The 69,858-nt window shown below is 45.2% G+C and overlaps 4 protein-coding genes across 20 annotated transcripts in view; 2 read left to right on the top strand and 2 right to left on the bottom strand.

Annotated features, from left to right (window-relative positions):
- Positions 1-5,076, bottom strand: part of MRPS5 (mitochondrial ribosomal protein S5) — a 23,368-nt gene extending 18,292 nt beyond the window's left edge. For both annotated transcript variants that reach the window (XR_015137432.1, XM_086328270.1), the window contains exons 1-2: positions 4,996-5,076; positions 1,329-1,409 (exon numbers count right to left, since the gene is read on the bottom strand). Coding sequence is in view for 1 of the 2 variants with exons in the window: in XM_086328270.1 (XP_086184396.1) it covers positions 1,329-1,409; positions 4,996-5,053 (139 nt within the window). In the remaining variant the exon portion in view is untranslated. The remainder of the gene's footprint in view (positions 1-1,328; positions 1,410-4,995) is intronic.
- A 12,723-nt stretch (positions 5,077-17,799) lies between these two features.
- Positions 17,800-29,911, bottom strand: ZNF514 (zinc finger protein 514). 5 transcript variants are annotated; one of them, XM_086328267.1, is made up of 5 exons: positions 29,258-29,911; positions 28,395-28,469; positions 25,565-25,691; positions 25,167-25,262; positions 17,800-22,856 (listed from the first exon to the last, which is right to left on the bottom strand). In XM_086328267.1, exons 3-5 carry the CDS (start codon positions 25,683-25,685, stop codon positions 21,823-21,825), a joined length of 1,251 nt encoding a protein of 416 aa, XP_086184393.1. In that variant the 5' UTR covers positions 25,686-25,691; positions 28,395-28,469; positions 29,258-29,911; the 3' UTR covers positions 17,800-21,822. The 5 variants fall into 5 exon arrangements, with proteins under 5 accessions (XP_086184393.1, XP_086184395.1, XP_086184394.1 ...); XM_086328269.1 differs by having other exon boundaries at positions 28,395-28,450; positions 29,258-29,660; XM_086328268.1 differs by lacking the exon at positions 25,167-25,262 and having other exon boundaries at positions 29,258-29,885.
- A 4,886-nt stretch (positions 29,912-34,797) lies between these two features.
- On the top strand, positions 34,798-45,029 carry ZNF2 (zinc finger protein 2). Of its 10 annotated transcripts, XM_086328255.1 has the most exons (7): positions 34,798-34,846; positions 37,658-37,838; positions 38,777-38,834; positions 39,626-39,694; positions 41,118-41,244; positions 42,552-42,665; positions 43,161-45,029. In XM_086328255.1, exons 3-7 carry the CDS (start codon positions 38,796-38,798, stop codon positions 44,165-44,167), a joined length of 1,356 nt encoding a protein of 451 aa, XP_086184381.1. In that variant the 5' UTR covers positions 34,798-34,846; positions 37,658-37,838; positions 38,777-38,795; the 3' UTR covers positions 44,168-45,029. The 10 variants fall into 10 exon arrangements, with proteins under 10 accessions (XP_086184381.1, XP_086184382.1, XP_086184384.1 ...); XM_086328256.1 differs by lacking the exon at positions 37,658-37,838; XM_086328258.1 differs by lacking the exon at positions 38,777-38,834.
- Positions 45,030-48,087: 3,058 nt separating this feature from the next.
- Positions 48,088-58,525, top strand: ZNF892 (zinc finger protein 892). Of its 3 annotated transcripts, XM_086328250.1 has the most exons (5): positions 48,088-48,416; positions 49,222-49,310; positions 53,635-53,737; positions 54,496-54,582; positions 56,765-58,525. In XM_086328250.1, the coding sequence occupies exons 1-5, from the start codon at positions 48,398-48,400 to the stop codon at positions 58,033-58,035; spliced, it is 1,569 nt and encodes a 522-aa protein (XP_086184376.1). In that variant the 5' UTR covers positions 48,088-48,397; the 3' UTR covers positions 58,036-58,525. The 3 variants fall into 3 exon arrangements, with proteins under 3 accessions (XP_086184376.1, XP_086184377.1, XP_086184378.1); XM_086328251.1 differs by lacking the exon at positions 53,635-53,737; XM_086328252.1 differs by lacking the exons at positions 53,635-53,737; positions 54,496-54,582.
- Positions 58,526-69,858: the final 11,333 nt, after the last annotated feature.

Here is a 69,858-nt window from a genome sequence, read left to right as displayed (position 1 = left end):
AGGCTGGGACACTGCCTGACTCAGAGTCAAGGGCCGAGTACGTCGTTTATGACTGAACGCATCACCTGAACAACAAAGACACAAACGCAGGAAGAGCCAGGCGCTCCAGACTGCTTGCCGGACCACCTGAACAAGCACAGAGGCATCTCAACTGCAGGGCTGACAAGACGAAAGGAAGAAGACTAACGGCAAGTCCAGCGCGGAGAGGACACAGTGAGCTTTCAACTCTGCCCTAACCAGAGACCATGCGGAGGAGGCAGGATTTAACTGGCCATAAGCATAACATGATATTCCCAGGCGGCTTGCTCAGCTGTAAAGAACCCGCCTGCCAATGCAAGAGATGGGAGGTCAATCCCTGAGTCGGGACGATCCCCTGGAGAAGGAATGGCAACCCACTCCAGTATTCTTGCCTGGGAAATCCCATGGACAGAGGAGCCTGCCAGGCTACGCTTCATAGGGTCACAAAGAGTTAAGGTTCGTATACGTCACTCAAACTAGTACAAAGTCAACACCAGTAAGTGATGTAGGTATAATGTAATACCTAGTGTGTGCACGCTAAGTCGCCTCAGTCCTGTCCAACTCTTTACCACCCCGTGGACTGTAGCCTGCCAGGCTCCTCTGTCCATGGGATTTCCCAGGCAAGAATACTGGAGTGGGTTGCCATTCCTTCTCCAGGGGATCTGCCGACTCAGGGATTGACCTCCCATCCCCTGCACTGGCAGGCGGGTCCCTTACAACTGAGCAAGCCACCCGGGAATATCATGGTATGCTTATGGTCAGTGCTCAGAGTCAGACACAACTTGGTGACTGAACAACAACAACAAAGCATAACGTGGGCTCGGCAAGCACCGGCCTCTTCCTTTTTGGAAAGTGAGTGAAGAGAGGGCCTGGCACCGTCAGGAAAGAACAAAAACCTTCTGCAAACACTGTGTTTCAAGGAGGCGTCACAATATTCAAAACACCTCAGAACCCAGTCCTGCCATTACTGGCTGTGTGACCTTAATCAAGTCACTTAGCCTCTAAGAGACTCATTTTAGCATCTGTAAAATGGGAATAACAACTCCGTCACTAAAAACTGGTGTGAGGATTAACCAAGATAACATACTATTAACCTGACACACAAATCATTGTTCAATAAATTGTGGCTATTACATCTTAGACCTTGAATTATAACTGCCATTATCATTAAAAATTTGAAAAATACTCTTTAGACCTTACCCATTTCTATTATAAAGAATGTACTTCATTCATTTACATTTTAGAAACTACACAAAGTACTCTTAAGTATCAGATCTTAGAAGAAAAGGTTGTTAGATAAATAATCTCACCATTGCTGGGAACAGCTTTCAACGCCCAAATGGAAGCTGTTGGAAAGGTGTTTAGGTAAAGCTGCCTGGACCATAAACGACCTGTAAATTAAAACAAAAACAAAGGTTAAGATGTATTTCTACATGAAAAGGAACATTTTTAACACCTAAGGAATAGCAACATCTATAGTATGAAAGAACCAAAACAAGTAAATGAAGAGTTTCTGGGCACCATGACCACTTGCCCAAGTAGACGACATCACATCACACTGGCTGCTTCACACTCACACCTGACCTGTTACCAAGCCTCACACATTCTCCTCAAAAAAAGGCATTCGTTAACCATCAGGCAAGTGCAAATCAAAACTACAAATTTATACCACGTCACATCCACTAGGATCACTATGGTTAAAAATACAGAAAATAAGTGTTGACAAGGATGTAGAGAAATAAAGATCCTCATGCTGGTGGGAACGTAAAAGGCGCGGCTACTTTACAACACAGTCTAGCAGTTCCTCAAAAAGGGAAACATGGAGTCTCCATTCAATCAAGCAATTCCACTCCCAGGTACATACACATGAGAAATGAAAATAGACACAAGGACACTGCACACAAATACTTACAGCAACACTACACGTAATAGCCAAAAGGTAGAAACAACCCACATGCTCAAGTGATGATGGATAAACAAAAACGTGGTACATACACAAAATAGAGTATTATTCTGCCATAAGAAGGAAGTACTGATTTATGCTACAATATGGACAAATCTGAAAAACACTATGTTAAATGAAACAAGACAGTCAAAAAAGATCATGTATTACATGATTTCATTTATACGAAACATCCAGAACATGCAAACAATAGAGAAAAAGGGTAGATTAGTGGCTTCTGGGGGCTGGGGGAACAGGGAACTGGGGGACATGATAGGTAAGGTTCTTTTTGAGGTGATTAAAATGTTTTAAAATTGATTATGGGGATGGTTATACAGCTTTGTCAGTCAGTCAGTTCAGTCGCTCAGTCATGTCAGACTCTTTGTGATCCCACAGACGTCAGCACACAGGCCTCCCTGTTCATCACCAACTCCTGGAGTCTACCCAAACTCATGTCCACTGAGTCCGTGATGTCATCCAACCATCTTATCCTCTGTCATCCCCTTCTCCTCTTGCCCTCAATCTTTCCCAGCATCAGGGTCTTTTCAAATGAGTCAACTCTTCGCATCAGGTGGCCAAAGTATTGGAGTTTCAGCTTCAACATCAGTCCTTCCAATGAACACCCAGGACTGATTTCCCTCAGGATGGACTGGTTGGATCTCCTTGCAGTCCAAGGGACTCTCAAGAGTCTTCTCCAACACCACAGTTCAAAAGCATCAATTCTTCGGCACTCAGCTTTCTTTATAGTCCAACTCTCATATCCATACATGACCACTGGAAAAACCAGAGCCTTGACTAGACGGACTTTTGTTGACGAAGTAATGTCTCTGCTTTTTAACATGCTGTCTAGGTTGGTCATAACCTTCCTTCCAAGGAGTAAGCGTCCTTTAATTTCATGGCTGCAATCACCATCTGCAGTGATTTCGGAGCCCAAAAAAATTAAGTCTGACACTGTTTCCACCCTTTCCCCATCTATTTCCCATGAAGTGATGGGACTGAACGCCATGATCTTAGTTTTCTGACTACTGAGCTTTAGGCCAACTTTTTCACTTTCCTCTTTCACTTTCATCAAGAGGCTTTTTAGTTCCTCTTCACTTTCTGCCATTAGGGTGGTGTCATCTGCATATCTGAGGTTATTGATATTTCTCCCCTCAATCTTAATTCCAGCTTGTGCTTCATCCAGCCCAGCATTTCTCATGATGTACTCTACATATAAGTTAAATAAACAGGGTGACAATATACAGCCTTGACATACTCCTTTTCCTATTTGGAACCAGTCTGCTGTTCCATGTCCAGTTCTAACTGTTGCTTCCTGACCTGCATACAGATTTCTCAAAAGGCAGGTCAGGTGGTCTGGTATTCCCATCTCTTTCAGAATTTTCCAGTTTATTGTAATCCACACAGTCAAAGGCTTTGGCATAGTCAATAAAGCAGAAATAGATGTTTTTCCGGAACTCTCTTGCTTTTTCCATGATCCAGTGTGATGTTGGCAATTTGCTCTCTGGTTCCTCTGCCTTTTCTAAAACCAGCTTGAACATCTGGAAGTTCACGGTTCACATATTGCCGAAGCCTGGCTTGGAGAATTTTGAGCATTACTTTACTAGCGTGTGAGATGAGTCCAATTGTGCAGTAGTTTGAACATTCTTTGGCATTGCCTTTCTTTGGGATTGGAATGAAAACCGACCTTTTCCAATCCTGTGGCCACTGCTGAGTTTTCCAAATTTGCTGGCATATTGACTGCAGCACTTTCATAGCATCACCTTTTAGGATTTGAAATAGCTCAAATGGAATTCCATCACTTCCACTAGTTTTGTTTGTAATGATGCTTCCTAAGGCCCACTTAACTTCACATTCCAGGATGTCTGGCTCTAGGTGAGTGATCACACCATCATGATTATCTGGGTCGTGAAGATCTTTTTTGCACAGCTCTGTAAATATACTAAAAACCACTGAACTGTATAGTTTAAGAAGGTGAATCATATAGTGTGTAAGTTACATCCCAATAAAACCACTATCAAAAAAAAATTTATACACTAGAAAAAGAAAGAAAAAGGCTCTGGAACCAGCTGGTATGGCTACAAAAACCTGACGTCCTTCCAGTCTAACCCTGAACAAGTTTCTCAACCTGTGTGCCCTAATTCCCTAATCTGTAAAATGGGAATGTAAAGGTATCTATCTCATAAAGACATTGTGAAGATGAAGGAAAAAAGCATAAAGAACTTAAGACAGACCCTGCTACACATAAGAACTCACGGAAGAAAGCTGCAGATGCTAGGTGCTATTTGAACAGGGCTTTGAAAAAAGAGGAGGTGGTCACAAACATAAACAAAAGTAAAAATATTTCTCAGGTCAGATTTTCCAACAAAGGATTTCAGGTCAAGTTTCCTAACAAAACAAGTTACAAAAAAGAACTTTTAGATTTTCACAGATCTTTAGATTTCAGAATTACGAATGCTGGATTGCAGGTTTTAGAGCGATCAGCGGTCAGGTCAATGGTATACTGGTTCCTAGAGATAAACGTTGCGCTGGAGGATAGTAGGCTGCTTCTCCTCGGGCTGCAAACAACGAACATGGGGTGGGGGACAATACCAACATCCTTCTTTTTAATAAAGAGTATTGATCAGCCCGAAATCTAAAATAACTGACACTAATCCTATCCGACTCAAGCTGGAGGACAGCCTATTTCCCTTTCGAGCTTCTCTGGCCTCGATTTACCCACAAGTCGCGCCCGCGGGGAAGGCGATGATGGCTTGCAACTATCCTCCTCACTTAGCCGAGCATGCACGAGCCGCCTGGTGAACTGGAAGGGACCCTGGACCGCGTCCAGTCCATCCTCACTTTACACACCCATGCCCTGTGCGAACGCACGCAAGGTCACACAGCAGACCCCAATGAGCCGGTAAACCGGCGCGAGGGGCCCGGAGCTGCGGCTTCTTGCTTTTTCCCGCCCGGGCGAATGCAGGCCCCGGGAGAGCCGCCCCCACCCCCGCTCCCGCTCGGCTCAAAGCTCCGGGTCCCAGCGTCCCAGCTCTCACCCGCCGAAGCGCCACACAGAGCAGGGAGGAAGCCCGCAGCGCGTACTGCCGCCGCCATGGTGGAGGCCCACGAGCGCCTCCGGCCGAGCAGCCTTCCTACCGCCTGTCGTGACTGCTCTCCATCCACCGGCCGCGGACCTCAGCCCGAGACTGAATCCCCAGGGTCCGGGGGCCGCGCCGCAGCGCAGGCCCGAGTGAGGGGGTGTCCGGACAGGCAGCGGGGTGGGATGAATCCGGCCTCGCCGCGGACAGCCCCCGCGGGGTCCTCGCGTTAGGACCCAGGGGCGGGGCTTGGGCCGGCCGCCGGGGTGGGCGAGGCTTGAGGCTGGGGTGGGCGGGGCTGGCGCGCTGTCTTCTGCCGGCGGGACCCTCGGGATCTAAAGAGCCGCGAGCGCGTGTACCGCTGACAGAATCCTCTCACTGAATGAAGCTGATGCTGTGGACTCTCCCCAAACCGAAATGAGAGGTACGGACGAGCACGGAGCGGGGTCTAAGTGAAGATCGAAGCGGGGAATGGTGCACACGGAAGAATAAAAAAGCCGTTCATAGCCAACTCCAGTAACGCTCTGGATTTGGGAGAAGCTCTGCGGGCGATGAAGACGAATCCATATCCAGAGTGTCAGAACAAGGGGCTGCTTCTTCCTTAGTAGAACTGGCCCGATGTGGTCAATCTGCAACAGGTTAGCTGACTGATCCTTCGGCGTGTTCTGTCATATTGAGGGCCAGTGTCGGTCTCTGCTGTTAGAATATTGAACGCTCGGCAGTGGCTATAGCCATATTGGCCATAGTAAGTGAAAGTCTTTGTTGTTGAGCTCAAACATAACTTCCATCCCTAGTGCATTGCCCTTGAGTCCATTTGACTGGGGGAGGAAGCAGACTGACATTCTCAGGTTGGTTATTCTGTCCACCTCATTAAAACCCTCCTATTTGGTAAGCATTCATATGGAGCATAATTAAGTTCACATTCTGTGCCAAATTAGAGAAGTCTGTCCACACCCTCTTGCCCACACCTCCTTGAATTTTCTAATCCCATTCCTTTCAAGTACCTGATCAGCGAGCCAAGCCATTAGCCATGGTCTCTGAAAAAGTATAGATCTGTACACCTGATCGAGCAAAATGAACAACCAAGTGCACTGCTCAAAGTTCTGTCCACTGAGAGGATTTTCCTCCACCTCTGTTCCTCAGAGCTTTCCCAAAGTGGGATGTTGTGCAGCTGTGTCCTTTTAGGCCATGCCTACATACCTTGCAGAACCTAAGAGTTTTGTTCTTCAGGCACCTGGTCGCATGGAAGTTACCGTGAAGCTGTAGGTGGAGGTTGAAGGGAGAAGATAATACAGCAAGAGTAGAGGCCATGGTCATGGCACTCAAGAGTAGAGGGCACCCAGTTCATGATGGACAGCTCAGATTACAAGGGAATTTGGCCAATAGCCAAGCATTCAGGTTCTGCTCTGTTTGTTTTTTCTTTTATTTTAAAATAGTGATAGATTTATGGGGAGCTGCAGAAATAGTACAGAAAGGGCTCCTGCATCTTTCACCCAGTTATTTCCAATGGTAGCATCTTCTACAGTCACCCTTCAGTAGCCACAGAGGATGGGTTTTAGGACCTTCCATGGATACCAAGATCCATAGGTGCTCAGGTCCCATAGTCGGTATTCTGAATTCATGGTTCCATATCCATGGATTTAGCTAATTGCCTATCATGTTGTTGTTGTTTAGTCGCTAAGTCATGCCCCATTCTTTTGTGATCCCATGGACTGTAGCGTGCCAGGCTCCTCTGTCCATGTGATTTCCCAGGCAAGAATACTGAAGCAGGTTGTCATTTCCTTCTTCATGGGATCTTCCCGACCCAGGGATAAAACCCACATCTCCTGTATTGGCAGGCAGATTCTTTACCACTGAGCCACCAAGGAAGCATATCGTGTAGTACAACAATATTTATTGAAAAATTGTGCGTATAAGTGGACCGATGGCAGTCCAAACCCATGTTGTTCAAGGGTTACCTATAATACAGTATCAAAACCCTTGTACATATTGATAAAATTCACAGAATTCATTTGGATTCTATCAGTTTACATGCAATCGTGGGGTTTACATGCATGTGGGGGTGTGTGTAGCTCTATACAGTTTTTATCATGTGTGGATTTCTGTAACCACCACAATCATGGTAGAACTGTCATCACAAAGATCCCTCGTGCTTTCTCTTAAGAGTCACTTTCTCCCTTTTCTGTCTTCCTCCACCATCCCTAACCCTTGGCAACCACTAATATGTTCTCCATGTTTAAAATTTTATCATTTTGGGAATGTTATGTAAATGGAGTTAGTTACATGTCCTTTGGAGATCACAGCATAATACTCTTGATGTCTTTCCAAGTTGTTGAATGCCTCAATAGTTTCTTCCTTTTTGTTTAACCATTCATCATTGTAGAATATGTATATAGTTTATCTTCAGTTTTTGGCTATTTCAAACAAAGCTGCTATGAACATTCATGTACATTTTTGACATTTAAAAAAATTTGTTATAAAATATGCATAACATAAAATTTACTATCATAACCATTTTTAAGTGAACACTTCAGAGGCATTGAGTCCATTCATATTGTTGTGTGGCCATCCCTATGATTCATCTCCAGAACTCTTTTCATCTTGAAAAACAGAAACTCTGTACCTATTAAGCAGTAATTCACCATTCCTTTCTCTCTCCAGTCTCTGGCAAGCACCATTCTATTCTTTGTCTCTATGAATTGGATCAATTGTCTCATGTAAGTGGAATCATACAGTGTTTGTCCTCTTGTGACTGGTTTATTTCACTTAGCATTATGTCCTCAAGGTTCATCCATGTGTAGCATGTGTTAGAATCTTCCTTTTTTAAGGCCAGATAATGTTCCACTGTGGGGCTTCTCAGGTGGCTCAGTGGGTAAAAAACCTGTGTACAATGCAGGAGATGCTGGAGATACGGGTTTGATTCCTGGGTTGGGAAGATCCCCTGGAAGAGGGCACAGCAACCCACTCCAGTATTCTTGCCTGGTGAACTCCATGGACAGAGGAGCCTGGTGGGCTACAGTCCATGAGGTCACAAAGAATCAGACATGACTGAAGTGACTGAGCACAGCACAGCATAATATTCCACTGTATACTGTATTGTTTATTCATCTGCCGATGGACAGTTGGGTTGCTTCTACCTTTTTGCTCTTGTGAATAATATTACTGTGAACATGGAGTATGTGTTGAGTCATGTAAATACTCGAAAATAGCTTTTCTAGTCCCTGCTTTCAATACTTAGAGGTATATACCCATCATGGGCTTCCCTTGTGGCTCAGACGGTAAAGCGTCTGCCTACAATGAGGGAGACCCGGGTTCGATCCCTGGGTCGGGAAGTTCCCCCGGAGAAGGAAATGGCAACCCACTCCGGTATTCTTGCCTGGAAAATCCCACGGATGGAGGAGCCTAGTAAGCTACAGTCCATGAGGTTGCAAAGAGTTGGACACGACTGAGCGAATTCATCCACCCATCATGTGGGCTTCCCTGGTGCCTCAGTGGTAAAGAATGCCTGCCAGTGCAGGAGACATGGGTTTGACCCCGGGCGAGGGATCCCACACGCCACAACTAAGACCCAGCACAGCCAAATAAATAAATAATTTTAAAATGAACTACAAGCTAAAGAACTTGAGTCGCTCCTGTCGCCTAGAGAAGTAGCTCTTAGAAGGGCCTCGGTTCATGTGAAAAAGATAATATGGAGGTCAAAGGAGGTGCTCTAGCAGATCATGATGCCAAACAAACTGCCTTAACTTAGGTGAGATTCCTAACTGAACCCTCAAAGGGTAAATCTCTGGAGGAATTCAGAGAGACCATTATGAAATATCGGCATTTATCCTCTGATTCTAAAAAAGAAGAATGTTTTTAAAAAATGTAACCTTCACTCATGGGCTTCCCAGAAGGCACAATGGGAAAGAATCCACCTGCCAATGCAGGGACACAGGAGATGCGGATTCGATCCCTGGATCGGGAAGATGCCCTGGAAGAGGAAATGGAAACCCACTCCAGTATTCTTGCCTGGAGAATTTCATGGACAGAGGAGCCTGGTGGGCTACACTCCATGGAACGGAGAAAGAGTCAAACATTACTGAGCATGCAGGCAACTTTCACTCAGGTCATTACTGGTGCTCCCAAGATGGCCACTTGGAGGCGCCAGACGATTTCAGATGGATACAAGCTAAAAAAATTTTTCCCCCATAAAACTATACATCATGATAAAGACAAATTGGTTACTATCTTAAATTAACGTTGATAAATAAACTTTAAAAAACAAACTTTTAACAAGTTATTTTTAGGTCATGTGTCACCTGTAAATATAATCTTTGAAGAACTAAAGGTGGAACATGGCCAGCAACCAAGGCCTCAAAAATCCCTGAACACTTTCAGACGGATTTTGTCCAGCTTCTACCTTTCATGAAATTAGAATGAGTTTTACTTTTTTTTTTTTGGTTACAGCTCAGTTTTATTTGGCAAGCAAAGGAAAATACATCCTCAAGGCATGAGGGCAGGCCAACCCAAAAGAAGTACGGCTCAATTTTGGCTCCTCTTTTTCTGTTTTTCTCCTTCCCTTGAGCCTGCCCTATGTAAATTGGGCTAGCCTGGAGGGCTCTTTGCTTCACCTGAAGTCCTCACTCCCCTCCTTGGACCTTCCTTGTTCTACTTTCGTGGGCTTTTTCCTCTTTGTCTTCTAGCCACTGCTATTTTGGACTCCTTTTTCCTATTTTACCTACCTAACATTCCCCGCTTAACAGAGGGGGGAGGACCAATTCTTTGGGAGTAGGGTTGTTGAGGTCTCTCTGGCTACTTCCTGCTGAACTGGGACAGAGAGGGCCTTTGGGCCTCCACCTCTTGCTAATCTCAAGCCTCAGAGTCCTTATAGCGGTGTTCATCTAAAGGTGACTAACATTTTCCATGGTCAACTGTTTTATATATTCTTGTTGAACTGGTACTGCATGTTGTAGCTTGTTGACCTGGGCAGAGAAAAAACAGGTTAGACAGTTGATAATACATGGAGCAATCATAAGCTGCATCAGTATGGTGATAACAGGGAATAGTAGGGGCATTCAGTTCAGTTCAGTCACTCAGTCGTGTCTGACTCTTTGCGACCCCATGAATCGCAGCACGCCAGGCCTCCCTGTCCATCACCAACTCCCGGAGTTCACTCAAACTCATGTTCATCGAGTCGGTGATGCCATCCAGCCATCTCATCCTCTGTCGTCCCCTTCTCCTCCTGCCCCCAATCCCGCCCAGCATCAGAGTCTTTTCCAATGAGTCAACTCTTCGCATGAGGTGGCCAGAGTACTGGAGTTTCAGCTTTAGCATCAGTCCTTCCAGTGAACACCCAGGACTGATCTCCTTTAGGATGGACTGGTTGGACCTCCTTGCAGTCCAAGGGACTCTCAAGAGTCTTCTCCAACACCACAGTTCAAAAGCATCAATTCTTCAGTGCTCAGCTTTCTTCACAGCCCAACTCTTACATCCATACATGACCACTGGAAACACCATAGCCTTGATTAGACGGACCTTTGTTGGCAAAGTAATGTCTCTGCTTTTTAATGTGCTATCTAGGTTGGTCATAACTTTCCTTCCAAGGAGTAAGTGTCTTTTAATTTCATGGCTGCAGTCACCATCTGCAGTGATTTTGGAGCCCAAAAAAATAAAGTCTGACACTGTTTCCACTGTTTCCCCATCTATTTCCCATGAAGTGATGGGACCGGATGCCATGGTCTTAGTTTTCTGAATGTTGACCTTTAAGCCAACTTTTTTACTTTCCTCTTTCACTTTCATCAAGAGGCTTTTTAGTTCCTCTTCACTTTCTGCCATAAGGGTGGTATCATCTGCATATCTGAGATTATTGATATTTCTCCCGGCAATCTTAATTCCAGCTTGTGCTTCTTCCAGCCCAGGGTTTCTCATGATGTACTCTGCATATAAGTTAAACAAGCAGGGTGACGATATACAGCCTTGACGTACTCCTTTTCCTATTTGGAACCAGTTTGTTGTTCCATGTCCAGTTCTAACTGTTGCTTCCTGACCTGCATACAGATTTCTCAAGAGGCAGGTCAGGTGGTCTGGTATTCCCATCTCTTTCAGAATTTTCCACAGTTTATTGTGATCCACACAGTCAAAGGCTTTGGCATAGTCAGTAAAGCAGAAATAGATGTTTTTCCGGAACTCTCTTTCTTTTTCCATGATCCACGGATGTTGGCAATTTGATCTCTGGTTCCTCTGCCTTTTCTAAAACCAGCTTAAACATCTGGAAGTTCACGTTTCACGTATTGCTGAAGTCTGGCTTGGAGAATTTTGAGCATTACTTTACTAGCGTGTGAGTTGAGTATAATTGTGCAGTAGTTTGAGCATTCTTTGGCATTGCCTTTCTTTGAGATTGGAATGAAAACTGACCTTTTCCAGTCCTGTGGCCACTGCTGAGTTTTCCAAATTTCCTGGCATATTGAGTACACCACTTTCATGGCATCATCTTTCAAGATTTGAAATAGCTCAACTGAAATTCCATCACCTTCACTAGCTTTGTTTGAAGTAATGCTTTCTAAGGCCCACTTGACTTCACATTCCAGGATGTCTGGCTCTAGGTGAGTGATCACACCATCATGATTATCTTGGTCGTGAAGCTCTTTTTTGTACAGTTCTCCTGTGTATTCTTGCCACCTCTCCTTAATATCTTCTGCTTCTGTTAGGTCCATACCATTTCTGTCCTTTATCGAGCCCATCTTTGCATGAAATGTTCCCTTGGTATCTATAATTTTCTTGAAGAGATCTCTAGTCTTACCCATTCTGTTGTTTTCCTCTATTTCTTTACATTGATCACTGAGGAAGGCTTTATTATCTCTCCTTGCTATTCTTTGGAACTCTGCATTCAGATGCTTATATCTTTCCTTTTCTCCTTTGCTTTTCGCTTCTCTTCCTTTCACAGCCATTTGTAAGGCCTCCCCAGACAACCATTTTGCTTTTTTGCATTTCTTTTCCATGGGGATGGTCTTGATCCCTGTCTCCTGTACAGTGTCATGAACCTCTGTCCATAGTTCATCAGGCACTCTGTCTATCAGATCTAGTCCCTTAAATCTATTTCTCACTTCTGCTGTATAATCATAAGGGATTTGATTTAGGTCATAACTGAATGGTCTAGTGGTTTTCCCTACTTTCTTCAATTTAAGTCTGAATTTGGCAATAAGGAGTTCAGCTCCCGGTCTTGTTTTTGCTGACTGTATAGAGCTTCTCCATCTTCGGCTGCAAAGAATATAATCAATCTGATTTCTGTATTGACCATCTGGTAATGTCCATGTGTAGAGTCGAGTCTTCTCTTGTGTTGTTGGAAGAGGGTGTTTGCTGACCAGTGCATTCTTTTGGCAAAACTCTATATTAGCCTTTGCCCTGCTTCATTCTGTACTCCAAGGCCAAATTTGCCTTTTACTCCAGGTATTTCTGACTCCCTGCTTTTGCATTCTAGTCCCCTATGATGAAAAGCACATCTTTTTTGGGTGTTAGCTCTAGAAGGTCTTGTAGGTCTTCATAGAGCCATTTAAACTTCAGCTTCTTCAGCATTATTGGTCAGGGCATAGACTTAGATTACTGTGATATTGAATGGTTTGCCTTGGAAACGAACAGAGATCATTCTGTCATTTTTGAGACTGCATCCAAGTACTGCGTTTCGGACTCTTTTGTTGACTCTGATGGCTACTCCATTTCTTCTAAGGGATTCCTGCCCACAGTAGTAGATAAATATAATGATCATCTGAGTTAAATTCACCCATTCCAGTCCATTTTAGTTCGCTGATTCCTAGAATGTCGACATTCATTCTTGCCATCTCCTTTTTGAACACTTCCAATTTGCCTTGATTCATGAACCTGACATTCCAGGTTCCAATGCAATATTGCTCTTTATAGCATCAGACCTTGCTTCTATCACCAGTCACATCCACAGCTGGGTATTGTTTTTGCTTTGGCTCCATCCCTTCATTCTTACTGGAGTTATTTCTCCACTGATCTCCAGGAGCATATTGGGCACCTACTGACCTGGGGAGTTCCTCTTTCAGTATCCTATCATTTTGCCTTTTCATACTGTTCATGGGGTTCTCAAGGCAAGAATACTGAAGTGGTTTGCCATTCCCTTCTCCAGTGGACCACATTCTGTCAGACCTCTCCACCATGACCCGCCCATCCTGGGTGGCCCCACACAGCATGGCTTAGTTTCACTGAGTTAGACAAGGCTGTGGTCCATGTGATCAGATTGGCTAGTTTTCTGTGACTATGGTTTCGGTATGTCTGCCTTCTGATGCCCTCTCGCAACACCTACCATCTTACTGGGGTGTCTCTCGCCTTGGACGTAGGGTATCTCTTCACAGCTGCTTCAGCAAAGCGCAGCCACTGCTCCTTACCTTGGACGAGGGCTATCTCCTCACGGCCGCCCCTCCTGACCTTGAACGTGGAGTAGCTCCTCTCGGCCCTCCTGCACCCGAGCAGCCACCACTCCTTGGATGTGGGGTTGCTCCTCTTGGCCACCTCCAATGTGAAATTCCCCATCGCCAGGAGAAGGATCCCCCAAAGAGAGACTGTAGCCACCCTAAGGACTCTCCAGCTTGTTCTTTGAGATCCTGTAGAGCTGCATGTTTTTCTTGAGATTGTGAGACTTAATTTAACTTAGCTGGAGGTATTTACCCAGAAACAACACATCTTATTCAAGATGGATCAAGTCCCTCCTTGTTCAGGCGTCTCCTGTCTATTTGGGGGTACAACACCTGCCATCTCCTGTCTATTTTGGGGTACAACCCCTGCCAAGCTATGTTGGCTCTTTAGAGCTATCCTGAAAAATCCTATCCCCAGAAACTTGATTTTGGGGATGGCACTCATTTGTAGTCCTGAATAGGTATCTGAGAGCTCCCAGAGGCTCACAGGTGTATTGAGTGTCCTCTTCAGTTTTCTTCCATGGCTTGACTCATGAGTAGTGAATCCAGGAGCATGTCCTGGTACCTTGACTGCTGTGGGGGTAGAAAGTATTACAGGGTAGAGGCCCTTCCATGAGGGCTGGAGTTGGGCCTTTGGGGACCCATCTTTCCAGACTTTAATTAGGACTTGAGTCCCTGGAGCATATAGTGGTGGCTCTTTAGAATCTTTTGGGTCCTGGTTGACATCCTACAAGCATATATCCTGTTGGAATTGCCCAATGGCCATGGCATAAGACCGGAGTGTCTGAGCCTCTGATCTAGGAAGAGGTCATTAACATAAACAAAAGGTCTGCCATTTAGCATCTCATAAGGACTAAGACCAACCTGTTCCTTACGGGCAATATGGGTACAGAGGAGAGCTATTGGTAAAGCCTCCTTCCATCTCAGGGAGGTCTCCTGGGTTATCTTTTTTATTGCTGATTTTAAGAATTGGTTGACTCTTTCTACTTTTCCTGAAGACTGAGGCCTCCAGGCATAATGGAGATAAGAAGAACTGTACAAAAAAGATCTTCACAACGAAGATAATCATGATGGTGTGATCACTCACCTAGAGCCAGACATCCTGGAATGTGAAGTCAAGTGGGCCTTAGACAGCATCACTACGAACAAAGCTAGTGGAGGTGATGGAATTCCAGTTGAGCTATTTCAAATCCTGAAAGATGATGCTGTGAAAGTGCTGCACTCAATATGCCATTAAATTTGGAAAACTCAGCAGTGGCCACAGGACTGGAAAAGGTCAGTTTTCATTCCAATCCCAGAGAAAGGCAATGCCAAAGAATGCTCAAACTACCGCACAATTGCACTCATCTCACACGCTAGTGAAGTAATGCTCAAAATTCTCCAAGCCAGGCTTCAGCAATACGTGAAACGTGAACTTCCAGATGTTTAAGCTGGTTTTAGAAAAGGCAGAGGAACCAGAGATCAAATTGCCAACATCCGCCGGATCATAGAAAAAGAGAGTTCCGGAAAAACATCTATTTCTGCTTTATTGACTATGCCAAAGCCTTTGACTGTGTGGATCACAATAAACTGTGGAAAATTCTGAAAGAGATGGGAATACCAGACCACCTGACCTGCTTCTTGAGAAACCTATATGCAAGTCAGGAAGCAACAGTTAGAACTGGACATGGAACAGCAGACTGGTTCCAAATAGGAAAAGGAGTATGTCAAGGCTGTATATTGTCACCCTGCTTATTTAACTTCTATGCAGAGTACATCATGAGAAACCCTGGGCTGGAAGAAGCACAAGCTGGAATCAAGATTGCAGGGAGAAATATCAATAACCTCAGATATGCAGATAATACCACCCTTATGGCACAAAGTGAAGAGGAACTAAAGAGCCTCTTGATGAAAGTGAAAGAGGAGAGTGAAAAAGTTGGCTTAAAGGTCAACATTCAGAAAACTAAGATCATGGCATCCGGTCCCATCACTTCATGGGAAATAGATGGGGAAACAGTGTCAGACTTTATTTTTTTGGGCTCCAAAATCACTGCAGATGGTGACTGCAGCCATGAAATTAAAAGACACTTACTCCTTGGAAGGAAAGTTATGACCAACCTAGATAGCATATTAAAAAGCAGAGACATTACTTTGCCAACAAAGGTCCGTCTAATCAAGGCTAAGGTTTTTCCAGTGGTCATGTATGGATGTAAGAGTTGGGCTGTGAAGAAAGCTGAGTGCCAAAGAATTGATGCTTTTGAACTGTGGTGTTGGAGAAGACTCTTGAGAGTCCCTTGGACTGCAAGGAGGTCCAACCAGTCCATCCTAAAGGAGATCAGTCCTGGGTGTTCATTGGAAGGAATGATGCTAAAGCTGAAACTCCAATACTTTGGCCACCTTATGCAAAGAGTTGACTCATTGGAAAAAACTCTGATGCTGGGAGGGATTGGGGGCAGGAGGAGAAGGGGACGACAGAGGATGAAATGGCTGGATAGCATCACCGACTTGATGGACATGAGTTTGAGTGAACTCCGGGAGTTGGTGATGGACAGGGAGGCCTGGCGTGCTGCGATTCATGGGGTCACGAAGAGTCGAACATGACTAGCAACTGAACTGAACTGGGTGACCTTAGAAGTAAGTGATGTCCCATTGTCCCTTTGTAATGACCTGGGAAGACCAAATCTCGGACTCATTTCATGGAGCAGTTTTTTTTACCACCTCCTCAGCCTTCTCCGAGTGGGAAAGCCTTCAATCCATCATGTGAATGTATCTATCATGACTAATAGGTATTTATACCCTTGAGAAACTGGCATCTGGGTGAAGTCCCCTCTGCCAGTCTTCTCCTGGGTAGGTCCCACGAGTGTTTTACTTTTTAATATGTCTGTTTTAATGATGGACTGAAGCATCTAATTGCCATGAAAAGCTTTAGTCCCTCGTAAAAACTGCTTGGTTTTGTGTTTCCAACCTAGGACATCCCATTTTTTTATATCAAGTGGTCAAGGCACACACTTTACAGAAATCAGTGACATTATTAACATTACCAGAAATCTCAGAACTCCTTTGCTGCCTGGCCAAGGGTACTCTCACAAGCACCTTATGGCCATATGGCTCACTCCCTTGGGAATACATCAGTTGTCTAAGAAATAAACAGTTATTTGGAAATTCCACATCCAGTACTAAGCTACCCTGCTGCATGCAGACATGGCAAAATATTACAGGGGATTCATATATACCGGTCCTGTCATCAATAGGTTAAGGACAGCTTCCCACAGCTTCTTCCTAAATAGACTCTTTGTGATCCTCAACCATGAGGTTTTTTTGTAAGACATCAGAGAAAAACTGCTCTTGAGCATTACTGTATGGAACCTTATCAGATACTGTTAACTAATGCAGCAGTGAAACTCCAGGATGTCAATTCTTCCATACATATTTCACAGTTAAAGAAGAGTCTCAGAATTGACACAACTGGAAGCCTATTCCAGCAGAGGACTTCAGACTGAGGATTTTCCAAGATGCTCTAAAGCAGCTGGTCTCCAGACCAGCTGACTGAAGACCTTTGGAATAAATCAATGACTTCAGATAAGGGATAGCTTCTGCCCAAGATGTCAGACCAACAACTGTGTCAAAGCCCTGTTTTGTCTACCATGAATAAATCAATTTTACTTCCAAAAAAAAAAAAAAAGAACCCCAAAAAGCCCTATTTTATTTTTCATCTGCTTGCCCATAGTTATTCTTCTCATCTCTATTGATCCCTAGTTGTTATCCATCCATAATGACCTGTTTTCTCTTTTCTTTCCTCTTTGTTAGGTCAGAGCATACTCATTCAAATACCATTTTTCATGCTTATATCGTGCTCACACGCTCAGTCATGTCTGACTCTTTGCAACTCCATTGATGGCTCCTCTGTCCATAGGGTTCTCCAGGCAAGAATACTAGAGTGGGGTGCCATTTCCTCCTCCAGGGTATCTTCCCCATTCTTAGATTATCCTAAATAATTGCCACTGCTCTAAATCTTACCAACTTCTGGGTATGCCATCCATTGGCAGATCACCATGATAAATATATATGAACAGTTCTAGTCTCACCAAATGACACTATGGAGAATTAAAGCCAGTGGCTTTTCCATTATCATCTACAGGGACAAATATCTTAAACAAATCAACGTGTGACTTTGCTAGTGTCCCTCTCTCCCAGTCTTGAGAGGGACTATATCCTTAACCTGTGGAGTTTAACCCAACACTGGGTAGTTGGAATGAGAATTTATAAATAAAATTGCAATAAATTTTCATGGACAAATCCAACAAGCTACCCACAGAATGCAGAACAATACTAACCTATACTTGAATTTGAAAAATAATTACAGGAAGCAATATTGTATTTTTTAAGAAAATATTTAATTGATAGTTTTCTAGAAGGAAAGATTTTTATCTAGTATGAAAATTTGTAGTCAGAGTACCAAGAAAACGTGGGCAATAGAAGTTGTTTTTCAAGTTAACAGGTGATTCAGTTCAGTTCAGTCGCTCAGTCGTGTCAGACTCTTTGCTACCCCATGAATCGCAGCACGCCAGGCCTCCCTGTCCATCACCAACTCCCGGAGTTCACTCAGACTCATGTCCATCGAGTCAGTGATGCCATCCAGCCATCTCATCCTCTGTCGTCCCCTTCTCCTCCTGCCCCCAATCCCTCCCAGCATCAGAGTCTTTTCTAATGAGCCAACTCTTCGCATGAGGTGGCCAAAGTATTGGAGTTTCAGCTTTAGCATCATTCCTTCCAAAGAAATCCCAGGGCGGATCTTTAGAATGGACTGGTTGGATCTCCTTGCAGTCCAATGGACTCTCAAGAGTCTTCTCCAACACCACAGTTCAAAAGCATCACTTCTTCGGCACTCAGCTTTCTTCACAGTCCAACACTCTGGAAAAACCATAGCCTTGACTAGATGGACCTTTGTTGGCAAAGTAATGTATCTATTGGGTGCTCATTTCTGAGAGGAAGTATGAGAAATGAGCTGAAGCATCTGATAATCTGATTCAGGAGACAAGAAAATGGCAAGATAATAAACAACCAATGATTTAAGTAGATTAAGACACTGATAAGAACTACTCCAAGTCGAGATATCTTTCACTTTCAAATATTATGGAGGACTTCCCTGGTAACACAGTGGATAGGAATCTGCCTGCCAGTACAGGGCACACAGGTTTGATCCCTGGTCCAAGAAGATTCCAGTTCAGTTGCTCAGCCGTGTCCAACTCTATGACCCCATGGACTGCAGCACGCCAGACCTCCCTGTCCATCACCAACTCCCAGAGTTTACTCAAACTCATGTCCATTGAGTCAGTGATGCCATCCAACCATCTCATCCTTTGTCATCCCCTTCTCCTTCTGCCTTCAATCTTTCCCAGCATCAAGATCTTTTCAAATGACTCAGTTCTTCGCTCAGGTAGCCAAAGTATTGTAGTTTCAGCTTCAACATCAGTCCTTCCGATGAATATTCAGGACTGATTTCCTTTAGGATGGACTGATGGATCTCCTTGCTATCCAAGGGACTCTCAAGAGTCTTCTGCAACACCACAGTTCAAAAGCATCAATTCTTCGGTGCTCAGCTTTCTTTATAGTCCAACTCAGCTTTGACTAGACAGACCTTTGTTGGCAAAGTAATGTCTCTGCTTTTTAATATGCTGCTAGGTTGGTCATAAATTTTCTTCCAAGGAATAAGCGTCTTTTAACTTCATGGCTGCAGTCACCATCTGCAGTGATTTTGGAGCCCCCAAAAATAAAGTCTGACACTGTTTCCCCATCTATTTGCCGTGAAGTGATGGGACCAGATGCCATGATCTTAGTTTTCTGAATGTTGAGCTTTAAGCCAACTTTTTCACTCTCCTCTTTCACTTTCATCAAGAGGCTCTTTAGTTCTTCACTTTCTGCCATAAGGGTGGTGTCATCTGCATATCTGAGGTTATTGATATTTCTCCCTGCAATCTTGATTCCAGCTTGTGCTTCTTCCAGCCCAGCGTTTCTCATGATGTATTCTGCATATAAGTTAAATAAGCAGGGTGACAATATACAGCCTTGACATACTCCTTTTCCTATTTGGAACCAGTCTGCTGTTCCATGTCCAGTTCTAACTGTTGCTTCCTGATCTGCATACAGATTTCTCAAGAGGCAGGTCAGGTGGCCTGGTATTCCCATCTCTTTCAGAACTTTCCACAGTTTATTGTGATCCACACAGTCAAAGGCTTTGGCATAGACAATAAAGCAGAAATAGATGTTTTTCTGGAACTCTTGATTTTTCAATTATTGAAACAGGAGATGGCAAGAGTGAATGTTGACATTTTAGGAATCAGTGAACTAAAATGGACTGGAATGGGTGAATTTAACTCAGATGACCATTATTTTCACTACTGTGGGCAACCATCCCTTAGAAGAAATGGAGTAGCCGTCATAGTCAACAAAAGAGTCCAAAATGCAGTACTTGGATGCATTCTCAAAAATGATAGAATGATATCTGTTCGTTTCCAAGGCAAACTATTCAATATCATGGTAATCCAAGTCTATGCCCCAACCAGTAATGCTGAAGAGGCTGAAGTTGAATGGTTCTATGAAGACCTACAAGACCTTCTAGAACTAACACCCAAAAAAGATGTCCTTTTCATTATAGGGGACTGGAATGAGAAGATTCCACATGCCAACTAAGCCCGTGCGCCACAACTACTAAGCCCATGCTCTAGATTCAACAACTATTGAGCCCAAGCGCTGTAACTACTGAAGCATGCATGCTCTAAGGTTTGAGAGCCACAACTAATGAGCCCCTGTGCTCCAACTACTAAAGCCTACACGCCCTAGAGCCCTCATAGCACAACTGCTGAGCCTTCATGCTACTGCTCCTGAAGCCCATACCCCTAGACCCTGTGCTCCACAGTAAGAAGCCACCACAGTGTGAAGCCCGTGCACCACAACTAGAGCGTAGCCCCCTCTCTAGAACTAGAGAAAGCCTGTGTGCAGCAACGAAGATCCAGCACAATCAGAAATCAGTAATTAAAAATAATGCTTATGGAGAAACAGATGCTTTTACAATTGCAATTGAGTAAGATCTAACTTCCCATCAGTATTCAAGAGATTTCTTCCCAGATGAGGGGACATTTGAATAGGGTTCTGACTGATCACCAGGCTTTAGATAGTGAAGAGGGTATGCCTGGCTGGTGGAACAGCTTAGGCGGAACAGCCCAGGCTGGAAAGTGTGGACGCATGTTTGAGGTATGGCAAGCAAGCTAGTTTGTCTGAAATGGAGGTTCTTATCAGGAACAGCAAGAGGTTAGGGCAGACTGAAGAGGGCATTGAATGTCAAACTGAGAGGTGAGCCTTTATCCTATAGGCAAAACAGAGGCTTTGGGGGCAGGACAGGGTGGCAGGATAGGTGCCCACTGATGAGAATGATTAACATGGCCAGAGATACATAACAGAAAAGGACTATGTTAGGCAAAAACCAGCCGCAAAGTTGCAGGCATCCAGGCATATAAAGTGACCTGAGTGAGGGTTAGAGAAGGACACTTGCGGGGGGAAAGGATATATATATGGGGCTTCCTTTGTGGCTCCGTTGGTGAAGAATCTGCCTGCAGTGCAGGAGACCTGGGTTCAATCCCTGGTTTGGGAACATCCCCTGAAGAAGGGAAAGGCTTACCCACTCCAGTATTCTGGCCTGGAGAATTCCATGGACTGTAGAGTCCATGGGGTCACAAAGAGTCAGACACGACTGAGCGACTTTCACTTCACTTTGCCCTTTGAAAGAAAACTTAACCTGTTACTAATGTAAAATATGTATGAGTTATCTGGAGTTGTTTCAGGGATTTTTGTGTGCTTTTGAAACACTATGTGACTGAAGCCTGTGCTATACTGATCACACTGATGAGGCTTTCCCCCAGTATAAATTCTCCCATGTATGGAGACTTCCCTGGTGGTCCAGTGGTTAAGACTTCACCTTCCAAAGCAGGGGGTGTGGGTTCAATTCCTGGTCAGGGATTTAAGATCCCACATGCCTCATGGCCAGAAAACCAAAACATAAAACAGAAACAATATTGTAACAAATTCAATAAAGACTTTAAAAATGGTTCATATCAAAAAAATTTTTTTAAATAATAAACTCTCTGATGTTGAATGTGTGACCCACTAACTAAAGCCTTTCCAAATCCATTATATTCACATAGTTTCTTACTGGTTTGAATTCTCTTGTGTTTGATAAGGGAGGAGGTATGATGAAAGCCCACCCCCTCTTAATAGAGCTTCGGTTTGGTGTGTCCTGTCTGATGTTGAGCAAAATGTGTCCTCTGACCAAAAATCTTCCCACATTCGTTGCACTCCTAGGATTGCTTTCTAATATATAATTCAGTATATCCTCTGAGGTTTAGTGGTGTGTGTTTTCCAGCTGAAAGCCTTCCTGCATTGGCTGAATTCGTAGGGTTTTTTTCCCAGCATGACTTTTCTGATGTTTAATAAGGGAGGCAGTGTGAGCAAAGGCTCTTCCACACTCATTACATTTGTAGGGTTTCTCTCCAGTATGGTGTCTATAATGCTGAGTGAGAGATGAACTCTGGCTGAAGGCTCTCCCACACCTATTACATTTGTAGGGTTTCTCTCCTGTATGAAATCTGTAGTGTACAATGAGAGAGGAACTCTGGCTGAAGGTTCTCCCACATTCTCTGCATTCATAGGGCTTTTCTCCAGTGTGAGTTCTCTGATGTTTAATAAGGGACGAAGTATGACCAAAGGCCCTTCCACATTCATTACATTTGTAGGGTTTCTCTCCTGTATGAAATCTATAATGTAGAACAAGAGAGGAACTCTGGCTGAAGGCTCTTCTGCATTCACTGCATTCATAGGGCTTCTCTCCAGTATGAGTTCTCTGATGTTTAATAAGGGATGAAATATGACCAAAGGCTCTTCCACATTCACCGCACTCATAGGGCTTTTCTCCAGTGTGACGTCTCTGATGGCGCTGAAGTTCTGACTGGAAATGGAACAACTTCCCACATTCATTGCATTTGCAAGATTTCTTCCCTGGTTGGGTTCTCCGAGAGTCACTTCTCCCTGAAATCTGTCTGAATTCTGTATCACAATTATAGTATCCTTCTCCTGTGGGAACATGGTGTTGGTTAATAGGGACTGATCTTAAACCTGAACTGGTCCCAGATTCACTCCATTCATGACCTCTCTTAGGGGTGGGAGGAGATTTCTGAGTGAGTGACGTTTCTTTCAGATGTCTCTCCTGTTTTTTTGGATATATCTCTACCTGGTCATCCCAACCACAGGTTGCTTTCAGTTTGGAGGACCTGAATTCATCTCTAATGTGTTTCTCTACTGATGCTCTCTGAAATAATTCTTCTTTGGAAAGTCCCTGACTTAGCATAGGTTTCTTGGCTTGAGGCCTTCTCTCCCAGTCTGGAAAAAAAAAACAAAAAAGACAGGCTGGTATTACCTGTTCTATATGCCAAGAGGAAGTAAAGTCCTATGATAGACATAAGATAATTAACCTTTAAAATAATACCTAAAAGAGGTGTACAGTCTCTTCCAAGAATGGTGTGTGTCTGAAGAACATTTTGTAAGTGCCAAGAATAAGATAAGCAGGTAACTGGAGATTAGAAAAGCCTGAGAGAACAGTGTTGGGACTCCAGTACACAAGGTAAGGGCTTCCCTGGTGGCTCAGTGGTAAAGAATCAGCCTGCAGTGAAGGAGATGCAGGTTCAATCCCTGGATAAGGAAGGTCCTCTGGGAAGGAAATGGCAACCCACTCCAGTATTCTTGCCTGGGAAAGTCCATGGACAGAGAGGGGCCTTGAGGGCTATAGTCCATGGAGTTGCAGTTGGACACAACTTAGCTACTGAACAACAGTAACACAAGGTAAATCCAAAGACTGTAAAGATGAGAGGAGGGTAGGAAGATGCCCTCCACAAAATCTTCCCTCAACACCTCAGTCCACACCACACATTATCATGTACTATATACATAGTATAATATACATACTGTATACCTTTAACATCTATTACTGCATGTAACTGTGATGGCAGAATAATTATCCCCCAAAGATGTCCAAGTCCATCTGAACATGTTTATGTATTCAAATCCCAGGAACATATAAACATGTTACTTTACATGGCAGAAGAGACTTTGAAGATGTGATTAAGGGCACAGACCCTGAGGCTGGGAGATTATCATGAGTCATTCAGGTGGGCCCAGTCTAATCACATGAGTTCTCAAAATCAGAGAACTGAGTCAGATGTGGTGTGAGAAAGATTCGACCCATCACTTCTGGCTCTGAAGGTGGAGGAAGGGACCCACGGGCCAAGAAATGTAGCAGTCTTTAGAAGCTGGGAATGCTCCTCAGCTTATAGCCAGCAAGAAAACGAGAAACTCAGTCTGACCATTGTAAGGAATTGGTTCTGCCAACAACACAGATGAACAGGAAACAGACTGTCCCCTAGACACTCCAGAAAGGAACTCAGCCACGCTGATACCTTGATTTTAACACTGTGAGACCCATACTTGATTCTGAGTTTTGAACTATGAGATAATAAACTTCTGTTGATTAAAGCCACTAAGTTTATGACAGTTTGTTTCAGCAACAGTAGACAGCTAATACAATAATAGTGACCCTTCTGAAGAGAGAAATGACTGGCAATGCCTAAGCAGGGCTCCCACAGGCCAGATTTTGAGCCAGTAGGTCTTGTGGGGATCCTGAGGATCTGAATGTTTAACAAGCTCCCCTAGAGATTCTGAAACACACCATATTTGTAGAACACTGTAAACAGACAGATACTGATGGTGAGACTAGATCCAGAGGCCAGACCCTTGCCCTCATTCTGGAAGGAAATATGATCAAGAGAGTACCAATACAGAGATCAGCATCTTCCCTGTCTGTCCTCTTCTGGAGTGTTGAGGCCCAGCCTGCACTCTCAGGATTTGAGCCCTGCTTTGGGGAGCTTCAGCTCTGGCCTGAGGCTGATTCTGTTTCAAAGATGGACACAGACACAGACTGTCATCTCCTGCAGTATGCCTGAGCGGCACATGGCAGGCAGGAGAGCTTTGTGTCTGGAATTTTGTCCCAAGGGGTGGAGCCTACCACCCCGACGTCTCAAGTCACCTAGGAATTCAAAGAGATGCCATCAAGAGCTGGTAAGAAGTGGTCTTTGTTCTTAGAACCACCTCTGTTGTAGTTCAACTTAATCAAGCCTGAAGTGTCCTCACCTTGATCTTCCTGATGTCATCTGTCAGGATGTCCTTGCTGGTAGCCCTTTAATTTCTGGGCTACTTAACTGTTCTGTTTGATCTGCTGATAACTCTTTATTATCCCTGCTGGTATAGGACTTAACAACTGTTGGTCCTTAGACTCCATCTAACACTGACCATGTGACATCTAGTGATGACACATAATCCCAAGGACCCTGAAGGGTAGGCAGAGATGGGCAGATGTTTATTTCTTATCTACATTACTCACAAGAAACAAAGGAAAGATAAACACTAGAGAAGAAAATGAACATCTTTTCATACCAGAAAACATTATGGAAGCCTACAAGTATTCAAAATACTGGAGTGGAGGGCTCTTGGCAAGCAACTTCACCTTTTCAAAGAAAAGGGCTCCTAGCAAGTGACCACACCTTCTCAAAGAAGAGGCCCCTGACCAAGGGTTTAAAGGAACTTTCCAGTCACAGTTGGCCCTTATGATGTATACTGTTGTTTTAGCCTGACTCTCACCTGAGTGGACACCTGTTGAGATTTCTCTCTCTAAAATACAGGGCTCTTCCCCTTCCTCCAACTGGCAGATCATATATGGTTTGGACACTGGAAACCCTGGTGGTAGAGAAGGAAAAGGATCATGGTATGGGTATGTAAGAGGCCAAGGCTTGTGGACAGCCTGCAACTAAGCATGGTGAAGTCATAAAGTGTCTTACTCTGATCTCGCATACACCCGGACTTTCCTACAAGGAGAAAAAATACTGAATCTCCTGGCCCCCAAGAGAAAATAAATGTCTAATTCTGGAATTTCAGGGCAAAAGTCAGCCAACAGGCCCAGACACCCCTAGCTTTTAAACACCAAGGAACTAAAGATGGCCTGATGGGCAGGCTCTGGGCTTTGGAGGAGCTGAGCTCACCCAGGGAGGCCAGGTTCTTGAAATTCTCCAGCATCACCTCCCGGTACAGGTCCTTCTGAGTAGGGTCCAACTGCCCCCACTCCCACCAGGTGAATTCCACAGCCACATCCTCAAATGTCATCAGGTCCTGAAACACAGAAGACAATCTTGCACCCTCGGAGAGCACACTCATGGCCCTGGGAGAAGGGGAGACGGGTGTCTGAATAGAACCTTAGGGTGTACAAGAAGGGATTCCAAAAGTTCCTGGCTATCGCAATGCCAGGTTTTACCATCTGAAAAACATTTTAAGCTGCTCCAGGGACTGTGTCATCCTTACTACTCAGTATCCCACGCAATGCCCACAGATCTCAACATCAAACTGCTTAGGAATATAATCAGGGCCTCAGGAGAATCAAACCTTTAGAGACACTCCACTTATGTGGGAGAAATAAATACAATCCATTTCCTCAATTTTCAGAATGTCTCACAATTTAGTGACATTTAAATAGAATCAATTAAAAATAACAAACTGATTAAAATAAAAATAACAAACTAAAAAACAAAATAAAATAATAAAAAACAAAATAAAATAAAAATAACAAACTCTGCATTCTGAGTGTATCATAGTGTCAATAGTCTTCTAATTAAGTATTTTTGAAAGTTGTGGCCTAGGATTTCGATTATAATTCTTACTAAGGCCAAATAAAATCATTTGGGGCTTAGAATAACTTATCCCATAACAGCTGCCAGCACACAGTTCAGTGAAAGTATGTCAAATGGACTGACAGTGAATTAGTAAGTCTTTTGTGAGTCTGATTAATATAAATCATCTCCCCAAAAAGCCTAATCATTTTTCAGTTCCTAAATGTGCAAAGTTGAGAGTGAGAACCCCAGATCTCAGTTCTTCACAAGGTACAACCATTCTGTGGGTCCCAGCCAGAACTATCCTGTCAGCCTCTATAACGACAATACTTTCAATTGACTTACATTGTACAATAAGCCATAAACTATGAACTAAAAAGCAAGTAAGTGAAGGTAGTATAAACTCCTTTTACTTTCCCCTCAAAATGTTTAAAAGTCAAATCCCATTTAGATACTGATTCCACAGAATAAGCCAAACTAACAATTTTATATTAAAGGCAGTCCAAAATAATCAAATGTGGAAAACTCACTACCTTAGTGAGCCGAATGATAGATTGTACTATTTGTGCAAAATATTCATTGGCCCTCCCTATAGAATTGATTTTCCTACCCCACTGACTCAGGTGTAGTCAAGTCATTCACTTTCACATTTGGAATGTGAAGCAAGTGACATGAGCTACTTATGAGCAAAAGCTTTCACAGTCAGCTTCTACAATTGCTGCTCTAAGAATGGCAAATGATCCCAGAGTGAAGATGTGGGGCAAAACCATAGCCTGCATGTAACGTGGACAAGAAATAAACTGTTGTTGGTGTAAGCGCCTCAGGATTTGCTGTTATCACAGTATAACTAGCCTCAACTGACTCATTAAAAAAGCTGGTCTCCAGGTGGAGTTCTGCCATAATACAAAAGCCTAAAATACGTGATAGTGGCTTCAGGGCCAGGCAGTAAGAAAACACTGGCAAGATGGCAACCCATGTAATTTAGTGGTGAACTGTGTGGTAAAACTTGATGCAATAACTTGAAAGAGGAACAATGCAAGCATGAGCTGGTGATGTGATGAGACAAGGAGGGAAATATAACATCAGTGGTAGGAGCTGGTTGTCACTGGCTACATTTGACAAAAGTATGACACACACACACACAAATTAGTCTAAGAGTTTGCTGATTTGCAAAATAAAAATGTAAGGCAAAGAGAAAATGTCCAGAGGGACTTCCCTGGCTGTCCAGTGGTTAAGACTCTGGGCTTCCAATTCAGGGGAAGTGGGTTCAATCCCTGGTTGGGGAACCAAGATCCCACATGCCACATGGCATAGCAAAAAAAAAAAAAATTTTTTTTAATATTTTAAAAGAAGAAGAAAGTGTCCCAGAAATTCCAGGACTTGCAAGGTTGGAGATTTAATGAATTCTCATTTCCAACTGGTCAAAGACAAAATAGATATAGCTTTTGCATGACAAAAGATGATTAAAACCCAGCCTAATGGCAAGGACTAAGTCATGAGTGTGATTGTCAGACCTTTTGTTTCAGTTCAGTTATGGCTCCCAGTAAATCCTCTCAGTGGGACCAAATTGCTCAGAGTGACTAAAAGTAAGGTTTTGCCAAGCAAACCCCCAAAGCTCCACAATTCAGTCTAAAGAGAGGGGCATATTTCAATAACAACTGTGGGAAAAGCTATTGATATACGGAGCTAATGGAAGCAAATGCACAAAAAGCTGGTCAGGGTTTTGAGAGTCACACTGAAGGTGCAAGACTTGAAACAATCCTTGGGCCATCAAACTACTCAGGATAAAAAAGCTGCTTAGCCCTCAAAAAAAGTTTAATATCATGTTCATATGCAACCAAGGGAGATACTGCAAAAGGAAGGAACTTCTGGAGGGCAGAGCCAAGAGCCAAGGAGAACACTGGACTGGGAGCTACACCCAGACAGCAGAACCAGGACACATAAAAGATCCTCCCCCCGCCAATCCCAAGGCCAGGGTCCTCAGTGTGTCACCACACTAATCCAGGAAGATAACACGTGCACAGGGGCCCAGTCTCACTGAGCAGAGGGCCCTGGGGAAAGGAGACCAGCAAAAGCCTTGATGGGCTCTGCCTCCTGCAGAGCAGGAATTGGGTCCAGTTCCCTTTGGCAAACAAGGGAAAAGGGGCAAAACAGAGAAAAGGAGGCAAAACAGGCATTTGAGAAAAACTTAAAGAGAACCCCAACTTACCTGAGGTCTGGCTTTCAGGAATAAACTGGCTGTTCCCTTTTCTCCTAGGCCTTTCTCTGGAGGAAGAGCAGGGTCCTGAGAAGGGAGAACTAGGAAGGTAAAAGGAGCCATAAAGAAGGCTAACCCTCATGAGATTTACAGCTCCCAGACTCCCCAAGTCAGTGTGTCGCCCGCATGGTTTCCGGGGATAAGGCTGGACCTAAGGGAGCTGAGGGACAAGCTACAGGCTGCCTGTGCACACTGCTGCATGAGGTCCCCCCGTGTCCATAGGCCACAGCAAGCTGTAGGTAGCTGGGGGGTGACCACAGTCTGGCCACTCCTTTGTAGTCACTGGACCTCCAATATGCAGGTCCTATATTAGGCCTTTTGAAAATATAAACATGGAGAAGTACTTCAAGGAACTTTAAATGTCACCTGAGGGTATAAGACAGGTTAACAAGACAAAATAAGGCCTAGGACAAGACCACATAAAGATATGGGACTTTGCGGAAGTCACACCTCTCCCCTTCTCCTTGGGAAGTAGTGCAGAGGCCAGGTCTTCCTGAGACGCTTTCTTGAGTGTTCTAAAGCATCATTAGGTCTCTAAGGCGTATTTTAAGAGCCCCTTTATTATAAGGTCAGGGCTTCCCAGGTGGTTCAGTGCTAAAGAATCCGCCTGCCAATGCAGGAGACTCGGGTTCAACCCCTGGGTCCGGAGAAGGAAATGGCAACGCACTACAATATTCTTGCCTGGGAAATCCCAAGGACAGACTCTGCCCCGCCAGTGGGACTCCCTGCCCTCATCCTATGGTCTTCCTTCTCCTCCTAGACCCAGACTGACTCCCCAGGAGGGTTCCGGCCCGCGGCACCCTCGATAGCCAAACCTGAAACTCTGGAGTCCATAGCTGGGGCTAGTCCTTTCACTAGGTCCAAATCTTTGTCATTCGCGGCGGCCCTGCGATCCTCCCGGGGATCAGGGAGCGGGGAGCGAACCGGATGACACCGGGCATCCCCACTTAGTGCAGCCACGCCCAGCGGACCCGCAGGACCCACAGCAGGGCTGTCAAACCCAGACTGGCGTCCCAGCTGAGCGCAGTGCGGCTGCGGCTGTGACTGCGGGAGGCGATGCTCTTTCTCCTCTCGCACTCCCAGACGCCTCAGAAGCCCGGCCGCCGCCCTCCTTCTGGAGACCGAACTCTGGGACCCAGCTCCCACGGAGACCACTAGGAAATGGCCACAGCCACACCTGAGATCTCGGTGCCCCGCGCTCCTCCAGAATTGCTTCTGGAGAGCTCACAGGGAACCGATCGGCCCTGCAACTCTGCGCCCAGTTCCAGGCCTCCTCAGCCCCTCGCAGGCGGGCAGACGGAGGGACACTTCGCACTCTGTCACTGGCTCAGGGCACAACCCCCATGGCTGGCCTGCGCACCAGGTGTAGCTGAACCCACAAAGATCCAAGCAACACCCGGGTTCCAGCCCCGCCTCCCGAGACCCGTCCTGAGCCTGCGCGAGAGGAAGGCCACCTCGCCGGGGTCCCCAGAACAAGCGTCGGGGGCGGGTCTGTGGGGGGAGGTCGAACGAGCCGCGCCTGCGCACTGGCAGCTTGGGAACCTTCGGTCCTCTGCTCTGGCAATTGCAGGCTGGGCAAGTGCGCACCAGCTACCTGGACAGAGGTTTCACTCTGCACCGCCCCCCCAGCCCCACCCCTCCGCCACGGGCTGGGAACCGGAAGCAATCCCCGTATTGGAAGTGCCTTTAGTAACTGGGCCCAAGAGCCGGGTTTGGGGCAGTTCAACAGAAGCCACTGGAGTTAAACAAACAACAACAAAAAAATCTTGGCCTAAACCCCGAGCCTGCCAAATAAGAATTTCTAGGAGGCTCTCCAGAAATGTGAATTTCTTATAAAGTGTCCAGGAGATCCTGACAGGCTGTTCCCTACCTCTCCGTCTTTCTCCCACTGCTCCCCGCCCGCCTCCCCCCAAGTTTACGTTCAGCGAAGGGTGAACTCAAAGAGAACTTTGGACACCTTCCTCCTCTAGAAGCGGGATCATTTCGGACCTAAAAGAAATAGAAAAGTGATCTGGATATTAAAACGATGGTTCTCCCGAGGCACTTTTCGACCAGAGAGGAGACTTTTGAGGACTGAGAGGTTGGTGAAGGAGTTTTTCGGCTTAGAAAAGAAGATAAAGACCTCAAGGGCCCTTGCTGAACCACCTGACTTCCAGGAAGACAAAACTGAACTTTAAGTCCCACCCCGATACTCTGGGCAGATTGCGTCATCCGGGGACCCTCCACCCCTGTTCATCCGCCTAAATCTTCCCGTATCGCTTCTGCAAAACCTCCCCTTAAATATGAAGCTTCCCTGATCCTGCACGCGCTCAGCCTGGTTGTTAGACGACTGTCGCCCCTCCTTGCCTGAACCTGTCTCCGTTGAGGTCGTCTTCCTTTCTTCATTGCCTCTTCTCTAACTATACCTTACAGTTGAGACAAATAATTTATCAGGGCAAAAGGCCTTTTCTCCTTTCTTGCTCTTTTAATGTTTCACCCTTCTGCCAGCACTTCTGGTGACACAGATGGCCAAGATGGTTCAGCAAGTGCCCAGCAAGTAAGCCCTCCTTCTCTGGAGCCAGAGTGAGGAAAGAGGGGCAGGGCTGCCTGGGAACCATGGCTGGCACAGGAGTCTCTGTTCTCTTCTGTGCTCTGGAACCAAAAAAGGTGAGGGTATGAACACATGAAGAGTGTCATCTCATTGGTGGCTGACATAACCAGAAATTGAACTGCTTCAGATGTTACTGATTCTTTGCACTTTTATCCTCTAGCCTATATCTTTGCTGGTCCTATACTCTCTGCCTAAGTTGCTTTTTTCTTAAAGAAAAGTAAAAAGGTAATTACTTTGGAAAACTCAGCAGTGGCCACAGGACTGGAAAAGGTCAGTTTTAATTCCAATCTCAAAGAAAGGCAATGCCAAAGAATGCTCAAACTACTGCACAATTGCACTCATCTCACACACTAGTAAAGTAATGCTCAAAATTCTCCAAGCCAGGCTTCAGCAATACATGAACCGTGAACTTGCAGATGTTCAAGCTGGTTTTAGAAAAGGCAGAGGAACCAGAGATCAAATCGCCAACATCCATTGGATCGTCAAAAAAGCAAGAGTTCTGGAAAAACATCTATTTCTGCTTTATTGACTATGCCAAAGCCTTTGACTGTGTGGATCACAATAAACTGTGGAAAATTCTGAAAGAGATGGGAATACCAGACCACCTGACCCGCCTCTTGAGAAACCTATATGCAGGTCAGGAAGCAACAGTTAGAACTGGACATGGAACAGCAGACTGGTTCCAAATCGGAAAAGGAGTATATCCACGTCAAGGCTGTATATTGTCACCCTGCTTATTTAACTTACATGCAGAGTACATCATGAGAAATGCTGAGCTGGATGAAGCACAAGCTGGAATCAAGATTGCCAGGAGAAATATCAATAACCTCAGATATGCAGATGACACCACCGTTATGGCAGAAAGTGAAGAAGAACTAAAGAGCCTCTTGATGAAAGTGAAAGTAGAGAGTGAAAAAGTTGGCTTAAAGCTCAACATTCAGAAAACTAAGATTGTGGCATCCAGTCGCATCACTTCATGGCAAATAGATGGGGAAACAGTGGAAACAGTGGCTGACTTTATTTTTCTGGGCTCCAAAATCACTGGAGATGGTGATTGCAGCCATGAAATTAAAAGACGCTTACTCCTTGGAAGGAAAGTTCCTAGATAGCATATTCAAAAGCAGAGATATTACTTTGTCAACAAAGGTCTATCTAGTCAAAGCTATGGTTTTTCCAGTGGTCATGTATGGATGTGAGAGTTGGACTGTAAAGAAAGCTGAGCACCGAAGAATTGAGCTTTTGAACTGTGGTGTTGGAGAAGACTCTTGAGAGTCCCTTGGACTGCAAGAAGATCCAACCAGTCCATCCTAAAGGAGATCAGTCCTGGGTGTTCATTGGAAGGACTGATGTTGAAGCTGAAACTCCAATACTTTGGCCACCTGATGCAAAGAGCTGACTCATTTGAAAAGACCCTGATGCTGGGAAGGATTGAGGGCAGGAGGAGAAGGGAACGAGAGAGGATGAGATTGGATGAGGTTGGATGGCATCACCGACTTAATGGACATGGGTTTGGGTGGACTCTGGGAGTTGGTGATGGACAGGGAGGCCTGGCTTGCTGCGATTCATGGGATCGCAAAGAATCAGACATGAATGAGCACCTGAACTGAACTGAACTAATGTTAAGAAGGTAATTAATCATCAAGTGTACCAGTTAGAGGAAGCCTTTTTCCAACTTTCCCAGCCATAATTTATTGCTTCTTCCATTCTACTCCCATAGTGTCTTGGACATGACATAATTGTAGCACACACTGCTCTGTGTTGTAATAATTTCACATTCTGATTTGTCCATTGGACCATGAGTTCCTTGGGGGCAGTAACTGTGTTTTATTTGTAACAATGCCTTGACTATTGTAGGCAATTTAGGGTTTTTTTAGTTTAAGTGTAGACTTGTTCCTGACTGTAGACTTTATCACATTTTTCTGGTATAATTTCAAGTCTTCCCTGGAGCTATAGATCAGTGAGTCTTAGCTTTAGCTGCACATTAGGATCACTTGCATTCAGAGAAATCTGTATGCAGGTCAAGAAGCAACAGTTAGAACTGGACATGGAACAACAGACTGATTCCAAATACGAAAAGGAGTACATCAAGGCTGTATATTGTCACCCTGCTTATTTAACTTACATGCAGAGTACGTCATGAGAAATGCTGAGCTGGATGAAGCACAAGCTGGAATCAAGATTGCAGATACCCAGATATCCAGATGATACCTCAGATATCCAGATGATACCACCCTTATGGCAGAAAGCGAAGAACTAAAGAGCCTCTTGATGAAAGTGAAAGAGGAGAGCAAAAAAGTTGGCTTAAAAATTAACATTCAGAAAACTAAGATCATGGCATCTGGTCCCATCACTTTATGGCACATAGATAGGGAAACAGTGACAGATTTTATTTTGGGGGGCTCCAAAATCACTGCAGATGGTGACTGCAGCCATGAAATTAAAAGACGCTTACTCCTTGGAAGAAAAGTTATGACCAACCTAGGCAGCATATTAAAAAGCAGAGACATTACTTTACCAACAAAGGTCTGTCTAGTTAAAGCTATGGTTTTTCCAGTAATCATGTATGGATGTGACAGTTGGACTATAAAGAAAACTGAGCGCTGAAGAATTGATCCTTTTGAATTGCTGTGTTGGAAAAGACTCTTGAGAGTACCTTGGACAGCAAGGAAATCCAACCAGGCAATCTTAAAGGAAATCAGTCCTGAATATTCATTCAGGAAGGACTTCATGGGGTCGCAAAGAGTCAGACACGACTGAGCGACTGAACTGAACTGAACTGATGCTGAAACTGAAACTCCAATACTTTGGCCATCTCATGCAAAGAACTGACTTATTGGAAAAGACCCTGATGCTGGGAAAGATTGAAAGCAGGAGGAGAAGGGGACGAGAGAGGATGAGATGGTTGGATGGCATCACCGACTGGATGGACATGAGTCTGAGTAAACTCTGGGAGCTGATGATGGACAGGGAAGCCTGGTGTGCTGCAGTCCATGGGGTCGCAAAGAGTCGGACTTGACTGGGCAACTGAACTTAACTGAGGATCACTTGCAGATCTTTTCAAACTCTCACTCTTCAGGGGGAGGCCCAGGCATCAATATGTTAAAGCTCTTCAGGTGATTCTGGCATGCAGCTACGGTTAAGAATCCCTACGATGTCTCCAACGAGGGTCCTTCCAGTAGTACCATGGAAGGCTGGCTCCTGTATGCTCAAAATGTAGGGAGTCCGCACTGCTGCCCAATTAAATACACGTATACCCTGGGTTCTTCTCTCTTAAGTAGAAAAATGTGCACTGCGCAGCCCCATCCTCAGACCCAAACTCTGCGTCTCTCCTGCCCAAACTTTATAACCGACAGTTAACAAACAACCTGAAGTAGAAACAAGGCCCTTCGGAGGGTCAGAAGACTAGAAATCCTTCTCAGTAGGGACGAGTCCCAAGGCTGAGAGAGACATATTTCCTTAGGACGGCCCTCCCATCCGAGGACCAGAGGGACGTGACATCACACATAAGCAGTACTTCCAGGGGGAACACAAGCCTCACAAGCATCCAAGACCGGTTGCTTTTTCATGATCAAGCTGCCGCACTAGCACGTAGGATTGGGTCCAGCGCCGCCAACTCGATTCAGAAGAGTACGCTCGCGCAGATCTTTATACGTCATATTAAAGCGCTCCCACCGCTGAGACTTCTGGGAAATGGAGTCGCCCAAGGCCAAGCTATGGTTGGGAGCGCGGGCGTCAGAACTCTCTGCGCAGGCGCACTGGTCTCCCGACCCGAAGAGGCGCCGTCTTCCTGGGTCCTGAGCAATCTGTGCTGGAGGTGAGAGCTGCGGGTGTGTGCTATTGAGCCGCCGAGAGAGTGCAGCGGCAGAGAGAACGGGATACTGAGAGCTTGGGAAAGGTGCAGTAGGAGTAGAAGAGGTGAAGCGGGCGGAGCCAGCCTGCAGAATGTGTGTGTGTTTGTTGTGCGTGCGGCGACGTCCCTGCTCGGACAAGTGCGGACTAGGAAAGTTGTACCCGTATCCCAGTGTGTGCGTGTTTCGTGTGGGCACTGTTAGCAGTGGCCTTTCGGCGTGCCCCCACTATATGTCAGATCCCGGCTCTGCGGTTGGAAGTTTGGAGGCTTCCTTCGCCCCTCCGGTACCTTCTTCTCATAACAATTGCTTAATAAACGTGGGTGTAATTGACACTAAATGTAGGGTTCCGCCCACTCCAGTACCTCTCTTTTCCAAAAAGCGCCTCAGATTTTCTCGTTTAGCTCCCCTCCCTAGACCTCCGTACGAGTGATACGGGGCCTTCGTGGGGGAGGTAGGATGTGATGTGGGAAAAAAAAAAAAACATACGAAAGAAGTAGCGAAGTGATAGGCAGATTTGAGAAGTAAATGCTTTTTATAAGAGTGAAGGGTCGAGGAATAGTGGGAGACAAGGATGGGGAAAAGCACACTGGTCAGGGCATAGAGGGTCAGGACAAGACACGGTCAGCAGGATGGATTGTATGGGGCTGATTGGGGATTGACAGGAATAAAGCTAATTTTGGTGCTTTTATTCTAGAGGTCACATTCATAATTAGAGAGGGGAAGGGACTCTGTGTAGGGAGCCAGTCAGGAATGCTGGTAGTGATCATAGTCCTGAATCAAGCTGTCATGAGCCTGAATTGTGATGGTGTCAGTGGTAGGGAAAGATACAAATAAAATTGCAAAAGAAGAGTCCGAAGGACCTGGTAAGGAACTAGATTTGGGAGGTAAGAGAGCCAGGAGAGAGTTTGAATTTGAGGCACCTGGGAAAATAATAAAACATCTGCTGTAAGTGTAAAGGCTTCCTTGTGGCTCAGCAGTAAAGAATCTGCCTGCCAACACAGAAGACAGGTTCAATCCCTGGGTTGGGAAGATCCCCTGGAGGAAGAAATGGCAGCCCACTCCAGTATTCTTGCCTGCAGAATCCCATGGACAGAGGAGTCTGGCAGACTATAATCCATGGGGTCACAAAGAATCAGACACAACTTATTGACTAAACAATAAGGAGAACTGTAAGGGCAGGGAAAGGAATTGATGTGGGGAACTGCATAGGGACAGAGGGTTTTAAGATGCTGACAGAATGCCTAACTCAAAATACTTAGTCATTTGGAAATGCAGGATGAGTTTGGAAGAGGGATTGGGACTAGATTCATGAAGCATTTCTGTAGACGTGGAAAATGGAGCACCAGGTGTGGATGGACTTTCTGCGAGACAGCAAGAACACTGTACACAGTCTGAGCGCTGGGCAGCGTGAGAAACTTGCCGAAACAGTCAAAAAGTTTCAGAGAAATAAAGAGAAGAGGACTGTTGGAATCAGAGCTCATAAATGGCTTGGCAGTTTTCAAGCATAGTTTCAGGTGTGTGTGGGATGTGTCCGATACTCTGTGACGCCATGGACTGCAGCACACCAGGCTTTCCTGTTCTTCACTGTCTCCCGAAGTTCGCTCAAACTCATGTCCACTGAGTCAGTGATGTCATCCAACCATCTCACCCTCAGTCACCTCCCTTCTCCTCCTGCCCTCTATCTTTCTCAGCATCAGGGTTTTTTTCCAGTGAGACAGTTCTTCGAACCAGGTGGCTAAGGTATTGGAGGTTCAGCATCAGTCCTTCCAATGAATATTCAGGAGTGATTTCCTTTAGGATTGACGGATTTGATCTCCTTGCAGTCCAAAGGACTCTCAAGAGTCTTCTCCAGCATCACAATTTGAAAGCATCAATTCTTCAGTGCTCAGCCTTCTTTATGGTCCAACTGTCACACCCATACATGACTACTGGAAAAAGCATAGCTTTGACTATACAGACCTTTGTCGGCAAAGTGATATTTTGCTTTTTAAATATGCTGTCTCAGTTTGTCATCACTTTTCTTGCAAGGAGCAAGCATATTTTAATTTCATGGCTGCAGTCACCACCCAGAGTGATTTTGGAGCCCAAGAAAAGAAAATCTGTTATTACTTCTACTTTTTTCATCTTCTGTTTGCCATGTATCTTAATCAATGTGTAATACTCGAAACACACACATATAAAATTGCAATTTATCCTATCAATGAACATGCAAGTTGTTTGTAGTTTACCGTAGTGATCTTTTCCCCAATTCAGATTTGTGTTGCCACTGCAGTCATATATCAAGGTTTCCTGCCTACTTGGATGTGTTTGGGGATTTTCTAGTTTATCAGTCTGTTATTTACATGGCTATCTTTTTATGAAAATAAATCATTATAGCATAGAGATTTAAAAGTGCTAGCTGTTCCTGGGTTCAAATTCTGCCTCACCCTCTTACAAAGCCTAAATTTTCTAGTCTGTAGAACAGTACCTACCTTACTAATGTACGAACATAGAATTCAAGTGTTCTTGTAAAGAGTACTTAGCATAGTGCCTGGTAAGTAGCAAAAGTTCAGTACATGCTAGTTATTACTAATATATCATAAAATAAAATTGTAATATGATAACATTGCCATATTAATATGATAATATCAGTGGTATTCCATTGTGTGGGTGGACTGGACCATATACACAATGGCAGCAAATCCTGTATTTTAGAAACTTAAGATGTTTCAAATGTTTGCTCTTCTGGGACTTCCCTGGTGGTCCCCTAGTTAAGAATCCACCTTGCAATGCAGGGGACACCAGTTCTCAACTCCTGCTTCAGGAAGATTTCACATGCCATGGGGCAGCTAAGCCTGTGCACAACTACTGAGCCCAAGCTCTAGAGCCCATACTCCACAATAAGAGTAGCCCCCACTTGCCACAGCTAGAGAAGGCTCGTGTACTGCAACCAAGACCCAGCGCAGCCAAAAATAAGTAAGTAAAAAAAATTTTTTTGATCTTCTGTAGATTAAATGAGATGACATATAGAGTGCTTAAGAGGTTGCCTCACATGGCACTCAGTAAAGGTTAGCGTTAATGATAGTTAATAAAAAGCTTTGCGTATGTTTTTCCTTAGGAAAAACTCCAAAGAGGAAATTGCTGGGTCAAAAGTATGTGTTTTAAGGCCCCTGATAGAAATTACAAATTCTCCAGGCCAGAATACTGGAGTGGGTAGGCTTTCCCTTCTCCAGGGCATCTTCCCAATCCAGGGATCGAACCCAGGTCTCCCACATTGCAGGCAGATTCTTTACCAGCTGAGCCACCAGGGAAGCCCTTCTGGTGGGGTCAGAGCCTTATGGAAATCTAAGAATAAATACAGCTAGTCTATATGCAAACTGTGGTCCAGGCTGATGCTGGGGTGAAGTAGGGTTTCAGGGGCCAGGGATTCTTGGGGCTTTGCTTTCAATGCTTCACCACCAACATACCTGCCTGTGTTAGTCTATTACAGCCTGTTCTCTACCCCATGCCCCCCACATACTCATGGATTCTGCCTCCTGGTACCTTTGGCTCCTCTGACTCTCATGGCTACTTCTGTCCCTCATGATATACTTTCAGCTCATTGCCCACTGGTGGAACTAGGTTCCTTTTATTTTGTGAAAGCCTCTTAGGCTTTATGTGAATCTTTGTCATTAAACTTTACTTGAGTTAACTGAGTATATCTCAGTTTCTCACATAAAGAGTCTAATTAAGACATAGTCAAGTCAAGCATTTGAGGGATTCATGAGTGGGGCGTGGGGATTGTGTAGTCCTGAGAAGGAAGAGGGAAAGGTGTGTCTGAGGCTTGCCGAGTACTGTCCTGCAGTCAAGGCAGTGTATTCATTGATCCTTGTTATTCATTCACCCATCTAACTTGTGGTCCTGGCATTTCTTAGTTCACTATCCTGAGGATGGATGTCATCTTTTGAAACCAGACCACAAATCAGTCCACGGGTCAGCCTCTGCACTGCCCACCTGTGGCCTAATCAGCATGGCCCCAGGATTGAGACTCAGGGTCATGTGGAACAAGCTGTGGCTGCCCCAGGGTTGCTCCATTAGCACCAGGTGTTGCTGTGAGTGGGGTATTTTTCTTTTGAAGAGGCTGTGGGTGTTTCCTTGACAGGACTTGCCCATATAGCCATTCATAAAATTCTTATACTTTTTGTCTGGTAATCATGATGAACAATCTGATCTGATCTCAGATGCTCAGTCATGTCTGACTCTTTGCAACCTCATGGACTATAGCCTGCCAGGCTCCTCTGTCCATGGGATTCTCCAGGAAAGAATACTAGAGTTGGGTGCCATTTCCTCCCCTTTCAGGGGATCTTCCCTACCCAGGGGTCAAACCCACATCTCTTATATCTCCTGCACTGACAAGGGTCTTCTTTACCACTAGCATCACCTGGGAAGCCCCACGATGAACAATATTTAATGTGAATTTATAAAGACAATATGAGCCTTAATATAGTCTCAACTACCAGGAATAGAACTTTACCTCTAAGATCATGTTAAAAACAAGCACCACACTGTCTTCTGCATAGCCTTGCAGTCCAATTCTGGGATGGGGTGGGCTTGCTCTTGGCCTTGCTTTTCTTTGCTTTCCCTTTGTGTAGGGTGTTGAGGATGAGGGTGGGTACATAACTCACTGGTGTGTGGAGATTTCTTGCTTCATGGGTCACAAAACTACTAAACGAGACTGGTCTTTCTCACAGCCTGTTTCTCATCCCACCTCTCTACCTCATTAGGACTCGGCTCTTCTCTGCAAGGAGAGCACCCTGGAGGGAATGGCTGCTGTGTCTCCAACCAGATGCCAGGTGAGGTAGACTCTTGTGTTTCTGAAATACTGTTAGGCTCCAGAATGTAACCACTTTTCTTTCCATCTTGGGGCTTCTTTGCTCAAACCCAACCAGGTGGAGAAAGGACTCCATAAGGAGTGTCTCTTTCCCATTTGACTTGTGTTGGTATCTTTCAGTGATGTCTTCTTGGCTTGAATATGTGCCTGCTAGCCTGTCACCAGGGACACAGCCTCCATTGCCTTCACTCTGATTTTGCCTTAAAACTGATGGTAGGGGTCTGATGAGAAGGTCTGGGGAGAAGCAGGCAGTTTCTAGTTCTGATTTCCCTTTAGTACATCCACAAATGGACTGAAAGTAGGCCCCCATATTCCAGGGAGTGTTGGGTTAGGCAGAGAATGTGACACATCCTATAAAGCACCCCAGTGAGGTCGAAAGAGTCCTGGAGAGAGAGTTTTTGTGAGGGTAGGGACACACAGCTTACCCCCTTTATGCCCCAGGGCAGAGAGTTTTTACTTCTGAGCTCTGCTTAGAACCTCTGCAGACACTCTGGAGACTCATCTGGGTTTTAGACTTGGGGATAAAGATGGAACTTACAGAATCAAAGAACATCGGAGTGAATTGAGAGAAAGCCTAGAGATGATCTAATCAACACCACTATTTTAAGGATTTGTCCACACAATCACATACATAAGGGCTTCCCAGATTGCTCAGTGGTAAAGAATCCACCTGCCAATGCTAGATGCTGGAGATTTGGGTTCGATCCTTGGGTCAGGAAGATTCCCTGGAGGAGGAAATGGCCACTCACTCCAGTATTCTTCCCTGGAAAATTCCATGGACAGAAGAACATGGCAGGCTACATTCCATGGGGTCACAAAGAGTTGGACATGACTGAGCATGCATGTACGCACACTCACATACAGACAATTGGTGCAATTGGACTAAGTTTATAGATTAGATAATAATGTCACTCCTCTCCTGATTTTTACAATTATACTGTCACTATACAAGAGAATATCCTTGTCTTTACAAAATATACACTGAAACATTAATGAGTAAAAAGGCATCATGTTTACAAGTTACTTTGGAGAAAAGATAGGCAAATGTGTATATTCTGAGACAAAGATAAAACCAATGTGGAAAATGTTAACATTTGGGGATGCTGGATGAAGGGTCTTTGTTCTATTCTTCCAAGTTTTCTGTAAGTCTGATAAAAGAGCCCCTGATACTCCAAGGCTCAGCTAGAAAGGTAGTGTGGGGTTATGACCAAAAAGTCATGCCTCAGGGCTTTTTTGCACTTTCCCCAAATGCTTCAAAACTGTTGTCAGAACCATTTTCTTTCCATTCCCGCAGCATCCTCCAAACTGTTGTCATATATGACAGTTTTGTCTGGTCCATGTAAGAGAAGGATTATGAATAAGGGAGAACATGATTGTGTTTCCAGGACCCAGTGACATTCGAGGATGTGGCCGTAGTTTTCACAGATGAAGAGTGGAGGCGTCTGGTCCCTACTCAGAGGGACCTCTACAAGGAGGTGATGCTGGAGAACTACAAGAGCATCGTCTCATTGGGTAAGGAGAACTTTCCACCAGGAGTAGACCCTGTATTGAGTTGATGTGGAGTTAAGAGGCTAATATATTGACACCTCTTCTTCTCCCACCTGAGTTGGAACCCCTGAGAGACAAGATGAAAGAGCAAAGGGATGTGACTTAGCGGTTACAATAACAGCGGCTTTCTTAATCCTGAACCCCAGCCTGGGAGGGGTCCTTGAGCTGTAAGCAGACTGGACAACCACAGGCCCCCTCACTGAGCAGCCTAGCCCTGCACCACAGAGGGCTCGCCACAACTAGAGAAAAGCCCGCACAGCAATGCAGACCCAGCACAGCCACAAATAAATTTAAAAAAAATTTTAATGGTGAGGCAGAGCTGTGCTAATTAAAATAACAGTTTAAATTTATTATTATGTGAAAATCAAATTTACAATTCAGCATTATTTCATTATCCAATTTTTTTAAACCATCTGAGCCACCAGGGAAGGCCTCCAGTTTTACTTTTTTGTTCGTTTGTTTTTAATTGGGAGCCTTCTGCCTAAAATGATCTTTTACTTATAAAAGGGTCTGGCATATATTACATACAATAAGTCATGATGGATTTAGAAATTATCAACTTGTAGATATCAAAATAAATCAAATAGAAATGATTTTAGATGGGGTAGCCTTATTTTCCAAATAATGCTCTCCAATAGTTTTTTTTTTCCCAAAAAAAATTGAGATATAATTGTCATTATCCAGTTTTTAACAAAGTGTATCTATAGGTATTTTTCTGTATTAAAGTGAATAGAAAGAAAGAAATGAATACAAAATACGAAAGGTGATTTTTCTTATTGTCTGTGTCTCTAGTTTTCCTACAATGAACACAACCCACTTGTTTAAGTAAAATCATACTTAACATGTGTATGTTAGTTGTACAGTTGTGTCCAAAAATAATTGTACTAAAGCATAAACAATAAGCAAAAATGGGCACCTACATTACACATTCTTATTCAAGGTAGTCTTTTTTCATTCTCAGCTTCCCTGAGGTAAGGACTCTTCCTGCCATCCTACCAGTGCTAGAGCTAGGAGCACCCCATCGACTTCATGGGTGAAGAATAAACACATTAATTCAAATAGAGTCTATCCACTCTGACTAGATGCCACTTGTTCCCTTTTAGAACCTTAGTCCTGACCTCCATTCAGAGGTTCCTGCACTTCTGCATACCTGGTGTGCACGTCCTGCCTTTTGCATTTTCTCTCTGAAATACTTAAGAGGCTGGAATTCACTTTGGAATTGTTGTGTATTTTCATATGACCACCTGGCTTGTTTCTTTCTCCACGAGCAGGACTTCCAGTACCCGGACCTGATGTGATTTTTCAGTTGAAGAGAGGGGACGAGCCTTGGCTAGTGGAGTTTCATGGATTTGAGGGGAAAGAAGGTGCAGAGAATGTCTCTCTAGGTAACTGAGTATGAACTGGGCAGGAGAGTTCTGTTTTGCCTTGTGGTTGGTATTTGGGTGCATGTGGGAGGGAGTACTGAGTATCATATTTTTCTTCAAATTCAAGTCTTCTCCTATATTGTTTATTCTCTGTCACCCACACGTTTTCTTTTTTCCCCCTCTACACCTTAAAGTATTGTTCACCTTCATTCACCAAATGTTTCCTTTATAGACCTGTCATGTTGTCCATTCAAACCCCTCCACTTAGCTGACACTCCTAATTAATCTGGCTATTTCCCAATGGAAATTCTCCTCTTTTTTGAGATTTTTCACTACCAGTTCTATTCCCTGTTTCAGTCCCAGGTCTTGGTTTCTCCCTAGAGTGCAATACTATTTGTGGGAGGAAGCAAAGTGACTGTCATTACTTTTCAGATTTATCACAGTATCCCTCCTTTCTGTGCTAACATTTCCTAACCCAGGAAAGAAACAGGCATCTGTATTTTCTATCCATTCCAGATTGGGAGACTAAGCCTGAGATTCAAGGTGCTTCAGAAGAAGAAAAATCAGAAGGATCATTGAAGGAAAATCTTGGAAGAAAAGGTCCTCCATCTCCTAAAGTTGAAGTTTATGTACTGGATGGCAGGTTGGGAACAGAGAAGGAAAGCCCTACAGTTGAGGCCTGCAAGAAAACCCCTTCTCTGGAGGAAAGCTTGCGGCACAGGGCAACGCCTCCCAAGAAATTTCTCACTAAAGAGAGAGACCAGGAATGCAGTAACTGTGGGAAGACCTTTTTTGACCACTCCTCCCTCATCCGTCATCAGAGAACTCACACTGGTGAGAAGCCCTATGACTGTCCCGAATGTGGGAAAGCCTTCAGCCACAGGAGCAGTCTCAGCAGACACCTGATGTCACACACAGGAGAGAGCCCCTATGAGTGCAACGCCTGTGGGAAAGCTTTCTTCGACCGTTCGTCTCTGACTGTACATCAGCGAATTCATACTGGAGAGAAACCCTTCAAATGCAGCGAGTGTGGAAAAGCCTTCTTTGACCGCTCGTCCCTTACCCGCCACCAGAGAATCCATACTGGAGAAAGTCCTTATGAATGTAACCAGTGCGGGAAAGCCTTTAGCCAGAAAAGTATTCTTACGCGACACCAGCTAATCCACACAGGCCGGAAGCCATATGAATGTAATGAGTGTGGGAAAGCCTTCTATGGGGTCTCGTCACTGAACAGACATCAGAAAGCGCATGCTGGAGAACCTCGTTACCAGTGCAGCGAGTGTGGGAAGGCTTTCTTTGACCGCTCCTCCCTGACTCAGCACCAGAAGATTCACACTGGAGACAAGCCATACGAATGCAGCGAATGTGGGAAAGCCTTCAGCCAGAGGTGCCGGCTCACACGACACCAGAGAGTTCACACAGGAGAGAAGCCGTTTGAATGCAGTGTGTGTGGCAAAGTCTTCAGTTCTAAATCATCAGTTATTCAGCATCAACGGCGTTACGCCAAACAGGGAATAGACTGAGTTGGGTGAAAGCTTTAGTCCAAGGATCTCCACAAAAACTCAAGATAGGTCTTCCCCCTCTTAAATCCATCACCTGGTCATCACACCTATGCTGGCTACCCCTCTCCTTTTTCTGCCTCTCTGCACCCACAGTGTTTGAAGAAACACTGTCCACCCACTGTGTTACAGAGCTGATGTGGGATGCCAGAAATTAGGATGTGACTTTAAAGAGTCAGCATTCTGAAGACATTTGTCAGACACTAGGGACAAAGGTTAGGAGGCAGTCCTCAGACAAACCTCTTGTCCGAAGCCCCAGGCATCACTGCACTTTATATAACTGGAGGCCACAGCTGGACAGGAAAAGCACCCTTTATGTCAGGGCAGCACTGTTGTTTCCAGAAGTTCTTTTTTTATAGCCGTTAGTCCCTCTCTCTTGGAGGACTTTGTGCACTGACCTTGTCCTGTTGTGTCCCAGCATCTAGATCTCTTAATACCACTACTAGTAGCCAGCACTTATTGAGCGCTTATTATGGATTAAGCACTCAGCTGAGAGTTTTGCAAGAAGGAAATTATTTGGTCCTTTCAACAACCCTCTGAAGTAGGTACTGTTATTCCCCACAATTTACAGATGAGCAAACTGAAGTTTACAGAGATTAAATAACTTGTCCAACATAATGGCTAGTACAAGGAAAGTCAGGTCTTGAATACAGGTCTTCCTTCAAAATCTCTTTACCATAAGGCTATAAGGTTTGCTTTATAATTTATGTATGTGTATTATCTCCTCAACTAGATTGTAAGCAGAGACATGACTTATATGTCTTTGTATCTCACACAGTGCCTTGCAAATAATAGGTGCTCAATAAATATTTATCTGAATTAATAACTTTTTGACTACCAAGTTCTATTTAAAACACCTCTTAGAGTCACAGCCTTTCTCTGAATTTCAGTCTCACCTGTACTTTTGTCATCTTGGGCTTCTATTACTGTAGTAGTCGCTCCCTGATCTGAATTATTTCCTCCTCTTTATTGAGGAGGGGGATATCCAGCTATGGCCCAATAACAGGCAAACCCCAAATAAACAAAGATTCGTTTCTCACATAAAATCGGATGTGAGTCAGTCCTCACCCTCATCATTTAGAATATGTTGCCTCCAATGTCATCATGGGGGGTATTCTGGGATAATTTTAATGGCCATAACTTATATCTCATAAATTAGAACCCAGCATCAAAAGGCTAGAAAGTCAACAGGCACCTCATTGGTTAATATCAACAGCTCCTCTCACAAGTTACATTTTTCCATATCACTGTTAGGTCAGCCTTTCCAAGTGATCCCCTTCCTGCCCACCATTGCCTTATTCAAGACCTAAAATAGCTCCCTGTTTAATGAAGGTGTCTCTGAATATTTAAAGTCTGCCCTGACATGACCCTGCATTACTCAACTTGAAGCCCTGACTCCCCAGATCCTTCTGTTCCCTGTTGTTTAGTCACTAAGTCATGTCTGACTTTTTTGACCCCATGTACTGTAGCCCACCAGGCTTCTCTATCCATGGGATTTCCTAGGCAAGAATACTGCACTGGGTTTCCATTTCCTTCTCCAGGGGATCTTCCCAACCCAGATATAGAACCCATGTCTCTCACACTGCAGGGGGAGTCTTTACCACTGAGCCACCAGGTAAGCTCTATTTCCTGGGCCCTGCCCTATATTTTTATTTTCTTGAAGGTGAGGCACCAGGCAACTTTGACTCCAGGCATCTGAATTCCCTTTCTGTTTACTTAAGATGAAGCCCAGAAGACCTGATTCTGAAAGACTGTCTGGAATGTAGCTACCCTGCATGAACCCTAATGGACCAAGATCCATTTCTCCCTGGGAGTTGAAATCTAGTTCAAGAAACTGGATTGCCAAACAGACCCTTTCCTAATCTACTCAACCCTACTGGTCTACCTGTCTTAAAGCAGTTGAGCAGCAGGGAAGACTTTTCACATGCGGACTTTCAAAGCAATTTGAGTTAAAACCAGAGTGCAGAATCTGTTGGAGTGGATAATATGTGCTATTATTTAATAATGTCAAGTAGAAAATAAAAGGAACTACTGCCAAACTTTTGGCTGATGACTGTCTCTGAGAGTTCTGAATCTTTATTGGCTTGTTAAAAGTAAGCTGAAGGTCCAGTATTTCCCTAAGATGCTCTGCCATTGTCAGCAAGATTAGACAAGAATGAATTCAGAATTCTAATCGACATTTGGGTAAAGTGATAATTGAAACAGAGTGGGAACATAAATTCAGCAGTTCTCCTTTTGTTACCTTTTAAAACTTAGAGATGTGCAGAGCATTTTTAAAAGGTGAAGTACCTTTCCATCTCCTGCCAACAATTCTGAGGAAAGGGCCATTTAACTCTTAACTGATACCTCCCAGTAGGACATGGAGTAGTGGAGGCTTCCCATTTTGAGGTTTTAGCTTCACTGGATGGCCACTAATAAGATCAAATGTTGGAATCAGAAATTGGCATTCTTAGCATATAATAAGGCAAAAGACTTGGTAGCGTTTGTAGGGTTTTAGCCTAAGATTTTAAAAGTGGTTTTGAAGAAATGAAATAATTTATCTGGTGCTTAAATAAACCCTAACTTTTAAGAGAGAACTGAAAACTTACCATGCAGATTACCAGAAGCACTCCAGGAATCAACTCGTCAAAGAAAAGGATGAACTCTGAGATGAAGTGAGTATGGTACAGCAAACCTGTGCAGCAAAGCCTGGGGCAGATAACTAGTGGGACTACTAATCCCAGAAATTTATCTGGGATGCCAGGTTGGCCAGCTTCGGAGCTCTGCAGCACTCACTCCCTCACTCATCCCCAGGCCTGTGCTACTAAGAATACATTAACCCCCACAATAACCAGAGGTGAGGAGGAGTTGGGGAGCAAGGTTACCGCGTGTCAGTCACTAGGTAACATGGTGATAAAGCCAGAATTCTGATTCCTCAAGAAGTCGAAGAGAAAAACGGCTGTGGATGTTAAATTCCTAAGTGGTCTCTGCTACTGAGACGGGACTTCTATGGTAAAAAAGCAGAAAGTAGTTGAAGTGGCCCATGTTGAGCTGAGGTGATCCTTTTCAGTTTTTCCCTCTTCCATGGTGATTCACTGGTTCCCTGTTTACCTCTCTTAATATCAACTTTCACGTCAAAGTTACTGGCCTTTGATGGCACTGGAGCTTCTTAACGAAGACAGGAATGCTTTACTGGAAGGATGTGCTAAACACAACGACAGACTAGAAGGCAACAGTGACCCTCAAATTTAAATTTAGGAAATCTAATAAATTTAGGAGAACTCAAGGTCAATCCACCCTTAAGACAATGGGGACTCACTGGGGACCAATGGGTTTTTATACCAAGGGATTCCAACTCCACTCTGCTGTTTTGTGAGACCAAGATCTAATTTTTGAGATTCTACTTTTCCTTATACCAAGGTGCTGCCTGGTTACTTGAGGTAATCTCTGTCTCCACCCCACCCCCACCCCGAGCCGCAATGGTGTGGAGGCGCTGTAGAGGGGAAGCGACGGAGTGAACAGCCGTTGGGACGCGGGCGCCTACCCTCCGAGGGAGCACAGTGGCCAGAGAGAAATCCTGGTGGGTGGGTGGCGCCCTCTGCCAGTTACAGTTGCGGAGAGTGAATGTCCCTCTCGAGGCGGCTTTTGGTTCGGCAGAACACGTCCTCTGGGGTCAGAGCCCAGAGTAGACACTGAGGAAGCGGCGGCCCCTGTGGCGTCCGGGAAGGAGCTCTCCGAGGGACTGAGCACCTCTAGAGACCCAGCACAGCCGCGAGGCTCCACGGATGCACAGCCCCCAGCGCAGAATGTAGCCTGGCCAGCCGCCCGCGGGGTCCTCAGGAAAGCAGCATCCGGTGATGCCCGTCGCGCCTTGCGGAGGATTCTGGGAATTGTAGTTCAGCAACGAGTTCGGGCCGGCGCGACTCAGCCCCGCAGGCTCCTAGATGCCTTTGTCGCCCGCCGAGCCTACTCAGTGTTGTTCATGAGGTCGAGCCTGGGGTCCAGGAGGGCTGAGTGCGTGTTCTCTTGAGTCTGAGTGCCCGGAAGGAGGGCCGGGGAGGGCCCCCGGGTGGAGGGCGCCGAGCTGCCCAGCGAGGGTCGCGCGAGCGTTCCCGGGCCTCTAGGTGGACTGGCGCGGTGGACCCCAGGCCCCTCGCGGGTTCGCCGCTCCCTTTTCCTGCAGTCGTCACCAGCGCTAGCGTGGAGAGAGTCACCATGGAGCCGAAGGGCAGAGGTGAGGATTTCAGAGGGATGCCGCCTGCTGGAGAGAAAAAAGGAGAAAGGCTGCCCTCTGGCTGGGGCAGGCTCAGGAAGAACACACAATTCTCCTACTAGTTGATCTCACTTTGGGGTTTAAGGGGAGCCCCCGACCTGCATTGCCCTGCTGGTCTTTCGGGTGCCCTGCCATCTCTAAGTTGATGTATGCCTTCTTTGCCCACGAAATCGACAGATCTGAACATTTGGCTTTTTGATAATGACATTTGTTCTCACAGGAGCCCTGTAAGGCTGTTGTAGAGGAAAGAGAATATCCAAATGGACCCATTTGGCAGATGGGGAAAGTGAGGATTTGAGAAGTCACAGGATTTGTTTAGTGCCCTGGATTTTTTTCCCACATGGCCCATTGCTTTTCTGAGAAAGCCAGTATTCAAAAAGAATTTAAATTCTTTCATCTAGTTAAATTCTTTCATCCTGTGAACCTGGAATAGCACAGGAATGACTCATTAAGTGAGGCAGGGATTGACATAAGCGGGACTTCGCGTTTCTTTTGACTGTCACTCAGCAGATAAGAGATATAAATGAATATGTCTTTAAGTGTCCAGGATCTTACAGCAGTGTTCTGTTGGAATTTAAAGGCAGGGTATCGGTAGGAGATTCCTGAGGCAGCCATGGTCATGGCTGTCTTGCTTCAGAGATATTGTGGAATTGTCCGTTGGTTCCCTGTGTTGATTCTTCCTAGGTAACAAGTAGTTGTATCTGGCAGTTTCTGGGAGTTTACTGCAAACAAGAGTAGTCACCCTGGTTCCTGTTTCTATTTATAGGGTCACTTTCTGAGAATTCAGACCTTCCTCAGGCTGGAAACCCAAAAGAAAATGGCCTGACCACTGTGCTGCTGACCTGTGCATCCCAGGTGGGTTTAAATTTCTTATTTTTTTCTGTTCTCGGGACATGAATATGATTTCCTGCATTGTTATGGATTTGCTCAGCCCTGATTCCTAGCCCACTGGCTTCATCGTGTTAAACTGATGAGTGATGAACCTGATAGTAATTACTCCTGTCTTATGCAGAACTTTCCCTCCTGGCACAGCTTCTCTGTCTGCTTAGTGCTAGATGTGCACAAGCTCTTCTGTCTGTAATTGGCCTGCTAGTGAGATGCAAAGGAATAAAAGCCAGTTGCCTCTGCCTCCTGAAATTTACTGAGGAAACAAGGTTTAGATAAGGAAGATAGTTAAACAGGGGCTTCCCTGGTGGCCCAATGGTTAAGAATCCACCTTGCGATACAAGGGACACTAGTTGAATCTGTGGTCAGGGAAGATCCCACGTGCCTTGAGGCAACTAAGCCCTTGCACGGCAACTGATGAGCCCATGTGCCACAACTACCGAAGCCTGCACACCCTGGAGCCTGTGCTCTGCAGCAAGAGAAATGACCGCAATGAGAAGCCCTCGCACTGCAGCTAGAGAGTACCCCTTGCTTAACACGATTAGAGAAAGCCTGCATGCAGCAACGAAAACCTAGCACAACCAAAAAAACAAATAAATATTTTTTTAAAAATAATTAAACAGCAAGAAGAAATATATATTTTTCTAAATGCAGAAAATTTTTAAATACGGAAATTACTAGTACAATGAAGCATTAAGTAAGTAAGTAAGTGAAGTCACTCAGTCGTGTCCAACTCTTTGCGAACCCATGGACAGTAGCCTGCACCAGGCTCCTCCGTCCATGGGATTTTCTAGGCAAGAGTACTGGAGTGGGTTGCCATTTCCTTCTCCAGGGAATCTTCCCAACCCAGGGATTGAACCCAGGTCTCCCGCATTGTAGACAGACGCTTTACCATCTGAGCCACCAGGGAACTCCACAACAAAGCATTATGCTCCAGTTAAAAAAAAAATTTAATCAATTACAAAAAATTTCACTTCTGACCACAGACTATACAGTTGCCTTGTAAGAGTGGTGGCCACCAAATGAACATCATTTCCTTTCATTATTTGTGTATAAGGGTTTAATTCTTGACTGTAAGATAGTAAGATTTTTAAATAAAGAAACTTTTCAAAATCAAAAAAAGAATAGAAAGAAATTACTAGTACAGACAAGTCATCATAGGCCTTGAAGAGGTTTTCCATCCTCTAGAGTATTTAGGGGGGGAAGTGCTGGCATAAAAGCTGCATTTTGAAAGACAAGAGCAAGTACATAGTTGGAAAATAGGATATAGGAATATTCCAAGAGAGAGAACAGCTTTGGATAAAAGTCTCCAAGTGATGATGAGAGAGTCAGAGATTTTCAGAAGGTGTGTCACTGTGGAGTGAGCTGGATGGAGTGTGTTGAGAGAAGCATATGCCTGTTGTAGCCAGACCACAGGAAAGTCTACACAGGATCTTTTTTTAACTTTTTATTTATTTTTTGAAATTTATGCTTAGCTGTGCTGGGTCTTTTTGCTGCGCTCAGGCCTTCTCTGGTTGCCACAGAGGGGGCTACTGTTTGTTGTGGTGCACGGGCTTCTCACTGTGGCGGCTGCCCTTGTTGCAGAGCACGGGCTCTAGGTGTGTGGGCTTCAGTAGTTATGGCAGAGGGGCTCGGTAGTGGTGGTCCACGGGCTTAGTTGCTCCTTGGTGTGTGGACTTTTCCTGAATCAGGTATCGAATCCGTGTCCCCTGCATCGGCAGGCAGATTCTTAACCACTGGGAAGGGTTAACCACTCTTCCTAACCACCAGGGAAGTCCCACACAGGATCTTATTCCAAAGATAGATAAGGCCCCATGAAAGTTTTTAGAGTCCCAACAGGACAAAACATGCCATGACTGATTAAAGAGAGAAGCTGAGTCAAGGTGCCCTGTAGGATCTGGTCCAGGACCCTGGTAGAACAGCCCATCGTCCTCATACCCGCCTCACAGCATCCAGATGCTGACAATTTATGCAAACCTCTGGGAGGAAACACCAGTACTGATTCTGACCTGAATGGCTAGATGTCTTTCAGAGGAGGAGAAGTAGGTGACAGAGGATGAGATGGTTGGGTGGCATCACCAACTCAATGGGCATGAGTTTGAGCAAACTCCAGGAGACTGTGAAGCACAGGGAAGCCTGGTGTGCTGCAGCCCATGGGATTGCAAAAAGTCGGACACAATTGAGAAACTGAACAACAACAGCTTTCAGAGGAAAGAGGGGAAATCTACTGTCTACTGGGCAGTGTGTGATTGGTTTACTCACCCTCCAGGCCCCACACAGGCACACTGAGCAGCAGTTCCCTCCATGAATGAGTTTGATTGCTGAGGTTTTCTCAGAACTAAAGCCTGAAAGGAAGTGCTAGATAGTCTGTTCCTGCTACCTTGCTTGTAAAGAAAAGACAGTATACAAATTATATCGCCTGTGCTGAACACTCCTGAGGCATATAACCTTAAGGGACCCTAACTTAAAATGGGAAGTGATTTCATAGTTCAGGTATAGAAAAATAGTTAACTTATTTTGAGCAGAGAATATTCAAGTAGGTAGTTCTTTTAACTTTATTTCATTATGTGAATTACTTTACCGATTGTTTTTGGAGGATATAAATACATATGTGTGTATGTGTAGTCATAATTGGGGCTTAAAATGCTGTTTTATAAATAAATCTATATGTGTAGCAAACATCTTAATTTTTTTTAATATATACACACTGAACAAACTTTTTAGCCAGTCCAATGCATTTATATTCAAGGGGCTGTGGCAAAAGTGGTGTTTCAAAGAAAGCCATAACTGGTCCATTTGCTACCATCCCAAGGACTGATCTGTTTCAATATGTCTCCTTTAACTTGAAGTTGTATAGAAAAAAGTTTTAATAGAATTGAAAAAATTATGAGACATTTATCATTCATGAACAGATTCAGCTATAGATTCAAAGGAACATTACCCACCCTGCTCACTCTCCCTACATTTGAGTGAACAGTCTAAACCTTTTGCCTGTCGTCTAGGTCAAGGGAAGGTAAAGTAAACACTTCTGCAGTGGTTTCAGCATTTGGTAAACTTCCGTTCCCCTCTGTCCCCATGCACACTTTCATAGAATACCCCGTTTAAACTTGTTTCTATTCATTCTTGTTCGAACGTTCCTCCTTTCAACTCGTTGACATATATTTACAGTGTTCCTGCTCTGTGCCAGAGACTAGGGCTGCTTCATTGAGCCAAATTAAACCTGGTCTCTGCTCCTGTGGAGATTAGCGTCTAATGGGACAGACAGACGTTCATCACAGAGTCCTCTCACCATGTGCCTAACCCAGGAAAAGGGAAAACCCATGGTGCTACAACCTAGAGAGTCAGGGAAGGCTTCCCTGAGCTGAGAGCCAAAGTGTGAGTAGGATCAAAATAGCTGAAAGGGGGACTTCCCTGGTGATCCAGTGGTTAAGACTCCCTGCTTCCAATGCAAGGGGTACAGGTTCGATCCCTGGTATGGAAACTAAGATCCCCCATGCCACATGGCATAGCCAAAAAAATTTTTTAATAAATACACTTTTTTTAAAAAAACACCTGAAAGGATGGGGCAAAGGGGGAACTTTCAGGAACAGGAAGCAATGTGTATAAAGGGGCAGAAGTAGTTGTTGTCCACATTTCAGGCAGCCACCAGCTGGAGCACAGAGAATACAGGAGCAATGGAGTGAGATGGGATAGAGAGTAGATGGTGGGGGTGGGTGGCAGAGTAGTCAGACTGATTGGGGAAAAATGGCGAAAACACTTTAGGAACTCATAATAATTGGGGCTTAAAATGCTGTTATATAAATAAATCTATATACTGTGATATGTGTAGCAAGCATCCTAATTTTTTAAAAAAATATATTGGACTGATTATATTGTCAAAGGAAAACTAGAGGGAAAAGTAATTCCTATTTATTGAATTTCTTGTATTTTTAAACCCTACCATAAAGAAAGTGCTTAATTTATAATTACATTTCCTCTACTCTCCCATGTCTAAATAGTAAGGATTTCTATAGTTCTATCATTTAACTTGTCGATATGTAAACTTGGGAAGTTGGTATCCTCTGATTTTACCCTGAAGATGTTCCTTCCCAGCTGCAGGTTTATTCGATTCTGGTGCATGGAGGTCAGGAGCGAGTCTGTGGTTGTAAATACATTAGTGTTGGAATGGTAGAGGTCATTTTGCCTAACCTTCCTATTCTCCCTGTCTTCCTTCTCCTATGCCATCTTCTTGAGTCCTGCCCAGAGGCTTCTGGTAGGAGGTCCCTTGGTGAGCACTGATGTGGTTGGTTTTCAGGGATCGATGATGAGGGACATGGCCGAGGCTGTCACCCAGTGGGAACAGCTGAACCCTCCGCAGGGAGGTGAGCCTAAGAAGCCTAGGAATCTGGTCTTGCTCGGTAAGCAGCACTCCCACCCCACCCCCACCCTGTGAAATTACCCAGTGTGGTACCTTGGCTTCCTCAGTTCCTAGGAGCTCTGAGGTTCTTAGATGAAATGATTCCTAATCCTGGTGTAAGGCAGGTACCTTCTACTCTTTGTTTCTAAACACAGGCTTAACACTTCTAGAATCAGAAATGAACACCTTTTAAAAATTGTATTTGCCAAGGCAATAGCCATCCTTCTTCCCTATTTCCTGACTGAGGATGCTGAGACAAAGCTCTAGGAGAAACACCTCTTAAGAAATGGGTGTGGAGAAGGAATGGGAACCCACTCCAGTATTCTTGCCTGGGAAATCCCATTGACATAGGAGCCTAGTGGGCTACAGTCTATGGGGTTGCAAAGAGTTGGACACTTGGCAACTAAACAACAGCAAACACTATCAAGCAGATTGTGATTTGGGAAGTATGTCTTCATGAAAATGGTACATAAAATGGAGAGTGAAGTGACCTAGCAATATGGAATGTAAAGTTTTATAAGAAATGTGTATAGAATAATAGTTGCAAATATTCAAATAATAAATCTGTGGCTAAAGGGAGGAAAAAAAAGGAAATGGGTGCTTATTCTTTTAATAGGGAGAGGTTCTGAACTCAAGTAGACCCCATATCAATCTTCCTAACTTCTTCAGAGAAATCCTGTCTTATCCTGTTCTCTCTGACAAGCAACTCGCTAACACTGAACATATACAGTGAGACTCCTTTTTCTTTCCTGTAAACAGGGCTTCCAATTTCCAAGCCTGATGTAATCTCTCAGTTGGAGAGTGGGGAGGTGCTGGAAAGAAAAGTCTCAAAAGCAGCTAATCCAGGTGAGTGACTGTCAGAAACCATGAACAGGAAACCCAGATGGGAACAGCATCTTAGAAATGCTTGACTTTGCTAGACCCAAGGAAAGGTTAAAGTGCCGTTCTCCTGGGCCTCATTGTATCTCTGTGGATGATGATCTGTTGTAAAGTCATAGGTTTATTTTTTGGTGAACAAATACTTTCCATCCTTTGAAATTAGTTCTCTTCTCCAAATAAGGTGAAGTGAAATCAGCTCTTAAATATTTATTAGTAATTTGGGTTCAAGGCTCTAAACCAGGCTTTTTAATGTATGCTATTTTATTAATATCTCTTCAGGATAAGTTGACTTTTTGTCTCAGACCAGTGACCATAAATTGGTCTCTGAGTGTGCCCTTGCCTTACTGTCTATCTAAACGGGGGCAGCATAGCTTAGTGGTTAAGAGTGCAGACTTTGGAACCACTTTTCCTGGGTTCAAAGCCAATTTGAACTACTCATCAGCTCTAACCGCTAACAGGTGAATTATCCATTTGTTTGTTTAGTCAGTAGGTTGTATCGAGCTCTTTTGCCACCCATGGACTATAGCCTACCAGGCTTCTCTGTCCATGGGGGATTTCTGGACAAGAATACTGGAGTGGGTTGCCATTTCCTTCTCCAGGGGATCTTTCAACCCAGGGGCTGAACCCATGTCTCCTGCATTGGCAGGTAGATTCTTTGCCATCTGAGCCATCTTGGAATTATCCATTCTGTGACTCAAATTTCCCAACAGTAAAATGGGGAATATGTAATGCAGATAACAATAGCTCTTAACTCATAGGGTAGTTATGAGGATCAAATGAAATAGTCTAAGAGAAATGCTTAGAACAGTACCTGGCTATATGCTAAGCAAATGATAACTAAGGATTAAGTCCTGCTAACTCTTTGAAAGATTTGAGCCTGTCACTTCTGTCAAACTGGATGCTGTAATAGACCACCAGCTAATTATACTTTCTTTAATTTTTAATTATATTTTCTTATCCTTGTCTACTTAGGCAGCATATTACTGCCAGATTCCCCACTGTGAGCTACTTAACTCTTCCAGTTCCGTATTCCTCTTCCTGCCCTCAAGACCTTTGCTAATCTACCTGCCTAGTCATTGTACCTTCTCTCTTCAGCTTGAACCCTTAACACCAGACAGGCAAGTCTCTGACTACCCTGCACTAACCATGTGTTCTCTATGAATGTTTGGAGCTTCGGTTCTTCCACTCCCCTTAGCCGAAAGTCCATTTGCCTTTAACCTGTTTCTACCTACTTGTCCTTAAAAATCCCAGCACTTCCCTGATTATATGTCATTGAGAACATTGTATTGTATTGATTTATGTCATGTAAAGTCTTGGTTGGAATGGATACTGATGACCATTTAAGCCTGGAATATTTAAACATTGCTAGCGGTGCAGCTTTCCCCATCCCCTCCCCCAAACTCTTACTAAGAAGTCTAGAATTTGAGGCCCAGTCTGGACTAATCTGAGTCTGTGAGGGGTTTGAACTTCTACTCCCCACACACTGCTCATTTTTTGAAAAAACTTGGTTCTGGCTTACTCTTTCCAGTGTTTTCAGTGTGGAATGATCAGAGCTGCTAAGTTGCCTTTCAATTACTAATTTAATTTGTAGATCTGGACTACCTTGAATGCTAGCTTCTAGGATTTTGTGTCACACTCTGAGACAGTGGAACCAACAAAGAGTTTTGTGTTAAGTGGTATGGTTTTAGAAGTTCAGTCTGCTAGCAGTGATTGGGACATACTAGAACAAGAAAAGATTGGTGGTGAGGTCAGCTGACAATGGACTTTCTCAGAACATGATGCTCTGATAAGGCTGTGACAGTGGGCAGTCCCTGGCAGACCATCCCTCTCTGATCCCAGCCCAGTCTCCACCAGACCATGTTTGTTATCTGCTGTTTTCCCCCTCACCTCTGTTTCGTCCTGTTCTATTACTCTTTCTCATTTCCTCCCCTGCTAGACACAGTAGTGTCTCCCGTTATGCCTCTGCACCCCTTTGCCCAGTCATCTTTCTTTTCTCATACTCTCTCAAGGTTGCAAGGCTATTTGTGAGGACTTCCAAGCTCCTCTGTTCCCCATAAGCATTTTTTGTTTGTTTCATTATTTTCCTTTCACAGCAATTATTTTTCTCCCAGTGTAAGAAATGATAACATTGTAGTTTTGTTTATTTCAGACTGGGGTACAGGACCACAGAGCAAGGAGGTAACCCCAGAGCAGGACATTCCTGAAGAAGAATCAACCCCTGGGGTGTTAGTAGAGAGATTTCCAAAGGAAAGTTCCAGTGAATGTGAAGATTCTTTAAAGAATCAGCAGGAAAACCATGAGAAGCATTTAATACAAGAGGTTGGCCCTCAGACGAAACCTTCTGGGGAGAGAAGCTACCAGTGTGATGAATTTGGAAGAAATTTTAGTCGGAGGTCATTACTTGTCCAACAGCAAGGAGAGAGACGACATAGTCGTGATTCATTTAAAAAGAACTTGAAGCAAAATTCAGATCTAATGAAACATGAGAAAATCTGTGCAGGAAAGAAACCTTGGAAGTGTAACGAGTGTGAGAAGGCCTTTAGTTATTACTCAGCTTTTGTCTTGCATCAGCGAATTCACACAGGAGAAAAACCCTATGAATGTAATGAATGCGGTAAAGCCTTCAGTCAGAGCATACACCTGACTCTGCACCAGAGGATTCACACAGGAGAGAAACCTTACAGATGTCACGAATGTGGGAAAGCCTTCAGTCACCGCTCAGCCCTTATTAGGCATCATATAATTCATACTGGAGAGAAACCTTATGAATGCAATGAATGCGGGAAGGCCTTCAATCAGAGTTCATACCTCACTCAACATCAACGAATTCATACTGGAGAGAAACCTTACGAGTGTAATGAATGTGGGAAGGCCTTCAGCCAAAGCACGTTCCTTACTCAGCATCAGGTCATCCACACTGGAGAGAAACCTTATAAGTGTAATGAGTGTGGAAAAGCTTTCAGTGATCGCTCAGGCCTCATTCAGCACCAGAGAACTCATACCGGGGAGAGGCCTTATGAGTGTAATGAATGTGGGAAGGCCTTTGGCTACTGCTCAGCCCTGACTCAACACCAGAGAACTCACACTGGGGAGAAACCCTACAAGTGCAACGATTGTGCCAAAGCCTTCAGTGACCGTTCAGCCCTTATCCGTCATCAGAGAACACACACTGGAGAGAAACCTTACAAGTGTAAGGACTGTGGAAAAGCCTTCAGCCAGAGCTCATCTCTTACAAAGCATCAGAAAACTCACACTGGAGAAAAACCCTATAAGTGTAAGGAATGTGGAAAGGCTTTCAGCCAGAGTTCATCCCTTTCTCAACATCAGAAAACTCATTCTGGAGGGAAAATCAGGGAATATGGAAAAGCCTTTAGTGAGCATTCAGCCTTCAACCAGCAAAAGAGAATTGATACAGGATAAAAGCAATGTAAATGCAATACATTCAGAACATCTTTACTGAACAATTACTATAATGCTGTGAGGGCTACAAAGGAATTAAGAATATGTTACAAAAGAGATTTATTTGAGAAGTCATTGGTGATATGGGACATAGCTTACTCAGAATGTGAGAAAAGGGTTTTGCATTTTTTTTAAATATCCTGTCAGAGGACACTGTGAATTTCCCTAGGGAGAGAGGAAAATTGTTTCCAACACCCTGATGTGTATGTAAGCTACCAAATCCTTGCACAAGAAACAGCGTGTGCCATGATGGAAAGAGGACATCTTGACTGGGCTAGATGGTCTCATAATGCTAAGGGGATGATATTTTAAAGGGATAAATGGTCCCTTTAGGCAAATTGAAGGGGTAGAAATCAGAGGTTGGCAATTTGCATTGTCTGTCCAGAGTTGAGAGTGGTGGTGGAAGAGATGTTGTCCTTGATCTTAAATACAAGAATTAAGTGTGTGCTCAGTTGCTAAGTCGTGTCTAACTCTTTGCAACCCCATGGACTGTAGCCCGCCAGGCTCCTCTGCCCGTGGGATTTCCCAGGCAAGAAGACTGGAGTGGGTTGCTATTTCCTTCTCCAGGGAATCTTCGCAACCCAGGGATCAAGCCTGCATCTCCTGCATTGGGAGGCAGATTCTTTACCACCAGCCACCTGGGAAGCCCTATCTAATATATAGTCAGTTTTATTTCATCCACAGTTATCCCAAAATGTCATTTACAGCTCCACCATCCGTTTTCAATCAGTGATAACACATTGCATTTTCTTTGCCCTACCTCTGTAGATTGCTTCAGTCCAGAATGATCTTTCAACTTCTTTTTGTCTTTCATGACATTAACATTTTGAGGAGTCAAAGCCAGTCATTTTGTGGAATGTCCCACAATCTGTATTTTCTGATTATTTTCTCATGATTAGAACCAGATGAAGCATTTTTAGCAAGAAAGCTACCTGTTGTGTAATCCTCAAATCATATCAAGAAACTCAAAATGCCAGTTTGTCCTGCTGTTCCTAATGCTAAGTTTGATTACTTTGTTCACATGTTTGTCCAAATTCTCTCATTATAATTAATCATCTCTCCTTTTCAACTTAATAAGTCATCTGAATGTATTACTTCCCAACAAAAGTTCCCCTCATGTTTTTGGACTCCATTGAAGACGCTTGCCCGAATCAGTTATTACATTGTGCATTAGTGCTAAGTCCCTTCAGTCATGTCGGACTCTTAGTGACCCCATGGACTGTAGCCTGCCAGGCTCCTCTGTCCATGGGATTCTCCAGGCAAGAATACTCGAGTGGGTTGCCGTGCCCTCTTCTAGGGGATCTTGCCAACCCAGGGATTGAACCTGCGTCTCTTACGTCTTCTGCACTGGCAGGCGGGTTCTTTACCACTGGTGCCCCCTGGGAAGCCCAACTATCTTGTATGCATCAGTAATTTGTTCTTTTCCACTGACGGTATGGTGTTCCGTTGTATGAATATACGACAGTCCGTTCTACTGTTGACACATAGTCAAGTTGTTTCTAGTTTGGGGTTATTATAAACATAACTGCTATGAACATTCCTGTTAGGCCTGTGCTTTTCTGTTGAGCATATACCTAGGAGGAAAATTCCTGAGTCACGGAGCAGACATATATTTAGCTTTAGAAGATAATGTCAAATGGTTTCCAGACAACTTTTACCAATTTAAAACACCTCTGTCATTAAAGCATGGGCGTTCCAGTTTGTCTACACTGTAATTTTAGTCTTTAAATTTTTTAACAATCTGGTTCATGTGCAGTGGTCTCTCATGGTGGTTTTAATTTTCATTTTTCTGATAACTAATGATACTGATCACTTTTTCAAATGCTAATTGAATATTTGGATATCTTTTTTTTAAGTGACTATCTTACCAAGTCCAAGCTACTGTGGCTTGCCAAAATGACAGGCAGATAAATCGAGAGACGAGTTGTTGGGGCAAGGAGTAATGACTTGTTCAGAAAGCCAGCAGACCAAGAAGATGGTAGACTAATATCCCAAAGAACCATCTTCCCTGAGTTAGAATTCAGGCTTCTTTTATACTAATAGGTGAGTATGTAAAGTCCTGATTCTGGCCAGACTCCAGCACAGATTATTAATTTCTTCCTGCCTGCAGCCATTCACAGGTGGGTATGGTCAGGATGTTTACTGTGAGCTAAACAAAGGTATTTTCACTGAAAACTCATTACCCGGGAGGCAGGGTTCTCAGAGATTGTTGTTTAGTCACTCAGTCGAGTCCAACTCCTTTTTGACCCCACGGACTGTAGCCCTGCCAGGTTCCTCTGTCCATGGGATTCCCCAGGCAAGAATACTGGAGTAGGTTGCCATATTGTTCTCCAAGGTGTCTCCCCAACACAGGGATCGAACCTGCATCTCCTGCATTGGCATGTGGATTCTTTACCACTGAGCCACCTGGGAAGCCCCTCTCAGAGATGGACCAGTATATATAATTTAATTTATAGGCAGTATCCCTTTAGTGACTGATTTAATAATAGAACACAAAGTTTCCTCCCTATTATAACTATATAAGTCATTTAAAAATTCTGATTCATTTGTGGAAGTTCTTTATATGTATTCTTGATATAAGTTCTTTGTTAGTTATCTGTATTAGGAATATTATCTCCCATCATTTTGTTATAGTAAAATGTGGAAAGTGAGAATCCTTCTTGCTGGCTGCTCCGTCCTTAGTCTGACATGGAAGGGGTTCCAGGCTTACTTTTTTTCTTGCCTTGTACCAAATCAGAAACCAGCCTTTCTCCAAAGATCCTTGGTTTCTTTTAGTAAGACGTCCTTCTTCTTTTGGTTTTGATGTCTGAAGGTAGCTCTTATATTTTTATAAGCAGACCTATGATGTTTTAATCCAGCATTTCCATTTGTGTAGGGATTTTATTTCTAAAATGTTTACTTATCTATTTTTGGCTGTGTTGGGTCTTGGTTGCAGCACAAGGGATCTTTCTTGTGAAGTGAAGGCTTCTCTCCAGTTGTGGCCTGTGGGCTCTGTAGTTCCCACATGCAGGCTTATTTGCCCCATGGCATGTGGGATCTTAGTTTCCTGGCCAGGGATCAAACCCATGTTCCCTGTTTTGGAAGGCAGATCCTTAACCACTGGACCACCGGGAAAGTCTCTGTGCAGGGAGTTTTAGAAAGAACAGCTGCCTTATCAAACCTTATGTAATAGTTTGCATGAACACTCATTCTCCTTATTTTGCTGCTCAAGTAGAACTGGACTTCTCCAAACTAGAAATGAAACTCATATACTATTGATGGGAAGGTGAAAATGCTGCCACCACTTTGGAAAAATGGCTTAGCAGATTCTTAGAAAGTTAAACATGTACCTACCCATTGACTGGGAAATCTGACTCCTGAATATTTACCCAAGAGAAATGAAAACACTTGTTCACAAAAACACTGACACAAGATTGTTCCTAGTAGTGCTATTTTTAGCACTCAAAACTGGAAACAGCCCAAATGTCACTATCAGTACAATAGAAAACTAAGGCTTATTCACACAATGGACTACTGTTCAACAATACAAAGAATGAGCTACAGATGTGTGCGGGCTTCCTAGGTGGCTCAGTGGTAAAGAATCCACCTGTAATTCAGGAGATCAACTGCAATGAAGAGACCTGGTTCAGTCCCTGGGTCAAGAAGATCCCCCAGAGGAGGAAGTGGAAACTCACTCCAGTATTCTTGCCTGGAAAATCCCATAGACAGAGGAACCTGGTGGGCTGCAGTCCATGGGGTCGCAAACCAGTCAGTCAGCACTCAGCTACTAAACGAAAACCACTGTCCTTTAAAGAACTTCCCTGTAGTTCCCTTTGTCTTCACCAGGTGGCAGTGTTGTACCAACCAGTCTGGAGCTGGGACAGGTCAGCTCACTGGAGACACCTGTAGTCTCCGGAGCCCCTAAGAACAGGTTTTGTTATCATCATCGTCCACTTTGGGGCAGATGATATTACTCATCCCTATTTAACTTACCAGCCTCAGCGGAAAATGCCTTTCATCTTTTTCCAGCCTGCGGAGGAGTCTGGAAAATGATTTACCTTCACAGAGCCATGCCCCCGAGATTTTCAATTTATTAATGAGCCCCAGACTCATTATACTGGTAATTACCAACCTTTGTTGAGTGCTTGCCACGCAACAGGGACTGTGGAAGTGCTGAATATACATGAAGTCATTTCTGCTTTCAGAGGGAGGGACTATTCATAGACCAAACTTTCAGGTTACAAAACAGATGAAAAGGAGTCCTTGTGATGTCCCAATGTTGGGAAGAGGGGAGCTGGGCGTGGCCCCAGCAGTTGGGCTCCAAGCACTTGGTCAAGTCCTGGGCCTCTCCAAAGCAACAAGAGAAAGGTTTTAGTTGGCGTTCCTATGACGGGACTTGCCTTTTCATCCCTTCTAAACGCTGGGGTGGCCTCCCCACTTCAATGCTTATCAAGGTTTGTGCTTCCTGTGGGCTTGCCAACAGGATTTTCAGTCTGTCTGCTTCAAAGAGGAATAAAGTGGTGTGTCTCTTTAGAAGCCTTGTCTATGGAGAAACAGCAGCGAGAAAATTGATTCTCTCTTGTGATCACAGAGCACACCTCTACCCTGCTCCCTTCCTTCCACGCCCTGTATAGTCAGGGAACAGAGTTGCAGAAATACTCCTCCACATACCTGAGCTTCCGGCTCTCAGCACAGTGGCAGGTACACCACGGGCACTCAGCGAAGGTTGGTGGACTGAAAGGGCTTTTGAATTCTTGGCAAAACACACCTGAAATTATTTTTAGCTCTCTAATTCTAGCTTGCCTCATTATGTGGGATGTCCTGTTCTCTGTTGGACTAATTGGGTTTGAAAGATGCACTTTTCTCCTGGGACGACTTCAAGTCACATTCGGAACTTACGGTTTTAGATTTTAGAAGCACAGCTTTGTCCAGGGTTTCTGTTAAGGACTCTAAATTCTAGCTCTTTGTTTCAGCTTTTTACACACACACACACACACACACACACACACCCCAGAGGTTGTAAATGGTCCTTTTCCCGTTCAGTACACACATTTGTTCAGCCGGGGCGGGCTGCAGCTTTCTGCTCCTGTGGCCTCCAGGCCAACAGTGGCTCATGACTCATCACCCAGGCTCCCACGGAGTCAGGTCTGTAAAGCTGTTGCCATAGAAATTGACCATAGGCCCCGGAAGAGGGGACAGAACACAACCTGCAGTGGGGAGATGGCTCTGACCCCGGCGCTTCAGTGGGGAAGAATGAGGCCCCCGTGCCTTGAGCTGAGGCTCCTTCTGACTGTGCGTAGAAGGGAGGCCCAAGATCCCTTGCCTGGAAACGGGCCCCTGCGTGGTTCTGCCCCCAGCAAAGCCTTCCCATGGAAACCCAGCCCAGCATCCCCATGAGCCTGCCCTGAGTCCTCCCGGTGGTGTAGACTCATGTCTCAGGAACATGAGTCAAGTGGAGGGAGGAGCAGAAACAACCGCTCTCAGAGGAGAGGTCTGGCCATGGACACTCGGGCCCTGGCCTCACTGGGCGATGCGATCTAACGCTTGGTGGTTGTTTTTAGTCACTCGGTCGTGTCCGATTCTGTGACCCCGTGGACGGTAGCCCTCTAGTCTCCTCTGTCCATGGGATTCTCCAGGCAAGAGTACTGGAGTGGGTCACCATTTCCTTCTCCAGGGGATCTTCCTGACCCAGGGATTGAACCCGTATCTCCTTCCTTGGCAGGTGGATACTTTAGTACTGAGCCACCAGGGAAGCCCGAGTCTGAGGCTTAGCCACCGAGAACTTCAGGAGGGCACTAGTTCTGCGACACAGTCTGTTCATCAGCAGAGAAACAGAGGCACGAAGCCCTGGCAGGTTGAGGGCAGGGCAACTTCAGTGAGGCCGTCTGGGGATGCAAGAGCACAGCAGATGTCACTGGAGATAGTAGTCCCCTGGGAGAGATCTGACCAGCCTAGGAAGAGGGGGGAGACTGCTTGGTCCACTGGGGGCTGTATTCAGTAAGGAGCCTCTAGGTTATGCTTCAGTAACAGATTAACTCCAGATCTCAGTGCTTAATCCAACAAGGATGCGTTTTTCAGGCTGGTGGCTGAGGTTGGGGGTATGTGATCTGGGGCAGGAGTCGGGGGGTGTTGTGTTTGTCAGCTGTGGTATCCAAACTGATGGAGGGGCCACCTGCGTGTCACACCTCCTTCTCAACAGCATGTGGCCGCGGGGCCCCACCCAGCGAGAGAGTCTTGGGACCAGCCCTCCTGTGCTGTGGCCAGGAAGTGACTCCCTCTGCTTCTGCTCACAGCCCGTCCACCATGGCCCACCAATCACACGGCCTCAGCCCAGCTACAGGGGAGGCTGGGAAATGCAGTCTTCCCAGAGGCCTCTGGGAGAGGAGGCTGAATGGGGCTGGTGAACACAGAAGTTGTCTTTGCCGCAGCATCTGACCAGCGCTGGGGACAGAATGTTATTAGGGGCGTGAGCAGCCCTGAAGTTTCACAAGGAGGGAAGTGCTGTGATCAGACGGGGTCCCCGCTGGGCCCGGCCAGGGTCTGGGTGGTCCTCCTCCGCCTTCGGCCCTGGGATGAGCAGAGGGCATGCAGGTGCTGCTGAATCACAAGGATGTTCACTGGCCAGAGAAGCAGGAGAGGGATTCCCGCTGTTCCCCCTTCTCTGGGCAATCATGCTGATGCGCATGGACTGTCGCCCACCAGGCTCTTCTGTCCATGTGATTCTCCAGGCAAGAATACCGGAATGGGTAGCCATTTCCTACTCTAGGGGATCTTCCCAACCCAGGGATCGAGCCCAAGTCTCTTGCATCTCCTGCATTGGCAGATTCTTTACCAATTGCACCACCAGGGAAGCCCCTCTCTGACCTGAAGCAAAGGCCGTGTCTCCCTGAAAGTGTCCAGGTGCTTCTGGTTGCCCGACATCTACCCAAGAGGAGCCCCATTGGGCCCGAGGCTTCTCATGAGGACTTGGGTTTGGTGGAACCTGGGTTCTTGAGCTGACCCTGGAGGGCTCTCCACAGGCTCCAGAGTCAGGGCCTCCTTCTCCCTGCTGCCCTGGGTCAGCTTTCCTGCCCTGGATGCCTGCTACCTGCCTGCTGAGACTTGCGTTCAGCGGCCAGAGCCTTGATGCCTGCACTCACCTGGGTGCCCCCTGTGTATCTAACTCTTGCTGTGCTTAGCCTGATGCTGCTGTGTTTCTTCTGTTTTTGTTTTTTTTGTTTTTGTTTTTTTGACTGCACCCTGCTGCCTGCAGGGGATCTTAGTTCCCTGACCAGGGACTGAACCTGTGGCCTCGGCAATGAAAGTGCAGAGTCCCAGCCACAGGGCCGCCCGAGCATTCCGTACCGCCATCTCTTGATGCCAAACTTCTGCCCTTCGCTGGTTGACCACCGCATTGTCTCACTGACTCTGACTCCATACGTCTGCCTGGCTCCCAGTTTAGCCTAGATCCTTGGTTCCAGAGCATTCCCTTAGCTCTTCCTCTCGTTGCACCCACACCCCCACTTTCTCCCACCTCCTTTGAAGCGCCAGTCTGCTCTAGGGCACAGCATCCCCATCACCGAGGTGCGCTCCTGACCTGGTGCCCCAGGGTGCAGTCACTTATCCCACGGGTCACGGGGCTTCCGCATTCAGCCGGCTGCCCCTCTTTCGATGCCCTGATGTCCTCTGTCTCTTGGGCTTTCACCCCTCCTCCCTCTGGCCTAGGAAGACCCAGGCTCTGTCCCCTTCAGCCCTGAAATGAGTGTCCTTGCCTCTTGTCCCAGGCCTGCCTCCTCTTTGGGAATGATGCTGTCTGGGCCACGACTCACCCTCCGGGCCATCAGCAGACATCAGCCGTCAGTCACTTTGTAAGGCTGAAGGGCCAACCTCAGCAATCAAGCAAGGCCAAACCTCCCTTCTGCATTTGAGATCCTTAGGTTAACGAGGCTGAAGTGGGAGGCCAGGACCAGAGTCAGCCTCTCTGATGTGAAGTGTCCATCAAGTGTCACCTGCTGTGCACACAGAGGGAGCTGGAATTCCAGCCCAAACGAAACCTTGACGTTAGTACCCTCAGGTTACAAGTGGGGGTTTTCAATACCAGGGTCTGAGGCAGGAGGAAGACATAAGGGGACACAGAGGGGGAGGGTCCTGAGGGCAGAGAGCCCGGGACAGATCCCCTGGAGAGAGCCGAGCTGGCTGCTGGGAATATAATGACGGACATTTCAATTTGAAGTCTGGTTTTTTTCCCTTCCTCTGCTGCAGTCACCTTCCTTTACCCCCTAGCTATTTGTCAGAGATCCTTACATAATTGTTTAAGTGGTGAGTCAGGAATGAAGAAAAAGGACCCACATCCCAGATGCCAGGTGGTGGCCAGCTGCAAGGTGAACAGGGAACCCGAGATAGGCTTCCTTTGCTCCAAGACCTCCACCGCAGAAGTGACCTTGAGAGGAAGTGGAGGTGGGTGGTGCGGGGTGGGCATTGAGCTATCTGAGTTGGACACAAGTGGAGAGGAGGAGTTGGGGACCCTCCTTCTCAGAGGTCCAGGCCTGGGGGTGCAGCTGGCAAGATGGGCCCCAAGGCAGGCCCTGCAACTCCCCTGTGCCTTGAATGTTTTGCCTGGAGCTGTTGTACTGGCCACACATGCTGTACCACATCTGAATACCAGCACAGTCAAATATGGACAGAGGAGCCTGGTGGCTACAGTCCAAAGTGTCGCAAAGAGTCAGACACAACAAGTGACTAAGAACATCAAACATGAGTGAAAGGGGAAAAGGGAGACATGAATGACATGGCTTGAGCTTGATGAACACAGGGTTCTTTTTGATACAATTTAGGGATGATTGTTTCCCCACTCCAGTACTCTTGCCTGGAAAATCCCATGGACGGAGGAGCCTGGTGGGCTGCAGTCCATACGGTCGCTGAGAGTCGGACATCACTGAGCGACTTCACTTTCACTTTTCACTTTCATGCATTGGAGAAGGAAATGGCGACCCACTCCAGTGTTCTTGCCTGGAGAATCCCAGGGACGGGGGAGCCTGGTGGGCTGCCGTCTATGGGGTTGCACAGAGTCGGACACGACTGAAGCGACTTGGCAGCAGCAGCAGGGATGACTGTGTGTTTTCTTTGTGCATGCTACTCAGTCACTCAGTCACTCAGTCGTGTCCAGGTCTTTGCGACCTTAGGGACTGAAGCCCACCAGGCTCCTCTGTCCATGGGATTTTTCAGGCAAGCATGCTGGAGTGAGTTGCCATTTCTTCTTCCAGGGGATCTTCACAACCCAGGGATCAAACCCACATCTCCTGTGTCTCCTGCATTGGCAGGCAGATTCTTTATCATTTGAGCCACTTGGGAAGCCCATATTTTCTTCAGTGCTGCCTCGTTTGGCCTTAAAATACTTTCACTACTCAGGAATTAGGAGAATGCAACATAAATGTATTGGGCAACTAGACATAACACATTTTTCTGCAGGTTAAAGGAAAATGCACTTTATGCACTGTGCTCTGAAAACAAGGCATCTGTGGTCACACACTCTTGGAGAACCCAGGGTGGTAGTGAAAGCTGGATCTAAGCAGCGTCCACACCCCACATCTTCCCAGAGTCACAGGACCCTGCCTTTATTCCAGGCACAGAGCACCCAGCCCAAATAGCACTTCCCAGCCTCCCTGTGTGGCCTTCTAATTAAGCTCTGGTCAATGAAATGTAAATTCAGGGTCTGGGAGTGACTTGGGGTGGGTGTTTAAGAGTGGTGGGGTAGAGGGTGCTTTAAAGGAAGTTGCCTTAGCCAGGAGGGATATCAGCCCCTTCCAGCGGTCTGCCAGCCTGAGATGTCAATGTGATGACCACACCTCCACCTCTCATTTTGTTCCATGAGGCAGTCATGAGGTTAGAAACTGCCGGAGTAAACCAAAGGGAGGAGGGGCCTGGGTACTGCTACTTCATGCAACTTCTAGCCTAGCTCTGGATGACCACCGTCCAGTCTCACTTTACATAAGAATCCATTTTTGTTTTGGCTTACCCATTGTCATTTTGGATTTTCTGATGTAGTCAGTTGAATGTAATCATAACAGAAATGGCTTGCATAGAAGACTTCCTTCTGTAAGAGTCAGAGTGCATATTAGCCAATTCAAGACAAATGAGAAGCTTCACAATGAAGAAATCTATCTTACACAGAATTCTAGAGATGTCCCTTGAAGATTCCTGTCCCTTGGTTAATTTTTTTTAAGGACTCATTTATTTATTTATTTATGGTTGTGCTGGTCTTCTTTGCTTTCTGTGGACTTTCTCTAGTTGCAGCTAGCAGGGCCGACTCTCCGCTGCAGTGCGTAGGTTTCTCACTGCGGTGGCCTCTCTGGTTGCATGCACAGGCTTCTCACTGTAATGGCTTCCCTTGTTGCAGAGCACGGGCTTCAGCAGCTGCAGCACGCAGGCTCAGTGGTTGTGACCCCAGAGCTCCCATGAGCACAGATCTCATATGAAACTCATCTGAGATCTTCCTGGACCAGGGGTCAGATATGTGTGCCCTGCACTGGCAGGCAGATTCCTCACCACTGAGCCACCAGGGAAGTCCTGTCCCTTGGTTAGTCAATTGAATTCTATTCTAGGCACTGCTGTGATAGGACTTTGCCGATGTAATTAAGGTCACTAATCATCTGGCTTGAAGATAGAAAGCCAGTTCCGGAACATTCAGGTGTGAGTTCCTAATCACAGACTGGGAAGCAGAAGAGCTGAGCAGTGAGAGGAGGTGGAAGAGGCAGGAGAAATATGATAGATGAGGAAGTCAGCATGGGAAGGATCCCACCATCTCAGCTGGCTGAGGGATGTAGGGTCCCACCTGTGGGGAGCAAAGAGCAGCCAATACAATCTGCCCAAGACTGACAGCTGGCTGGGAGTCGGGAGCCCCAGATTGAGGCCCCGCTGCCCTCTCCTCTCCATTTAGAAGCTGATGCTCCCCTGTAATGTGTGGTGAAAAGGCACCGCTCCACTGTCTTTCCAAGGGACTGCTCCTTTTTTTTTTTTTTTCATTACATTAAAATTTAACACTGCTACATCAAAACAACACCATAGAAAAATCAAAAGGCTAATGATAAACTGGGAAAACATTTGTAAAATACATAATAGGATGTTGAAATATTTCACCTTCAGCAACCAAGGCAATATGTGCCAATCACCCAGACTCTAAATGTTTATTAAGGGAGGGACTGCTCCTTTGTCGACTGTTTGGGATGTCACTGCTCCATCACCCTCTGCATCCGGAAGTGGTCCTCCTGTCTGCTCCATGCGTGAAGGCGCTGAGCCCCACCCTGTGCATCTGGAGCCTCTGCTCCACTGGCTCTTGTATTAGGACATCACTGCCACTCTCGTGGCTTAAGGAGGTGTGAAGTGAAAATCTCTCGTGCCGTATCAATGAACAAAAAAATGTCACAGCTATCAGCAATTTCTGGCCTCCAAATGTGAATGAGGGCTCCCAAAACTGGGATCCAAAGGATGCTGCCACTCCCCACCCCCCACGCTCCCACTCCCCATACCCTCCCGCATGGTGATTGCTGAGGAGCCGGGGGAATACACGAAGCAAGGTAAAAAAAAAATAAAGAAAAAAAAAAAAGAAGAAGAAGAAGCAAGGTAAACAAGGAAACAGCGTTGGGCCCAGATAGCTGAGGTGCATGTGAAAGGAAGGAATTAACTGAGCTCAGAGGCTGGTATCTTCCCATACATAGAATGCTAAATTCCTTAACTTGATACCTGATCTTTGATGTTCAGACTACCTGCTACCCTTATTGCAAACTTGTCTATAGCCTATCTTCCCCTCCTGCTTCCTGGGAGCAGCTT

This window comes from Bos grunniens, chromosome 11 (assembly GCF_055505025.1).
Source record: "Bos grunniens cultivar Pamir isolate PY7600 chromosome 11, Bosgru_T2T1.0, whole genome shotgun sequence".
Taxonomy (NCBI): domain Eukaryota; kingdom Metazoa; phylum Chordata; class Mammalia; order Artiodactyla; family Bovidae; genus Bos; species Bos grunniens.
Note: the sequence above shows the minus strand (reverse complement) of the source record. Positions and strands in the feature narration are given on the sequence as shown.

Excerpts from the sequence above, each read along its gene's own strand:
- ZNF892 (XM_086328250.1), top strand. Across the intron at positions 49,311-53,634 it reads TGCTGACCTGTGCATCCCAG|GGATCGATGATGAGGGACAT; the intron begins GTGGGTTTAAAT and ends GTTGGTTTTCAG. Across the intron at positions 54,583-56,764 it reads CTCAAAAGCAGCTAATCCAG|ACTGGGGTACAGGACCACAG; the intron begins GTGAGTGACTGT and ends TGTTTATTTCAG.
- ZNF2 (XM_086328254.1), top strand. The coding sequence starts at position 34,975 with ATGTGTGTGTGTTTGTTGTGCGTGCGGCGACGTCCCTGCTCGGACAAG. Across the intron at positions 35,167-39,625 it reads AGGCTTCCTTCGCCCCTCCG|GACTCGGCTCTTCTCTGCAA; the intron begins GTACCTTCTTCT and ends CTACCTCATTAG. Across the intron at positions 39,695-41,117 it reads TGTCTCCAACCAGATGCCAG|GACCCAGTGACATTCGAGGA; the intron begins GTGAGGTAGACT and ends TTGTGTTTCCAG.
- ZNF514 (XM_086328265.1), bottom strand. The coding sequence starts at position 28,505 with ATGGCTCCTTTTACCTTCCTAGTTCTCCCTTCTCAGGACCCTGCTCTT. Across the intron at positions 25,263-25,564 it reads CAAGAACCTGGCCTCCCTGG|GGTTTCCAGTGTCCAAACCA; the intron begins GTGAGCTCAGCT and ends CTCTACCACCAG. Across the intron at positions 22,857-25,166 it reads CTCAACAGGTGTCCACTCAG|ACTGGGAGAGAAGGCCTCAA; the intron begins GTGAGAGTCAGG and ends TTTTTTTTCCAG.